Source organism: Ochlerotatus camptorhynchus, unplaced genomic scaffold (assembly GCF_037179485.1).
Source record: "Ochlerotatus camptorhynchus isolate MF236.1 unplaced genomic scaffold, CSIRO-AGI_Acam_v1.1 ptg000136l, whole genome shotgun sequence".
Lineage (NCBI taxonomy): Eukaryota > Metazoa > Arthropoda > Insecta > Diptera > Culicidae > Ochlerotatus > Ochlerotatus camptorhynchus.
This window is the reverse complement of record NW_027040626.1, coordinates 1,630,001-1,690,010: the sequence shown is the minus strand read 5'-3', so window position 1 is coordinate 1,690,010 and position 60,010 is coordinate 1,630,001. Positions and strand designations below refer to the sequence as shown.

General features: G+C 41.0%; 2 protein-coding genes across 2 annotated transcripts; one reads left to right on the top strand and one right to left on the bottom strand.

The window, feature by feature from the left end:
* Positions 1–13,832: 13,832 nt before the first annotated feature.
* Positions 13,833–26,462, bottom strand: prt (portabella). Its single transcript, XM_065220902.1, has 3 exons — positions 26,127–26,462; positions 14,356–15,444; positions 13,833–14,299 (listed from the first exon to the last, which is right to left on the bottom strand). The coding sequence occupies exons 1-3, from the start codon at positions 26,227–26,229 to the stop codon at positions 14,007–14,009; spliced, it is 1,485 nt and encodes a 494-aa protein (XP_065076974.1). The 5' UTR covers positions 26,230–26,462; the 3' UTR covers positions 13,833–14,006.
* A 13,454-nt stretch (positions 26,463–39,916) lies between these two features.
* Positions 39,917–47,119, top strand: LOC135700444 (uncharacterized). The gene is made up of 3 exons (XM_065220967.1): positions 39,917–40,983; positions 45,347–45,414; positions 46,809–47,119. Exons 1-3 carry the CDS (start codon positions 39,917–39,919, stop codon positions 47,117–47,119), a joined length of 1,446 nt encoding a protein of 481 aa, XP_065077039.1.
* The last annotated feature ends 12,891 nt before the right edge of the window (positions 47,120–60,010 follow it).

The window sequence follows — 60,010 nt, the reverse complement described above, 5'->3', positions numbered from 1 at the left end:
AACTGATGGAAATTTTCGTCAACATGTCCGGTGCTCTTCGTAAGTGCCGCAATAAGCCCGATCATCGAGGGCAGTATACGGCGATGAACTGGACGTATCCAGTCGACGACTCCACCTCCACACCAAGGGCCTCGATGATAGAGGTGCGGATATGGGACAGAGTGTGGTATTTTTTTCCTTTCTTGACGACGACCGCAACACCACCCCCCCTGGAGCTGGTGCGATCAAGCCGGATAATGTTGTGGTCAGGCAACCAGAAGCTGTCACCGGACTTTAGATGGGTCTCGGTTAGAAGGCCCACGTCGATGCTGTGCTTGCGGAGGAAGTCGGCAAGCTCAATCTCTTTTGCTCTTACAGAGCAAGCATTCCAGGTGACGATAGTTAGCGGTTTAGACGCCATACTGGATGATGAACTTACCGAGCACCTGGATCTGTTCGGGCTTATTGCGGCACTTACGAAGAGCACCGGACATGTTGACGAAAATTTCCATCAGTTCATCCGCTGAGAACAGATCGGGGTTGTTGTTTTGCGCTGTTGGTTGTCTCCAGAATCCAGGGGGGGATGGAGAGCTTTGGCCAGCAAAATCACCGGAAGCTTCTTGAGGGGGGGCGGGTTGCACCCGCGAATTCGCTTGCCTTTGCTGGGGAGCACGAAGAGGCGGAAAATCCTCCGTCCTGAATGCTGGGGTTTTGTCCTTCTTGCGTCCTGGTTGATTGTTGCTTGACGCCTGCTTTCGGATGCGTTGAAGTCTTCGCGTTTGGAGCACTGTCTGTCGGAACCTTGATGTGCACCACCACAGTTGGCGCATTTTAACGCCACGGCTCCATCCGCAGGGCAGTTGGAAGTGGCGTGTTCTTGAGCGCAGTTGCTGCAGCGTGGCTTGATGTTGCAGTTGCGGGTACCGTGACCAAAATTGAGGCACCGCTGGCACTGCGTTACGTCACGATGGCCGCCACGGTATGGCTCCCATCGTACGATGATGGAGTAGATCGATCGGATGGCTTGCAGCGCATTGAGAGTCACCGTCCCTTTCTGGAAGTGCACCAGGAAGAGGCAATCCGGGTACGTCTTCACGTTTTCGTCTCTCCTTGTCATTCGGAATACAGCGATTGGGGCTAGCTTGTACCGGTTGATTTCAGCTTCGACCATCTTGGGGTCGAAATTTGGTAGACCCCTGATGACTACCTTGAAGGGCTTCTCACCGGGGATGTCGTGCGTGAAGAATTCCGCCTTGGAATCCTTCAGATATTTCACGGCCACTTCGTACTCCGCTTTTGTTCGCAGCATCACCTTGGTGCCGATCCTGCCGAGCTTAAACTCAGCGGCAACGCCCAGCGATGAGAGATCGCCAATCAGCGTGTTGAGTGGTACTTGCTTCACCACCAGTGGAGGAAGCTTGATTTTCACCGCACTCGGGCCGGCAGAATTCTCGGTTTCGACGGCGTCGCCGAAATCACCGATGTCGCTGGCGTTCGTCGCGGTAACATCGTCGCGTCCGCTCGTACCACCGGACTGTCCTTGGTTCTTCTTCCTCTTTTTCGTCCGCTTCACCGGGACTGGGTTGGTATTTCCAACATCGGTGGGCAGGGTAGCGTACCTATTTGAGGTAGGTACCGAGCTACCCTCACCACTGTTCTTCTTCTCCGCTTGGTCACGAAGTCTGCTCCGAGAGCGCTGTCTTCCCATCACGCTATGCGACCGACACTACTGACGACGCGACGTGCAGTATATCTGCGAACGTTTGTAACAAACTATAGGTTAATCGAACAACTCGACAGAGCGAGCAAAGACCGAACTGTACTGCTTGACGTTCAAGCAGCTAATGCTGATACCGATGACTGGTCACCACCACTTACGGTGATTGAATGTACACCGTTCAGTGAGACCGCATTGAATTCGATTTTCAAGTCTGTGTTAGGGAATGCGCTGTTTTCAGACATTCGGTGATAATTTTGATCACCATTGCAAAAGTTGGACATTTGTGTAATTTTCAATAGTGACCTATTGAAAATTAATTAAGTATTCATTTTAGCAGATTGGTAGATACATTTCGAATCGTTTGGCTTATTTAGAATTAATCGAAACCTGATCTCTTTTCGTAATGCTGTGCATATTGGTTTGTCGGTAAAATCACAATTTTGATTTGAATTTTGAAATTTTTCACTAATAACGAGTTAAGAAATCAATTTAACATTTACTATACTTTTTCTGTGACATCATAACTCGATGTCAATTATACAAGGTCTGGCCCAACCGGCTTATTGGTTTTAGTGAAATGTGAAAATGTCTAGTGGTGGTGGTCGTATTTCATCGCAATGTTTATCTTTTTACACGAAACAGCTGTTTACTGTGACGACACGTCTGCTATTCGCAGTATGGAATGTTGTGCTGCCGTGACATCGGCATTCGGTTGCTCAGCAATGTTTACAACATTTGTGCTTCTAACACCAGCAAGCTACTTGTTATTCCAGAACTTGTATGATTGACATCGATCATAACTACCTTTCGTAATCCTACGTCAAATTTACGGTCGTGTCTTGGATACAACCTCTTACTTTTTTTTTAAACTAATAGTCGATTTAGTCCTTAATATGTGATGCAGTACCAGAAAATGTCTTAAATTTTTTATTAATTTTAAATTAATTGTAATATTTCTCTGAGATTGATCAGGCTTCCAATTTTATTCTTGACATCATACAACTCACAACACTCGGTAGACCAGTAGGCAATTTTATTTTAAACTAAAATTCTCCTGACTGAAGTGAGAATCAAAGCCTTACATCGTGGTACTCACACACAGTTTACCCATTTGCCTAAACTACGGGTAACTCCACATGACCATTACAAATAATTTATGCCAAAGAATAATATTATTATATAACTAAAATGAAAGTCTGAAAGCGTCATTTTTGAAGTCTCAGAATCATGAAATGATTCTAAATTCTGGTAATTTATATTTTTCATGGGTCCCAGATCATGAAATTTTTTGTTACTCTGAAATTACTTCATTTACAGAGTTCAATTTGAATCATCATACTTCTTTTCCGGATTTCCCTAAACTAATCTTGATAACATCCAACCTTATAACATTCTAAGAGTGCTTAGCATTATTTCTTTTAATCTCTTATAAATCGCTCTCTGATTCCACTATTCCCTCAAACTGGTAATAATTTTCAAGAATTTGCATAATTTAGTCTCATTTTTTCTCTATGAAATTCCCTTAGAATATTCTTAATAATTTCCTTGGTATGCTCTTCAGAATGACCGTCACATTCTTCTCAGACTAATCCTCTTCAGTATTTCCTAAGTACTCAAGTACTTTGCCAAATAGCTTTGAAAGTCTCCCAGAAATTGCCAGATTTCTTAAAACTTGATAAAACCTAATCTTCCATAGAAACATTGGACATAATTCCATTGAAATTATTCTCACGATTCGTATCAGCATACTCCTTAAGTTTCATCTTAAGAATTTTGATTTCTCTTCCGGATTCTAACTATTTCTTTTCTTGCCAAAATCTCCATGCAATTGTCATAAGAGTTTGCAAAAGACAATTTATACCGTCTTCACTTCAATCAAAGGTTGCACAGACTGCATACTTACACTAAACTGTAAACTATTTTCAGAATTACCTTAAAGTTCTGAAATCTAGGGCAATTCAGAATTCCAAAGTATTGCAGACTGCTAAGGTAACTCAATATTACTTCAAAACTCTATTTAAACATCTAATTAATTATCATCAAAAATATCACGAACATACTTTAAAGTCTTGGTGGTTGTCAAGATTCAAAAGCCTTGCTAATTTTCCAAAACTCAATTTTTTGTTTTCAATCCTGAACAGTTTTCGATGTCTCTAAATTCCAAAAATTAGGAAAATTCCTCCATATTGAAATATTGATTTTTATAAATCCAAGATTCCAAGAAATGTAATTATAGCCAAAATCTAAACAACTCCAGATAATAAAAAAAAAGCTGGCTCGATATTTTTTTTAAATTTGAAGATTTTTTACAGTCAATAATGTCTCGATTTTTATGATTCTGCAACCCATTACAAACATGCTGTAACAATTCCATGCATGATGTTGCAATAATGTCCAAACGTTGATGGCTTTTAGTAATTAAAGTAGTAAGTTTGGCTTTATATTTTTTGATTAGAGGGTCCATTTTCAACCCCCCCCCCCCTCACCCCTTTGTCACATTTTTTCTATGGACCTTAATTGTTTTTGTAAGGTTCGTCACAGTTTCCAAAACCCCCCTAAAAGTGTGACATAATTAATGGACGATCCCTTAATTTCAGTGATATTTATAAAGCAACACATTTTAAAAATCTGGAACATAGGGGAAATGGATGTAATGTCGGCCTAAATGCCCCTAAATTGGGCCCATACATAAATTCAGCAATCGATTGAATTTTCAATAGCGACCAAAAATATCCATCAGTACCGTCCCAATGACGCATTCATCTAGATAAAATTGATGAATAGCAGATTTTTAGCGATGGGCCCAATCTTAGATCCATTGGCCAACATTAGAGCCATTTCCCCTATTTAAAAAATCTGAAAATAAACGTGTATCTGGCAAGGCGACTGAAAATCTGTAAAATCCAGATAAATTTGCAATACTGGCAACGCTGCTGTTACCTCTATATATGCATTTAGATTAACAACCGAAGTCCCTCCTTCTTTACACATTCTGCACTCAAAATAGCTCACCCCTCACATGATTTCCTTCCGAATTATATGAATGGGGCGTGGCGGAAAGTATCGTTTATGCAGAATATGTAAAAAATAAAGTAATAAAGCAAGTAGAACTTACATGGGGAGAAATCAATTTCCGGGGGAAAAAAATGAATGTCCCTGGATTTATTTATTTAGCTTCTCTCAAATTCTATATTACCGGCGCCGGTGGTGTAGTGGTAAGCGTGACTGCTTTCTCACACCCCAATGGGTCTGGGTTCAATCCCAGCCGAGGTCGGTGGGATTTTTCTGAGGCATAAAAATCTCTGGTCACGTCTTCCTTCGGAAGGGAAGTAAAGCCGTTGGTCCCGGCCCATGTGTGTTGATGAATGGGTGCGATATCCTACGCAGGTGTGGAAGCTGCCTTCCTGCACATTCGATTGCCGTCAATGGATGGTAATCGATGTCCGTCGGTGATTGGCACTAGATTGCGGAACAGAGACCGACGTTAAATAAAGGAATGAAAAAAAAAAAAAAAAAAAAATCTATATTGATTTTAACACTTCCACCAGCGTGGCCGGACGATGATTTATCTCACCAATACATTCGTGCCTACAATTCTATACCTTCTATAGACCAGGGCCTTGATACCAAGCTGCTTGCGGGAACTGATTACCTTAAAAATGTCCTAGTAATACTCTTCCAACAATTTTTCGTGGTCCTGAAAAGGACCGTTTTGTAGTGATGGTTGACAAAATCTGAGGTGGGTGTTATACACGGATGAGGCTGTCGAGCTGTAAGTTGTTTAGAGCAAGGGTGACACGCTTGGCATAGATGACCCACGAAGAGCTACTGATTTCGATTCACAGCATAGCGGTGCAGCTTCTTCCTCCTATGGTTGCTCATACGAGCACTGCAGCTCGCTGCTTGCAGGCAGCCTTTCGTTGTTACTGTGGAGAACAATGTTTGCCGAAGCACTCCTGCTGCTGTTTGCTGCTGCTACTTCTTGCTGCTGCTACTTTCTGCTGCTGCTCCTGCTGATACCGATGACTGGTCACCACCACTTACGGTGATTGAATGTACACCGTTCAGTGAGACCGCATTGAATTCGATTTTTAAGTCTGTGTTAGGGAATGCACTGTTTTCAGACATTCGGTGATAATTTTGATCACCATTGCAAAAGTTGGACATTTGTGTAATTTTCAATAGTAACCCATTGAAAATTAATAAAGTGTTCATTTTAGCAGATTGGTAGATAAATTTCTAATCGTTTGGCTTGTTTAGAATTAAAATCTATCTGCATATTATGTGGTCAAAACCTGACCTCTTTTCGTAATGCGATCGATTTTTTGTAATTGCACTCGCAATATGGTTCCGAAATACGTAATCCTACGTCAAAATCATACTTATGGGTCGTGGAGTTATAATCGTCAATGTTCCGAGACTTGAAAGCATTTGAAGGGTTATAAAAAATTACAGAACAATCTATAAAATATTGCGGACAAACCCTGGAATTTTAAGTAAAAATTAAAAGTATTCAAAGTGATGATTTTAAATAAATATTGAGGAGGGTTCCCTCATAATTTTCCAAGGGAGAAATTCTCAACAGAATTCCAGAATTGATATGACATGAAGTCCTTAGATGAATTTAGAGGGATTTCTATGCAGAAGAATGCAAGTTCCAAATTAAACTCTTAAGTAATTTTAGAAAATTTTAAAAGGAGTTTTGAAAAAAAAAAACTTTAAGGGAAATTCCTACGTGATTCTGAGGAAATGTGAATGGGAATCGTGAGGAAAATAACAGATGGATTTTAAGAAGAATTCCAAGAGAATTATGATGAGAATTCAACAAGAAACAGAGAACCCTAGTGGGAAAAATTCATCACAGAGCTTCAACCGAATTGAATGCAACAATGCAACAGGACACTGCAAATTTGTTTGGACATATTTCGATACTACAAATAATGAATTAGTCTTGGGTGATCTAGTAGAAACATAATCTGATCTCCAGAATGATTTCAGAACCCATAACATCTTGTATACGTAGCAATAGGTCGGGCACGATCCAAATAGACACTTTCAATCTGTTTGGACATATTTCGATACTACAGTCGATTATTGCAGTCTTGGTTGATATAGTAGAACAAATCAATAACTCAACTCCAGGACGATTTGAAGAACCTATAATGTCCGGTATACATGGCAATTACTCGCATATATACGATTCGTTTATGATTTGACAACGAAAAATGCTATGTTCATATTGGAAATAAAAAAAATATGAAAATGTCTCGCATTGGAAGGACCCCCAGGGAATTTCCGTGTAAATCCGGCGTGACTTATGGAATTAAGATCATGTCTAGATTATTTGCAGGGTGTTTAGTTTGAACCGGTAAAAAATTGAAAGCCAAATGAACAACAAAATTGATGACAGCTAAATATTCCGGGACTGAAAGGTTACAATGAATTCCACAATTTGTGTGACAGTACATCATTCTAATCGCAATTTTCGCGACATCATTAATTCTTTCCGCGATTTTCACGACTGAAACTTCAAATCCGCGATATCCGCGCCTGTTGTAACAGCCCTGGATTTGTTTTCATCAATGTTCGGTGAAGACTTCGGTGTGGAAGTTCTTTCGGGACTGCGATAAGAAAGTTGCTCATCTGCTGCAGGATACTGTTATTTGGCACGGAAAGATTCTGAGCTGGCACTGCCGGATGCGCTGGTTTGTGGAGACTGTTGTCGTTTAACTTGCGGAATTATGACGATTGTTGCCTGAGTTGGCTAGCTGAACTTTAGTTGAGCTAGCTCCCGGGCTAGTTGTTGCTTTATGTTTTGAAAACAACAAAAACAACATTCAACACGACACATGAGCTGTCATTTGCTTTGGAAATAAGCTTTCACTAACACTAATCAAGCTCATGTGACATAAAAACGATCAGTTCGACGAGTTTCGATTCGGCCCAGAAACACGGACTAGCTGCACTCAAGCCCCAAACAGAGAGCCATTTGAATGTAAACCACTCATACGTCTCAGGTCTTGATACGTACGGCGTGTACTGATACCATTCCTCCATCCAAGCGGAGTGATCGGGCAAGTTGGCGCGATGTGTGAACCCTCCACTCCATGCCGACGTGTTGAAACACTTCCACGAAACTTTATACCCAGTGAACCAGTGAATACCAGCAAGCGATATCAAAGATATAAACCGTAGGCCTATTGGGAACCGGTCCCAGTAGATGGCGGAGGAAAGGTGTGGATGTAACTTCCGTACGAGTGGCCCAATTGTTGAGCTGTACCCCTCCAACATTGGTGAAGTCCATGACAGCGTTGATCGCCAAACCAACGATGCCACCGATGCAAGTACCAACTCCCACTAACATTTGAGAAGTAAAGGTCTTTAACAGATCATACTCTTCAATAAAAGTGGCAGGTGGTATTACATACACATACTGTGTGGTTATTAAGGTCCAAACGAAGCTACGACCCCTAGGTTGAGGTAGTCTGACTCTTTCGATTTCCATGGTGCCCATAAAGAAATGGTTCTCACGGGCGTCCTCACCACTTAACAATCCAGTTAGCATAGTGTAGGCTCTAACGTAGCCTCTCACACAGTCACCTTTAGCGGCCAGCACTCTTGCCAGCAGTTGGATGGTGTGTAGGATATCAGCCGGGTTAACAATGGCTACGGCTGGCAAAGCAATTGGCACAGTGTCATAAGACATCCAGTAGGTCGGGGCCACCGTAAACCTGGAGTGGATGAATATATTGTCGGCTTCATTGACTACAAAGAAGGCTGGACCAGTTGAAATGGCAGCTAGTGCATTATAATCTTTAGCTGCCAACTTTTGGTTGTCGATACAGATCCGGCCTTTGTATTCAGCCTCTCTAGCAGCATTAATTGGAATGGCTGCTTGATTGGCTTCGTCGGCGACATTGCAGGTGGTAATGATGTTAGCTGGTGGTGCTCCAACTACGGGCTCAATAGCATTCTGATTAAGGAATCTTGCATAGTCGTTGCAAGCCACAGTGAACACTCCCAAGAGATCGTAGCAATTACGATCGCTTTGTAGAGTGGGCACCGCCCATTGAGCAAATGAATTGCTTATGTTCGCTGCCCCTCTGAGTGTGCCTGCTGTAACTCGACTATCTACGTAGCCGGTTGGAACGTACTCGCGGACTTTAGCTGGATCGAGTTCTCCCGTCTTGATGGGTACACCCACCCGATCGAGGTCTCAATTGGCTGCCTGCCCACAGCATATTTTCGAGGATATGCAGTAACTATATCCACTAGTGGTTCACTAATTCCCCTTCGAGGTAGTGATACCATACCACTTACAGTGACGCTGTCGTTAGCAATCTGGACTCGTTCCTGCCGAGCCGTTACCTTATTGGCAACACGTTGCACAATATCTTGGGAGTAATCTGGGGCGGCCGTAGCACTAATCGTTTCCACATTGACTGGCTCAACACTAGCGTTACCAAACTTACCTCCGGCCCGCATAAAGGAGACAGGCTCGTTGGGTGGCGGTAGATTGGCTCGGATGGGGGCTGATCTTATATTGTCCCCGTCCCTCACTTCTACCTTTACCACCCGAGACTGCTTCACTTCTCTATGTGGTGCAATGCCAATAACTCGTTTGGGCGTCCTTACTTTCTGCATTCCTGAAGGCCCTGGTTCGGGCTCTTCTTCAGTCGTGACTGATGAAACGTCTGTTCCACTGTCGTCGTGGGTTTTATCCCATCGGGATGGCGAACCCAGTGCTGATTGTCGGCCTAGTCGTTGAGTGATCATTTGCTCAACTAGTTGCTGAAGTTCTTCAGCTGTCATTTGCGGTACGAAGTCTTCAATAGACTCCTTTTCCGTCGGTAAGGGATCAGGAAGTGGTGGTAGTTGTATAATGTTCACTGCCAACACTTCATCTGTTGGTGGTGGAAGGACTAGAAGAGCAGAAACTTCTTCTTCCTTCTCCATTCCTTCCTTCAATACTTCCTTCTCCAACACAACAACTTCATCTGGTACATTGCCTGTGCCGATGATGTTGATGGGTTGAAGAGGAGGCATGGCTGGTGTTGTTTCTTCTTCTGGCACAGGGTTAAGTGTGCCATTTCCTGGTTTTTGTTTCTTTCTTTCTGCTTCTTCCGATTGACGTCGCGCTAAAATCTTACCTAACGGGGATTTAGATACGACTTCTTCGAGTAACAGGTCTGCCACGGATAAGCGTCTCTTTTCAGAGGGCTCGCCGTCCAACTTTTTCTTCCTCGGGGTTCTCAAATCATAACTATAATAATGTCCTAAAAGAACGCTACTTTCGTATATTTGATAACGACTCAACTTTTTCAAAATTTCGCTATAATAACAGTTTTCGATCACCTGCTTACTTAGCTTTTCTACACTTGTTTTTTTTTTTTCAATTCTCCGGAGGGTCAAAGAAGCCGTACAACCCATTGGTTGTACGGGGCTGTTCACCTGTACCATTGCGGCCTTTGCAGTCTCTTGGCATTTATGATGCTGATAGGGTTGCCAGATCTCTCTTGTAACAAAAGCTCATCTGCCGTCCCGTCACCAACTTAGCCCGCCTCGGCTTGGAAGGGCCGTGCGGTTTTGGCCACCAGTCAATATGTGTCTGGCGATACAAGTCTCTCAAACTCCACTGAATGATTTGAAACAAGTGGTATCAGAGTGCCAAGAATCCTACATTAGCACCGACCCTGCTCTAGAATGAGACTCTTCCAAGTAAGGGAATTTCTAGGGTTTGTGGTCGATGCAATGTATAGATAAATGGGAGAAAAATCATGATGAGACCAGGAAAACTCGGCCCCGTCACTTAAATCACACTGCTGGAGTGAACCAGCAGAAGGCATACGCCCTAGTATTCCTCAACCGGCCAGGACCGACTGAGGAACGCCCCCCCTGGGGCAGGCAACCGTGCAATGGGGGGGGAGATTACCAACGACTGCCAGGTCACGGTAGCGCATACCCGGACAGCCGCCAGTGGCCTACCATGAAAGAGAGCCTCGACCCTCTTTCATAATATGCGCCTACAGTCAAACCATCCCGCGTTGATCAGCTACGTCCATCCGCTTTAAAATTAGACACAAGAATGCGAGACGAGCAACTAGCCAGCCTGAATCAGCTCGATGAACCAGTCATCCATCCTTTTGCACTCTTCTATCCCAGAGCATCATAACAATCATTTGTTCTATCTCCCTCGTCTGATGTCTGATGTCTGATGTCGTCTCGAAGCCGATCTTCGATCACATTTGTGTATTCGGAGCTTTCCGAAGCTCATACTCAACTGCTCTCGGCGCGTATGAATCGTCCAGTTATGTCATGTGTGTCGACACCCAGTGTTGCCAAATGCACTTTGTCGACTTCACACGAAATTAAAGCAAATTAATTTTTATTTTATATCAACCATGTCACATACACTACACCACCTACATGGATAATTATGCTATAGAACGGCTTGCGATACTCAGCCTCCATGAGCCTAAAATCCGGGAAATTTTAATTGAGGCAAGTTCTATAGCATAATTCTCCAAGTAGGAGGGAATTAAAATGCTGATCTAAAAAAATAAATAAAGGTACAGTTTGTTAATTTCATTGCTTGGTACTGATTCCATGCAATAATGTCACAATTCGAATTTATATTTATGAGATTTTGATAGAAAATGATGACAAATAGTAGGGAGTTTTATTCCGCAAAAACCCATTTTGAAAATCGTGGAAAAAATAAAAGTTATAGGTAAATATGCTTTTGCTACTTTTTCAAAAGAAGACAAAAAATAAGGAGCAACTAAGGCACATGTTGAGTTGTGTTGTTGTTTTTCGGGACCTTCTGGTCTTAAAGTTACCTCTATGGCCTTACCTTAACAAACAAAGATATTACAGGGCCTGTTGATATCCATTCCGTTTTGTATGTAGCTTGTTGGAACAATTATCTGAATAGTAATTAAAGTAACAAACTTCTCTTGTTTACAAATCCTAGCAACAGTAAGATCATTGACAACATTAGTGCCTAATCATTTGGGACCCTTTTTAACACTGTAACAATCCATTTGAGGGATACCATTTAAATAAGCAAAAAAAAAACACTTAGGATCAAACCCAAAAACTAATGCACCGACCAATGCGGTCCTACGTCAAGCTTCCGTTCGTGCCCCTAGGCACAGACTCATCTACTTTTTATGATCTCTAATGTAACGGGCGTCACTGTACTAGAGAGGGTCTATTGTAAGAGAGGAGCGGATTCAAAACAAACTGCCTTGGCAACCTATGCCTATGGTGATTTCTAGCAACACTGCCAATGCAATCAAGATCAGGGGTTTGGCATATAGCTGAATACACGTACTCAACATCAAAACAACAAAACATATCATGGTACCGCTGACAACGTTGCAGATGTTCGGTACGCAGCAAACTTAAGCGATATGACAGCCATATCCATCCCCTGATCAAGATAGGCGCTGCTCGATTGGCTCTGACTTTGACAGCTCGTTTGGCTCCTAACCTAAGAGGAAGAGGAGACAACTGGCTTATTTTTTAGGTATTCTTGGAAAATGTGAACCGTGATGCTGTCACCTATACTTAACACGCCAAGCGTAAGCGGCCATCGTTGTCGTCTACGCATTGAAGCGACAGACGAACTCTGTACAGTTTCGGAGCTTAAATCATCACCAACTTTGGCAACAAAACGGCCCTTCTCTGGGCCAATAAGCTTATTACAGTAAAAATTTAGAATAGAATTTATCTGCCTGTTGGTCCATATTCAGAACCACATGCCCCCAACGACCACACAAAATGCTCTCCAGAGTTGTTATCTTGTAACCAAACTTGGAAGCCCCCTGCAAGTGATTTTGATCGATTCTCTTCATCAACTTTCACTTTGAAAAAAAAATACTAGAAAATTTGGTACGCCTACAAATCAAAAACGGAAAGAGTTAAGATAATAGATGATCGATCAATTAAAAGAACTAAATTTTCTTCACATTTGTTCCGTGCCCTAGCGGTCCTACGTCAAGCTCCCGTTCGTGCCCCTAGCCACAGACCCTTCTACTTTTTTTTGCTGTGTAGGGATATCGAAAATTGAGTAAACATAGTTGGGACTGACAAGATGACAAATGGACAACATCAATCTGAATCCGGCTGTCAGCTGCCTCCAAAAGTTTCTCCCAAATTAAGTTTAATTTATTGATAGTTCTACGCATAGTAAATAGCCTGGAAATAGTTTCCTTTTCAACATTTCACATTTCAACAGTAAACGTGGAAAATCTAACTAGTATAATTGGGGAACGCTTCGCTGGATGTCACAGATATTTCAATAAAATTAGATTTTTTTAATCACGTCCAGGGTTGTTAATCGATAACTCGATAACGTCTTTTTGTTAACGTCTGCAATGGAAAATGCGCATAGCAGGCGTTAACAAAAAGACGTTATCGAGTTATCGATTAACAACCCTGATCCCGTCATGTTAACACAACAAACCCCTCCCACCACAGATGGAAATACTGGCTGGTCACGATGATAAAGACATACACCCCTATTCTGTATTTCGTTTCAAACGAAATTCTCATACAAAAAAATATTTTTTGTATGAGAATTTCGTTTGAAACGAAATACAGAATAGGGGTGATAACCAGCTCACTCACTTTTTTGTCACCGCGACAAAACGGTGATACTAGCAGTGCCTGTGGTGTAGTGGTAAGCGTGATTGCCTCTCACTCCAAAAGTCTGGGTGCAATCCCAGTCAGCGCCGTCCTCTGAGACTTAAAATCTCTGATCACGCGGCACTCTGATCTGAGTTAATGGGTCGATAGGTAGGGTCCAGTTGTGGGAGCTGACTCCCTGGTGTCGGTTGAATTGGTACCCAGTACGGAAAACAAGATCAACAGAAAACAAATCAAGGAAAAAAACGGTGATACTAGACCACCAAATTCTCCTAAATTTGCTTAGATCATTGAATTCATACAGCCTCAATAATTCATTTTATTCAATTATGTTATCATTTTTGCTGACCATCTCAGAGACGCCTTGAAGTACTACCATTCTAATCCAAAAACAAAACAATAAAAAGAAGATAAAAAATGAAACCTAATTGTGAAATAGTTCTTCCTGCGAATGTCTTTGCCAAACTCAATCGTCCTTTATTTTGTCAAACCCGAACATTCTTTTATTACATTAACCTGCCGCAAGTATTTCTTCGCCACAACATCCAGTAACATATGACATCGAGTAGCAACATTTTATGTCCAACCGGTTGATCACGCATGGCTTCGTTGCGATAAGAAACTCCATCATTCACACTTCATTGACGATTGAATCTTATTCCACAGCGTTGTAGAACCGTCTGTAGCTTCCATCCGTGTGGGCAAATTCCACCGACGTCAGAGGCATTGCCGAACGTTTCTCCAGCATGCATCGAACACTCTCTCGAATACCCGAATACACCAGGAGTGGGCCATACAAGAGATTTAGCAGCCCCATGGCTCGCATCAACCATGGAAAACCAATCAACGGAACCAGTTCGCCTCCTAGAATTGGTGCCAGCGAGTATGCCAAGCTTACTGCAATCTGCTGGATGGCGTACACCGCTCCATAGTTTGGAGATGTTTCACCTGTAATAATCAGATATAATTAAGTCGAGCATACTCGATGATTCACATTAGCTTACATATGTCACTTTCGTTGTCACTTCCACATTGGCTGTCAACCATAGTCGCTAGCAGAGGGACTAAAGCAGCATCCAGTATGCCGATTCCTAATCCAAGACCAAAATGCGGCAGTAGTAATGCAAAAACAGACGTTGCCGATGGGATCACAACGCAGGAAACACCAACCAAAGTTAGTGCTAGTATAGCAATCTTTATCTGTCCAAATCGGTAGGCGATCCCTCCGAAGAAATTAGTTCCAATCCAATATCCGATGGAATCCGGAATGAATACCGTTCCAAGTTGCCATTTCTTCGGGTGAAGCACACTTATCATCCACAGAGGCAAACAGGGTTCCAGAATGGACATGGCCGATGTTGAAATCCAGATGGCACCGATCACTACGAGAATCAGTCTGTCCGTTAGGAGAGGAATCCATTTAGAGTGACCCTCATCCGCTACCACCGATGAAGATTGATGGCGGAACGAAAAATCTAAACAGAAACATTGTACCAATAAGACCACAAAGCACAGCACTGTGAGAATTTGAAAGGGTGCGGCCTTTCCAACAATATCGTAAGCTATCCCTCCAAAGGGATATCCAATCAGAACTCCAACGGCAATGCTTCCCAAGATGGTTCCCATAATTTTCGAACGTTTGTCTGGTTCCGTATAGAGCTGGGCCACCAAACTCATCCCACAAACGCAAACACAAGCAGATCCTACCCCGTGGATGGCTCTTGCCACAAACAGGGATGCGTAGGACTGTCCAAAAGCGAAGATCACGGACGCTAGCAGCAGATTTAAAGTACCGAACGATATCGGTATGCTGTAGCCAAGCTTAGTGGATACATTTCCTACAATGGGATTACAGATTAGCTGGACCAGGGCTTTCACAGCCAGAAGAATTCCAATCGATCCGTTCTCGGACTCGAACGAAACGTGCTGCTCCGAGGTGGTGAAGTTCTTCGGCGATACATTGCCGGTGGTCGCTCCAATCAGCTGCGGGACGTAGTGCAGGTCGAAGTGCTTGTAGATCACACTTTTCGGGATGGTGAACGATGTATTCGATTGTGAATAGAAGTGAACCAGATAATCAGGAAGGATTGGTACTGCAAAGAAAGAAACGAAGAAGCAAACATATGTTATTATTGTTTCAAAATATCTGCATGAAGAAACCCATATGGAAAATGCGTAACAACCTTGTTTCCTGCGAATCTATTTATCAGTAATAGTATACTTCGACGCAGCTATCAGAAATATGTTAAAGGGACTGGAGCAAAGAAAACTGAAAATTTACTTTGACATGAATTTCGGACATTATGATTCTCACCCTCACCAGACTTAATCAGTTTCCTAAAAATCAAATTGGGGCAAGCTGAAAGATTTTTTTTTAAGTTGCATTTTGAGGCTCTTTGAAAAAATAATAATATTAAAATAACATAAGCAAAATAATAAAATAACATGTTTTTGCGTTAGAAGTTTCGTGAAAAGGGTCGATGAAAAGAATTTAAATTATAAATAAGGACACATAAACCATTTGCGCAAACACTAAACCTTTATCAATATTCACAATTTTCATACAAATACTCGTATTTTGAGGTTATGGCCTACACAAAATCTAACAGTTTTTTTTTTCAAAATAAAGCAATGTGCATCCATAACAAGAATACATTTTGAACTGCTTTCATATGATTTTTCATTTATTTTAATTCGGTAATTACTTACAATAAAAATTTCAAAAATGCCAAAATCAAACAAAAATGTTTGTTTTATTTATAAAATGCATGATGAGTCAGAGTCGAGAGGTTGGAACCAAAAGGATTGTATCGAGCTGAGAAGAGGAAGAGGCAAAATTTTGCGAATTCCATCTCTAACTTCTAGATAAGAAGGTTCACAACAAACAAATGTTTGTTTGGAACCTTCTTATCTAGAAGCTGAATAAAAGCTTTTCCAGTCAATAATAAACTTCTTCTGCTAGCGAGTACTTTTCAATGTTTTAAAATATTCAAACGAAAATTGTCTATGTATCAAAAACAATTTTAAGTCCGATATCTCAATTCAATTCCCAGAACAACACAAGTTTGGAATTTCTCTCAATTTCCCGGCTATCAAAGAAAATGGTTACACACGGAATCACGATTATCCTTCCAATCCAAATATATTATACAATTTTTTCTAACATTAAAATTCCTAAAAAATTTAGTATGGCACCATTTTAGTATGGTCTATAAATCTTTTACCTCTTCCAAAGATCCTGAAGAATTTTTAGAGTTTGGGAGATTTTTCAACTTTTTGCATTTCCAGGATATTATTATTTGTTTTTGGATATATGAGATCTCAAACTTTATTTGAATTCCATAAGCTTAATAATTGATCAAACTAGAGATTTTGTATATTTTTCGTGATATTTTTCAACATGGAATTTAAGAATTTGTCGTAAACGAGTATTTCGTCTCATAGTTACATTATTATGAACAGTGTTGGGAAAATATCAAAAACTCAAATCTTACCAATGCACAAGATCTAGCTTGATTTTCGTAGACAGAAATCAACAAGCCAAAAACTGCGGTAGATTTTGCAAGCTGTGATATCGCAACTCGGAATATCAAGCTAACAAAACTCACCAGCTGCAAATATCAACATTGAGATATTGAGTTTCATGACTTTAGCTTTACACACGAACGCAGCCGAAACTTCCATTATGGCTGGTAGCAGTCACTTCGTGTCTACCATCGGTGAAGAGTAAAAAGAGATAGCAAGCTATACTTTCGCTTTCTAAGAAAACGATGTGCAACGGAGTCATTTTTCTGTCGAGTCAACTCTCAACTTGGAATAGTCTCGCAATATCAAAGGAGCTTGTAAAATCAATATCAAGCATGATATGTTGTTCCAATATCACGCGTGATATTGAGAGCGTATGGAGCTGAAAAAAATCAATTGATTGATGATTTTGCCAACACTGATTATGAAAACTATTATTATTTCTTATCTCGATTTTATGCTCTGTAGAATGTAACTAGCTCTTGCCCAAAAGTTAACCCGACAACTCAGCAGTAGCAAAAGACTCTTCGAACTGGGTCGGCTTACTACCGGGAGATCAAGGGACGCGATTATCGGATTGTGTGGTCTTGGATCGATCTTTGGAAGATCGATCTTTTTCATCCCGATTTCCGATTTTTCGGATCGATTCTTTGTCCACGAAAAGATCGAAACAAATTGATCTCTGCTTTCGATCTCTTCGATCTTCAAAAAAAGTAGGTGTATATTTTGTAATTATATTAACAACGAAAAACCGATTTACTCTCACCCCAGACTACGTGTTAAATTTTACGAACATAACGTCAACATCAGAATCGCTTCCTACAATGGCGTCACTATTTGCGTTTCCGATATTTATGATTACAGCAACATTTGAAGGTTTTCGCTACCTCCCTCCTGTGCTCATTGCTCCTTACCGTCACGACAATATTTAATTTAATATAATAAAGGAAAGAATGTCTTGGGGTACCAACGTAAACAAGCGTATAGTCCTTCTTCTTCTTCTTCTTTTCTTTATTAAACGTCGGTCTCTGTTCCGCAATCTAGTGCCAATTAAAGAGCCTGAATTTATAAAGAGACGACATGTCAAAATTGGAACAATCGACTATCTGTCAAAGTCATACGAAAAGTCATTCCAATCGAGCAGAAGACCAGTCAAATGGATAAGATGTCGTCTCTTTATAAATTCAGGCTCTTTAGTGCCAATCACCGACGGACATCGATTGCCATCCATTGACGGCAATCGAATGTGCAGGAAGGCAGCTTCCACACCTGCGTAGGATATCGCACCCATTCAACACACATGGACCGGGACCAAGCCGTTCCCTTCCGAAGGAAGACGTGACCAGAGATTTTTATGCCTCAGAAAAATCCCACCGACCTCGGCTGGGATTGAACCCAGACCCATTGGGGTGTTAGAAAGCAGTCACGCTTACCACTACACCACCGGCGCCGGCAGCGTATAGTCCGAAAGTGAGGATAACAATAACAAACCAACATTTTTGGCTAGAACGAAAGTGAGAATTGGCGTTGACGGTGACTCTGTAGCTCTTTACTCCTATGAGAAAATCCGTAAGCAAACGTCAGACTGTGCTTGAAACATGGCGGACTTTGTACTATCATATAGGTAACTGTAAGACTAGTAGGTTCCGAAGAAACGTGCTCAACTTTTTGGCTCAGCTCTGGTACTATCTTCGGTCCCAAGCTAATCGATTCACCCCTCGAAACATAGGAAAATCCAATAACCCCTCATTTTATCTGTCAAACTTTCATAGCGAATCAAAACAAAAATTGTGTAGTACTAGATTTTTGACTAGAATGGGGTACGTTAATCGATTTGCTTGCGACCAATAGGCTAGTCAAGTAGTAAGCCAATTTCAAATCGTTAGTTTCGTATTGATTGTTGGTACTATCCTTTCACTCCACCGGAAATTCCCTTAAGAAACTGTCTATATCTGTTGGAAGAGCAAATTTTTCGACGGTGCCGTCAACGCCAATAGCAAACTAAGCACTTGAAAATGGGATTGCGCAAGTGTACGAGTTATAAACGTCAGAAAGGTCAATTAAAATAAAAAACCATAGGATCGATCTACCAAAGATCGACTCTTTGGTACCGATTTAATCAGTGGATCGATTCAAGAGTCAATTATAAGCTCGATCCTTCAAGATCGATCTTTCTCTAAAGATCGCCCACGCGATACAAAGTGAAAACACTAAAAAAAACACATTTTTCAATCTCCTATGGCGTCGCGACCACGTCGTGGCCCACACGGCTGCTCCTGCACTAACGTGTGGCTGGAAACTTGCGACGCGGACTGCAATCAGTGGTTTGTTATAGTAATGGGAGAATGACGTCTTCCTTCGTTGGCGCAAATCGGCTGACCGTGACATGGCCACATTGGTCGAACCGAGAAGGGATCCTACTGGACGATTTAGGCCAGCGGCTTTTGAGGACGACGAACCTTGCCATCTTGACTTCCGAGCCACCGTTCAGTCAGGGAAATTTCCGAGAGAGTGAATATACTTTTTGGACGCGCCTGGAGGTACTGGAAAGACCTTTTTGATTTCGTTGCTTTTGGCATCTTTTCGGTCGCAGAATCAAATTGCATTGGCACTTGCATCGTCTGGCATTGCTGCTACTTTATTAGATGGTGGTCGAACAGCGTACTCTGTGCTTAAGTTGCCGTTGAACATGCAAATCAACGAAACTCCAACATACAACATCTCCAAAACATGTGCAATGGCGAAAGTCTTGCAACAATGCAAGATAATTATTTGGAACGAATGTACCATGGTTCATAAAAAAAATATTAGAAGCTTAAGAACGGACATTACAAGATCTTAGGGACAAGCCAATCCTGTTCGATGGTGTTTTGATACTGTTGGCAGGTGATTCCACGATCAACGGCTGCTGATTAAAATCAATGCATGCTTGAAAACATCAAATTTGTGGTGGCATGTCAAAACGCTCGAACTCACCAACCAACTTGTACCAACGTAAACAAGCTTAAAGTCTAAAATAACAAACCAACATTTTTGGCGAGAACGAAAGTGAGAATAGCAAACTAAGCACTTGAAAATGGGATTGCGCAAGTGTACGAATTATAAACATCAGAAAGGTCAATTAAAATATAAAAAATATAAGACCGATCTACCAAAGATCGATTCATTGGTACCCATTCAATCAGTGGATCGATTCAAGCGCCAAATATAAGCTCGATCAGTCAAGATCGATCTTTCTCTGAAGATCGGCCACGCGATACAAAGTATGAAATACTAAAAAATTTCACATTCTTTAAGCTCCTATGGCATTGTGACTCCGGCGTTGGCCCACACGGATGCACTAACGTGTGGCCGGAAACTTGGCGCGCGGACTGCAATCAGTGGTTTGTTGATGTAATGGAAGAATGGCGGTTCTTTCATCAGCCACATAGGGGTTTTGATCTAATTTCCGTCCTACTAAGCACAACGCGCACTTTACCTCTCTTTTCTGAACGAGTTTTAACTAAAAATGGAATATTTCTGTCAAAGATGACTTCTAAATGTATTCACCTTTCCATACGTACCGTTGGATTTGATAAAGAGTCACAAATTGTTGAGATATTGTCTAAAATCTAACACTGCTTCTTGATTCTAAATTCGTTTTACGAGTTTCAATTCCGTCCAAACGCATTGAAACGCCATTAGATTTTCTTCGTCCTACGGACAAACGTAGAAAAAGGGGATTCGCTAGGAGCGCTTCTTTTGTTTTGAGAACGATGAGCGTAAATATTCATACAATGCGCTCTAACAGGATTTATGTTGTAGCTAATGAATTAACGCATCGGAATAAACCTATTTTTGATTTGTGCACGGTGAAGTCATTGATATTATTGGTCTTTTTTGATCGATAGAACGGAAATGGGCGATTACGACGAAGTAGTACTCTACCCTATGGCACAGCAAGCGTTACTGGCTCGTTTGGCTGGCAGGCGTCTTCCTTCGTTGGCCCAAATCGACTGACCGTGACATGGCCAGATTTATCGAACCGAGAAGGGAACCTACTTGACAATTTAGGCCAATGGCTTTTGAAGACGACGAACCTTCTTTTGCAATTGAACTAGGAAGCCATCTTGACTTCCGAGCTGCTGTGTGAGACCGTTATCATATACAAGATGTCCTGCAAATGTTGATTCAGTCAGGGAAATTTCCGACAGAGTGATGTAATTTAATTACCTGAACGGAGGCAGGCTTTCCATTTCAATTCCCACAAGGGGGGGGGGGGGGGGTGGGGTTGTGGGGTGGTATTTGATAGGCACTACACTTCACACCGTGTCTCAATTACACGGACGCCAGATTACTTCTCCTAACAAGAAGACTTTTGTTCCAAAGGATGACCTAAGGAATCTCAGAAAGTTTTAAAACGTCTCAAAAGCATGTTTTTGTGTCTAGTGTCTTCGAAACAAAATATTATAAATATCTTTTGGGATTACTTTCAGGTATAATGTTTCGGAATTTACTTAAAATACAAAAGATAAGAAAATCTATGAAAATGTGTCAATTTTAAATGTTTCTGTCGGCATAAAATCGTATTGACATCGGATTCAGAAGTCCCGGAATCTGGTTTTTAGGTTGATAAAACGTCGAGGCACCTTGAATAATATTATACTGACAATATATAGAGGAAATGCAGGTAATGTCGGCCTTAGTGTCCCTCATTTGGGCCCATACATAAATTCAGCAATCGACTAAATTTTCAATAGCAACCAAACATATCCATTAGTAACGTCCCAATAACGCGTTCATCTAGATAAAATTGATAAATAGCAGATTTTTAGCGATGGGCCCAATCTTACATCCATAGGACACCATTAGAGACATTTCCCCTAATTGATGAAATCAGTTTTATATGTATCCGATGACATATGGCCGCAATGGGGTTCCAGAATCCGGTTCTGCACAGAAAAAAATCCGAACTTTTCATGTAGATTTCTGCGAGATATAGCGCACATAAAATTAACGCTAGATTTGGCGTAAATTTACACGATGTTTCGTGTAAATTTAGGCGCATTTATCGTATAAATTAGCAATATTATATGCAAGCTTGTAAACGATTTCACTGATTAAGTAGGGTTTTTGATCTAATTTCCGTCGTACTAAGCACAACCCACGCTTTATGTCTCTTTTCTGAACGCGTTTAAACAAAAAGAAGAATATTTCTGTCAAATATGACTTCTAAATTTAATCACCTTTCCATACGTACCATTGGATTTAATAAAGAGTCACAAATTATTGAGATATTGCTTAAAATCTAATACTGCTTCTTGATTCTAAATTCGTCCTACGAGTTTCAATTCCGTCCAAACGCATTGAAACGCCATTAGATTTTCTTCGTCCTACGGATAAACGTAGAAAAAAGGGATTCGCTAGGAGCGCTTCTTTTGTTTTGAGAACAATGAGCGTAAATATTCATACAATGCGCTCTAACAGGGTTTATGTTGTAGCTAATGAACTAACGCATCGGCACATACCTATTATTGATTTGTGCACGTTGAGATCATTGATAATATTGATCTTTTCTGATCGATATAACGGAAATGGGCGATTACGACGAAGTAGCGCTCTACCCTATAGCTCAAAATTAAACGAAGGGAGATTTTACGCGACGGTTAAAATTTTTAACTTTTTCGATTTGGAGCCTTCTGCACTTTGTACGTATACAGTCCTTCCCGGTTCTTGGCTCTCTGAACGAAAGACTTGGACAGATTAAACGTTTTGGCCACATCACTGACCGAAGCATTGGGATTCCTCTTAAACACTTTCACGACACGCTTGTGATCCTGATCACTAATAGAACATCCAGGCTTCCGGAAATCTCACACGTACACAAATGCGACAGCGAGCTGTGAGACGGAGCGTCGCATGACTCTCAAATCCATGGTGTGCTACAATAATTGTAGGGTAGGATGGTGCAAAACGCACCCTTTAAGCAAAATCGTCAATGGCTGGCGAATGGAAGCTAAAATCAAGAAGAAAGTAATGGCGTTTGGTTCATTACCATGTTTTCTACAAAGATCGAGTGATTTAGAACTACAAAAGGATGATTTTCCATGACTTTCAAGGTATTTTTTAAATTGCTTCCAAAATGATAGCGGGGCAAAACGCCTGATTCATGATGCAATATGCACCACAACATTGGGACAAGACGCACGACAACAATGGCCAAAACGCACCACAACATTGGGGTAAAATGCACTCCATGGTAAACAAACCATAACCCCTGCAAGTAGATAATGCAAAGGGATGCGGTATTTCAAATGATTATTTCTTTATGTTACATCAGAAATAAGGTCTCAAAATCTCAATTGGCAAATCAAAGTTGGCTCTCGTGGAGAATAGAAGAACTATGAAAGTGATGATGGTTTCAAAATTTTCCACGGGGAAGTATACGAGTGCAATCTTAAAATGCTTTTATTTTGTGAATGGAGCATTTTATTTAAATCTGGTTAGTGCTACGTTAGTAGAAAACTTCAGGACTACTCAATAGACATATAATACAGAAAACATAATTTCTTTTCAGATTTTTAGGTGTAAACATAGACTTCCGCTTTTCTACCACTGTAGCAGTAACCAGATTTAAATAAAATGCTCCATTTTCAAAATAAAAGCATTTTAAGATTGCACTCGTATACTTCCCCGTGGAAAAATTTGAAACCATCATCACTTTCATAGTTCTTCTATTCTCCACGAGTGCCAACTTTGATTTGCCAATAGAATGTTAAACTGTGATTCATCAAGTAAAATATCTAAAAAATATACGAAACGTAAATTTTTTAATTTTTTTTTTTTTTTGTGAAACATGATGATAAAAGCTTAATTTACAGTCGATGATTGTAACAACTGTGTCCTGTTTTGCACAAAATGCAATTTTTTTAAGGAATCAGTAGGTCAATACATGATTTTATGATCAAGAATTATTTGTTAAACCTCCAGTTGAAAACAATCACAAACCGTTACCCGGAAAATGCATCTGAGGAAAAGTTATCGCTGTTTTTCTATAAGTGGGCATTTTACCCCAGGGGTGCATTATGGGCTGTTCTCCCTTACGAAAGAGAGACCCAGCGAATCCAAACACATAAAGCAACCAACGATACAGACAAAACGGTTGCTACGACTACCATGACAAACTCGCTCTATAACATAGCTCGATCAGAGTGGTAAAAGGATAATGATATATTGCTTGCCTGCTTTGTTGCAATAAACACGGATGATGACAGGATGAATCGAGAAAAGACATAACAAAAAATTCCCATTAACGCACGTGTATCATCTTCGGCTCTACTTCGTGAAGCAGTTTACCAACAATTTGCTCGTTTCCTTCTACCGCCCCGAGTGAGTTGTGTCGCACGGGCTGCTTGTCATGAAAAAGAACGAAGAAGATTATATCATTATTGCTTTGCACTTCTGACATAGCGTTATTATTCGGTTCGTTGATCGCTTGTCATTTTGTCATTTGGCGATATTTTTGATTCCTTGACCAGAACGATGCGCGCGACAAGATACACGCTCTCAACAAATTCGAGCGTTTCAATGTTTTTTTGTCTCATCGCATTGCTCTCTCAACGCGACGCATTCAGTCACATGCGACTGTTTCATTGAAACATCTCAATGCGCTCTCTCAGGGCGCCATCGCCGTGCGCTGTTTCGCATGCCTTGACTCTCGCGGTCCCATCATATGTGATGTTGTCGGGTAACGAGAGAAGGGACTGCAAGGGTTTGTTCACAGAAGACTTGTGTGCCCTTTTCACATGTGGCTTTTGAAATGGGGTGAAGTTTTTAGATGGTTCCAGAAATATCTTCTAGTATAGATTCAAACAGGCCCAACACATGGTTCCAGAGATATACTGGAATCACCGGAAGATCACTACTCATGCTCCTAGGAAGACGAAATTGCTTGTCGAAAGGATGCTAAAGGAAGGTAAAGGAAGACTACGTCAGCAGCGGATGACCACCTTACGGTAGTTGGGATACCGTTAGCATGTTAGCACCCCAAATAATACCGGAATATCTCTGGAATTATGTGTCCTTCAACAATTCCTTATGCGGAAATCTTCTAAAATACATTTTTTGGAAGCCTCTGAAGCTTTCAGCCCATTTGGTGGAAAATTAAACAAATTATTGCGCATTTGCATCAAATTAGAGTGCCGCGCTAAAAAAAATCACTCAGAATACTTTTACTCAGACCAGTGAAAATACAAATATAATTTTACTATGCAAGATCATATGGTCGGCGTTAAGTTAGAAGGGACTAAGTAGCAAAAAAAACAAAAAATTAGTTAATAATATCATAAGATCAAAAATTCCCTCATATACCTTTCACTTTTTCAACCAGATTTGGAAAATTAGAGTAGCAAGAGAAAACGGTCAAATGATTTGTCCCATTACATAAGACACAATATTGAACAGCCAACAACAACAGGTTTGTTGACCAATGTCATTGCAAAAACATATTAAATTTTTACAATGTTTTGGACTACTAGACCCAAAGTTATAGCAATATAAGTTATTTATTAAAACTGATTACAAATAGCTTTTATAGAATAAAGCATTTCAATGTTGAAATATGTTAAATGTTAAATGACAGGAGAAGGGTAGAGATACTCTCCTTTTAATAGGACGATGGGCATTTGGTTGTCTTATTTTCAGGATGCTGGGCGAATACGAGTTAATATCTGTGGACATCTAGAACACACTAAGGCACATGTTCGTTAAAGTGCACTTTTTAGCCTGTAGATTTGAAAAAAAAAATACTTCAAGTCTCCTCTTACATTGTACTAGTTGTTAGAGAAGTGTAGTACTGTCGCATTAATGGCCCTTCGCTCATTTTCAACACCTATTCATTTTTCATACTGCCGTACTTTAGCGGAACTACCAACCTACACTCTTCAGACTATCCTCTTGCTAATAAATTATCACACTAAAGCTTCATGTTAGATAGCATTTCCAACCAACTATTTTTCCTGGATTTTTAACTGATACGATGATGTTGAGACTTTCTCCAGAAGGTAACATGTGCAAACTAAGTAAAACATGGAGGGAGGAGTAATGGTTAACATCCATACCTCTCATACCAAAGTTACGAGGTCAAATATCATCCCCGGAGAAACCACGAATGACCCAAGAGTGTTAAAGTAAGTATAATAATAATAAAAAAGCTAAAACATTTTCGAAAACTAAACTACTAATTCACCTGACACACCAATTTTATACTCACCAATTACCGTTAGAAGCATATTATCCAGAAACAAAGTGATATAAACGATGAAAGCAATGAAAGCACGGCTATGTCGCCGATCTTCCCCGATGAAGGAAAACATATTGTAACAAGCGAGCCGTGAATTTCCTCAGGCTAGCAGGCAGTTACTCTAATATTCACTAATTTTCCAAATCGTTAATCATATTAGCATGAGTAACTTTCACACTGCATTATCACCACCACCATTGACACTCAACCTAGACAGCAAATTAATTTTTAATCAATCAAATCACAGTTCGGCGCCTTATCCTGTAATCGGTTCGGTTTGCCTTGACACACTGCCGCACAATAAAGGATTCGAACGACTGCTTCGATGCGCAATCAACAAGTGTCTGTTTGGTGGCAATTTTCACCCGCTCCCTTTGACCCGATCCGAAGAGTTTTCTCCCCGATCCTACACGGCCGATTAAACCAACTCAAATTTGAGTTTCCATCACTAAAATTCGCAAAAGCGTAGGTTACGCATAGACTGAGTAAACTTTTCGAATATGAGGAAAATTGTATTAGAATTATCCTAGACTGAGTAACATTTTCGTCGGTTTTCCTTATATTCGAGCAGATTTTTAATGAAAAACGAGGAAAATTATGAGTAACCTACGCTATTCCGATTTTGAGTCGATTACATCAGCCGTGCAACCGATGATGTGAGCGACACTCGGGTCTCCATTGGATACGTCCCTAGTTACAGCCGGTGCTAACTGTGGGTTGACTGTCACCGATCCGAACGCAACCAACACGTGGTGTGAATGGTGTGATGAGATGATAATAGAGCAGTGGAGATTTTTCCGAAACTATGGCATCAATATGCTTTGCAGGTTCACGAGAATCGGAACCCTTTTTTAATGAAAGGACACCAGTGCAAGAGTGCAAAAGGGGTATTTTATGGACATTGATTGTGCTTTACAGAGCTTAAGTAGGCAACTAACGTCCCAGTAATCTATGATACAATGGCAGTAATTTGTTACCCGATTGGTGCGTGGTTACCTCCTGCACCAATCGAGTCTAGTTAGAAAAGTAAAATCAGATACCACCCTATCTCGGAGCTTAATCAGTTTTCCCCGAAAACATGATTGACAGGTAAATTAGTGTGGTTCATTACATGCGACGGCGCGTGGTGTGTAACGCAACCTATAAATACTTGCGTCTGTTTGCTCAAGCTCAAGAGTCAGTTCACAATGTTTACCAAGTTATTTGCCTTATTTCTGGTGTTTTCCAAACAATCCATCATCAAAGCGGAGCTCTACCAAGTGAATGACACATGTGCGAATTTCCCGGTGGACCAAATGAGCGACGTCATAAAAGAATTTTTCAAGGTAATATTTTCCTAAGCAGGAAGTTCAAATAGTAGATTTTAAATAAGTGTTAAATGTTGAGTAGTAATATGATATAAAATTGAATTATTTTCACGTTAGTGGTCAGAGAAAGACAATGTATCTACATGAATTGAAGAACCTTCAGTAACGTAAAGATCCGAAGTTGTGAATAAGCTATTGGTGCATACTCTACTAATTTTGTTTTCATTTTTGCGGTGTAGCTGCACGCACGTGCCAATTACCACGAATAAATGACTGTTTAATGGTATCCCCCGTTAATCTGAACGACACATCATGCATATTAACGGGGTGATTACACGCGGCTTGCTTGTGGCTAGGGGGGTAACAATTGGTAAACAGGTGAAGAAAGAGCTAAGGTCTAAGAACTCAAGGGTTGTAGATGCACTGTGCGGTGACAAGTGCTAAAGATCTCGAACTAAGCGGGTGGACGATTGATGGCAAAACTGTAAAGAAACACCAAAGAAGAACAATCAATGGTGGAATACCGTTTGGGGGGCTGACGCTTCATTTTGAAGGAACACAAATTAATCCGCTTTAGAAACACGTAGGGGAAAGGTTGTCTTCGGCAATACCTTAACCTATTATCGTCAGGGGGTACACAACGTCCTTGAGAGCTCAATTTTGACATGTGGCATACATTGCGTTTCAGAGCATCTTTTGGCCAAATTTGAGTGTTCTAGAATGTTGTTTACCCCCTGACGATAACAGGTTAAGGTATTGCCGAAGCCGACATTTCCTCTAGGTAAATTAAATTAAAAAAAAATGAGATCCCAACTCACCAAAACATCTCTACCGGGTAACGCGGCTTGTTTTCCTCAGCCTCTGAGGGAGACGGATAACTCAGATCTGGCAACAAGGTGTAAGGTACATGAGCATACAACATGCTCGATATCGTGATAAACTTCGCCACATGCGCACAAATTGCTGCCTTAGAGCCCCTGTCGATAGAAATGCGAGTCTAACGAACAGAGATTGGACATGAGCTTTGCCATAACGCGTATAAAGTCGCGGCTCATGTTTAACCATTTGAACAATTGGTTTCTCGAAACCTGTGGGAGAATAGAATGTCACTATCTTTCCAAATCACCATCATTCCATTTTTAATGCCAGTTGATGAGGACTTGCTGCCGAGCAATGGAGACAAATTCGTTAAAGGTGATTTGAGGCTCATAAGTATCGCCTTCCAAAGTGCCCACATCAGTCAGCGAGTCAGCTTTCACATTACCCGGATTAGAACAAGGATATGGGACCCAAACTAAGGTGATTAAATAGGAGCAAATCGATAAAGCACTCGATTTACACCATATTTCAAACAGGACATACGAGGAGTGCTTCATCGGTCTCATTAAACGAATCGCCTCCAAAGAGCCAAAGCTATCCGTGAAAATTTAGTAGTGGCCAGAGGGAAGTAAGACAATTAATCATATCGTCAGGCCATTCAGCGCTGTTTCTCTGGTAGAAAGTAAAAGAAATCACTATAAAGAAATTGAGAAAAGTGTAAATAATTCGCCTGCTATGCATATTCAGGTAAACAAAAACTGAACGACAACCTTAAAAAATCAGTCCGGATTTTTTTCGTTCTGTTTTTCCCGGCTATTATTGTTAAACATGCTACAATTCCATTAAAACAGTATTTTCTCATACACTTTTTACCCGCTGTACTACCAGTCCCAAGAGAGCCAACAAGTTCAAATCCAAGAGCGAAAATTCGGCATCAACATTTCAAACGGGTGAAACTATCAATGATGTCGAACTGTGAAAAACGCTGTCAATGTTTTCGAAGGGTGAAAATGCATTTATTTTAAATCAGAAAGCAGTGCAGCCCCAAGTAACAATCCAGTAACCATTTAGCATCCACTCTGATTTATGATGGTTTTATAACGGCAATGAACAATCCAATTAGTTTAAATATAGCATTTCAAAGTGTAAAACATTCCAGCTTAGTAATTCAGCTTTTTGCTGTTTTAAAAACCTTGGCAAGAAAGTCAAAAACTGCCTTGTTTAAAAAAAATAGTTAAGGACTTTCTATCCTGATTGAAGATTTTTCTAGTGGATTCAGCAAGCGGCTAGGCAAAATGGCCTGAAAAAGGTTTTTATTGTTGCCAAATAACTTTTATTGTAGCTTAAATACGGGTTTCAAATGATTCTCAATACGTTCGTCATACAACCTTTTTGCAGTAATTCAATCTTGAAGAGCTTCGAAAATATACCCTTCAGAACCTTCTCCAGGATAGACCAACTAGACAGAGTCTAGTCTTAATGAGGTTTTGGTAGATGCATCAATGGCAAAGTAGCCTTGACAAGGGTTTTATGAATGTTGTTTTATAGTAGTTTTTTATTACTTCATAAAACATAAAATGTTACTTGCGGGGTCACGTCTCAATGGATCCACTGGCTTCGGTGTCTTCAATGAAAACTCTAGCGCCTTCCGCAAACTTCAGTAACCTTGTTCCGTTTATGTTGCTGAGCTGGCAGCAATCAACTTCGCATTGGAGATGATTTCCAACGTGCCCGCAGTCCATTACTTAAGCTTCTCGGATAGTTCAATTGAGGCTATTTGGTCATACGTATGGCATACTTCAAGTCTCCGCGTACATCGTACGGGTAAGGCAAAAGATGTGCGTCTAACTTCAAAAACTGTCGCATTAATGGCCCTTCGCTCATTTTCAACTTCTATTCAATTTTCATACTGCCGTACTCTAACGGAACTATCCACCTACCCTCTTCTAAAGATCATTCTCTAGCTAATAAATTATCACACTAAAGCTTCATGTTACCATTTCCAACCAACTCTGAAAACGCTAACTTCGCGTATGAAGTAACATAAAAACACTTTGAATGTCTTACCATAATTTTATCAATCGATATTTTGAATAATTTTAATAATAATAATAATAATAATTAATAATTTTAATAACAATTTGTTTTGACGTTTAGCTGAAAAACGATTCTCAGCAAAGTTGTAGCTGATAAAAATTCCCATAAGAATAGCAAAAAAATTTGTTAACAGTACAATATGTAAAAAGGATAGAAGACAATGACAGTTTTGTTTTTCCTTATATAAACTTCAAATGGTTTGTGCCAAGTCAGTTTCTTATCAAATGAGTTTAAACTTTTGCAGGCTAATAAGGACCCGATTTGAAACCGTTTGAACACTGAAGAGCGAAAATTTCAAATTTTGCATCAGTCTAGTGGGCGCACAGGAAGGCGAATTTTATGACAGGCAAATTTCACACGATATTTTTTTTTTCATTTAGTGCGTCAGAGTAGCCTTTTGAGTTGGCAAACCGATTGGGACATTGGAAATCTTGGACGGTGGTTAAATTCAATTATTCCCAATGTTTCTTCAAGACCGTGTTTTAAAGGCTTAGGCTTAAGTCGTGACTTCATTCGCATGATCAGTAGACTTATGTCCAACCACTTCTCGCTAGATGCGCATCTCAACAGAATAAACCTCTTGGACAGCAACATCTGTCGGTGTGGAAACGGTTACGATGACATCGATCACGCAGTTTGGCAATGTACGGATAATAACGCCGCCAGAGAGCGACTTTTGAATACCCTCGAGGCCCACGGAAGACAACCATACAACATACAACATACAACAACTATATCCCTATCAGAGACGTGTTTGGTACCCGCGATCTCTGCTAAATGCAGTCGATTTATGTGTTTCTGCAAATGTCTAGTATAAGAATTTTATTCATTTGTCTTTTGTATCTCCTTATTAGTTTTTGTTTGTCTTGTCCCCTGTCTTGATGAGTCTCATCGTCGCCCACTGGTCACTAGACTGATGCAAAATTTGAAATTTTCGGTCCACAATACTAAAACGATTTCAAATCGGATCCTGACTAACCTTTCAAAATTTGAACCCATTTGGTGAGAAACTGAGATGGCACAAACTATTTGAAGTTTGTATGGGAAATACTATGGTAAAACCAAGATTTTTGTTCATGTCTATCTAATAATTCACGATATCGGTCTGCTTCAAAAGCTTTCAATTTTACTTATAGGAAATTTTCCCAGCTACAACTTTGCTCAAGATCACTTTTTGATTAAATGCAAGGATCGAAAGTTATCAATGGTTCAATGCGCTGATGTCTTATGATCATGCTCAATCAACTGCTCAGCAGGCAATATTGCATTGGTGTTTCTGGGGCGTTGAATAGGACACAAAAATCATGGCTACTATGTCACACTGCAAAATACAGTGTTGTCTAGAGAGCAGCTGCTTGATCATGTCATAAGTTTACCAATCTCTTAAATAATTAATAACTTTTTCCTGTCTCGTTTTACATAGAAACGATCTTGAGCAAAGTTGTAGCTGAAAAAATTTTCTATAAGAATGGCTATCAAACTGTTTCGCAGCTCAATATGGAAAAAGACTAGAAGGCAATGAACAAAAAGTTGAGATTTCCCATTGTAATTTACATGTAAACTTCAAATGGCTTGTGGAAGTCTGTTTCTAACCAAATGAGTTGTAACTTTGGGAGGCTAATCAGGACCCGATTTGAAACCATTTAAGCACTGTGGAGCGAAAAAGTCAAATTTTGCATCAGTCTACTGGTCACCATAGCCGGTCGAACTCCAGACGAATCTAGAACGACACCATCGTTCATACCGGTGACATCGCTCTTATGAGACAACGAAACCCTACCCCCAAGCTCCTCCCCTTTTCCTATCCTTCGGAAAACTTACCCCTCTTACCTCGGGTAAGCCGCGAGTATTCGGCCCAACTGCTACTAGACATAGAATTAAGTGAATTTTGTTACAAACAAAGAACAATTAATTTTCGGCTCCGTAAAGCTAACGTGATTGAACCTTGCAAATAAACGAACTAGATAAAAAAAAACAATTAGCGAAACTAAGCGTAACCTTGGTCCATAACTTTTAATGGCACATTAGAACAGTCAGAACAAGTAATTGCATCTAAATTTAATGATTATTTTGTAGACAGTGTTTCATTGATTAATCGATCCATTGAATTGGTCGATGAACCTGGCGAAATAAAACAGCCAGTTAATAGTAGTTGTAGATTTGAAGGTTTTCACCAAATTATATTAGATGCACTTAGAGTTATTTGCTTTTCATTAGGAAAATCGGCTGGAGTAGATAATGTTAATGCTAGAGTTATTCAATATTGCTTTCATGTCATTGGCCACAACTTTATGGAGCTTGTTAATAAATCATTGCAGAATGGACATGTGCCACAAATTTGGAAGGAATCCTTAGTGGTTCCTATTCAAAAAGCTGCTGGAACAATTAAAGCCGTTCCATCAACATGTTGCACACATTAGAGAAAATCTTAGAACTTGTTGTTAAAGGCCAGCTGTTGGAGTATTTGAATAGAACTCTTTGTTGATACCAGAACAATCAGGATATCGGGAAGGTCATTCTTGTGAAACTGCGTTGAATTTGGTGTTAGCAAAGTGGAAAGACAACTTGGAGCGTAAAGATACGACTGTTGCTGTTTTTTTTAAATCTGAAACGCGCTTTTGAAACAATTTCTAGGCCCTTACTGTTAACTACAATCAAGCGCTTTGGAATTACGAGAACTGCATATAAATTGTTTGAATGCTATTTATCTGACAGAACTCAACGGACTGTTTTTAATTATTCTGTTTCCAGTCCCGTGGGGAATAACCTTGGAGTGCCCCAGGGAAGTGTATTAGGGCCCCTTTTATTTATTATGTATATTAATGACTTGCTACTTGTTTTACGGTTTTGCGAAATTAATCTTTTTGCAGATGAAACTGTGTTATTTGTAGAGTTCACCCACAAAAATAACACTTTCGGATTCAACTTTAGTTAATTCACATGTGATTTAAATAGAAACAGATTTATCTAAAACAGTCCGCTCGCGTTTACGTACCGTAATCGACTGCCTCTAACCATTGAATTGGGTTCTTGAATATTGAAAAATATATAGGTTTTTAGATATCATCTGAAAGAGCTTCGTTTTCTGAGCACAGCGATAATTTTTTCGAACCTACACACTTTCATCTCGATTTTTAAATCAAGATTTCAAGCAAAATAATAACTTCACTGTTTGATACTAAACTCACAAACTGGCAGTTCGCTCCCATACAAAGTGACACCGAGGGGCGCTAATAAGGGGATTTTTGCAACTGTAATCGTACTTATTTAAAATAGTTCCAGTGTACCAAAATTGATGAAATTTTGGATTTGGGTTCCATTTTCAATGCAGATTACGAATATGAATTTACCTCAATACCCATAAAGAACCCAATTTAGCTGGTTCTCTCTTTTCTGCAAGGTCCTCCGGTAAGGGGCGCGACAATGTTAATTATTACAACTCTACATCTCTCACCTGGCCAAAAAAAAGTTATCTTATTATCAAATATACATTTATACGAAAATAAAAGTACTGACTCAAATATATTTACTTATCAAACCGAGCAGGCATTATTGTAGTTCGCTTAGGACGTTTGGCGGTGGGAGATTCTTCGTGAATCGAGCTCGGAGCTGAATCATCTGCGATAGTCTGTCGTGAATCGGAATCGGCTGTGTTTGGAATCTTCTGCAACTCCAAACCATCTCGATTGTGGACTGCTTTTCGCCAGTCCTTTTTTGTTGTTCGAGCAATTCGCAAAGTTCGCAGGATCCCCTGGTTCTGCCTTTCAACCAACCCGTTCATCTGAGTCCAGTACGGGAAACTGCGCACAAGTCGGTTATTTTTGCTAAGACAGTAGTCTGAAAATTCTTCGCTGGCCATTATCAGTGCGAATTGTCTCTGGGTATGTGTGTTCTTTAAAAACGCGCCCCAAAGGCTCGATAGTTTTACAAGCAGTGGTAGTCCTCATTTCAATGACGGTCAAATATCTACTGTAGTAATCAACTACTACCAAGAACGTCGCACATTCTTTGGCAGAGAAAAAGTTCAGTTCCAAATCTTGCCATGCACGATCCGGCATTTCTTTCCGATTCATTGGTTCTGGAGGTCCCTGCATGCTTACTGAAGCACAACCTGCACATTCTTGAACGCGGTGCTCAACATCACGGTCCATATAGGGCCACCACACTTTTTCCCTGAGATTCCGTTTCATTGCAACTGCTCCCGGATGACCTCGATGCGCGATATCCAAAGCTCTCTGTTGCAACTTTGACGGAAGAATGATTCGGTCGTCCCTCACTACAACTCCATTTTTCACACCCAATTCCTTTAAAATATTGATATGCGAACAAGTTCGATGGCCACACTTGCGTCGAAATTCATTTGACAACTCCCTTAAGTACTTCGTCGAGATCTTTTGCCTTTTTGATTTCATCCAGCGTAATGGCTGTCGGCCCTTCGCTTATCCCACAAACATAGTGTTCTGATGCTTCGTCAAATGGTGCATCTGACTGCGGCCATAGCCTCGAGAAGATATCTGAAATATTGTCGCATCCAGGAACATGTACCACCTTAAAATCAAAAGGCTGTAACCGCAATGCCCATGCCTCGGCTCGCGTACAAGCACGTTTACCTTCCTGGTGCTTTCCACCAAAAATATATTTGAGCGTCTTATGATCGGTAAACACAGTGAAGTGTACTCCGAACAAATACATGTAACTCAAAAAATTCTACACGTTTGATTGAAGTGTTTAAACACTTGATTTTTTAAATGCACAATCACATTTACTTTAAGTGTATTTCACCTTAGTTCAACGTGTTATACACGTTAATTTCTAATGTTTCAAACTTTGAAAAGTTGAAAATCTTTCACTATCTATTCAAGTATATTGCACATTGAATCACACTACTGTTCAAAACAGATGGATCGAAAACAAGAGTTGTGACTTTATCCTATCAACCCGCCTCATATATGAGAACAACCGTGGCACAGTGAGATCGAACGAAGACTCCGACAGCAGCACACCCCAACAGTCCATGATCGAATCCCAAATCAGACCCATTAAAAAGATATTTGAAAGCTCTGGCCTCTGAAATTTGTTTATATATTTGTCGATTCATTTTCAGAGTTGGTATAGTAGAAGTCGATAAAGTAGAATATTGAACTATTATGTGCAAAGCTATTGATATCACCATATGAGGCACATAGAATCCAAGTGTGTCACAATTCAAATCCATAGTGTTCAGGCATGGTTCATAGCGTAAGATTCACACATGAAATGGATGTGTTTCACAATAAGCGCAAAATTAGGTGTGAGACACATGATGGTGACGTGTGCAATTTTTTGAGTGTGGTTTGCGGGTAAACTCTCTTCGTCTTCGTAAGGCCCTTTGAGGCAAAACAGATTATCCTTGGTTTGTTCAAACTGTCTTTTTGGGTTAAAACAGCGCCAAGACCAACCGGGGATGCATCCACGTATAACTCGATTGGATCTTTTGGGTCAAAAAATCCCAAACGGTGTACGGTGTTCGAAAGCTCATTGCGCAGGTCATCAAAAGCTTTTTGTTGGTCTACACCGAATGATTCCACTTCCCCTCTGATAAACTGTCGAAGGGCTTCGGTTCTAGATGATAGATGTGGCCATAAACTGTCGGACAAAATAAATCAACCCCAGAAAACTGCGCACTTCCTCCTACGTTTCTGGCATCCTGAAGCTCCGAATAGCCGCAACTTTGTCGTCTGTTGGGCAAATTACATTCACGCTAATTTTGAAACCTAGTATTTCGAGCTCTTCCACTCCAAATAAACACTTTTCTTTATTCAGCAAAGCATGGTTTGCTTCAAAAACATCCAGAACCTTTTGAAGCCACATAACAACATCATCGATATAAACTACCACGCCTTTGATAACAGCAAGCATTTCACCATTATCCGCTGACAAATCTCGGGCGCACAATTAATGCCAAACATCAATCGCTTAAATCGCATTAGGCCCTTACCCGTCATAAAGGTGGTTATTTCACGCGATTCTAGGTGTAATTCCACATGATAGTATGCTGATGTAATGTCAAGCTTGGAAAATACAACCGCTCCCTTTAGCTTATTGAGAAGTGTATCGATAAGTGGTAGCGGATAATGTTCCCTCTTTATAGCCCGATTAGGGTATCGCATATTAATGCATATACGGACATCGTTAGTTCCCTTTGGAACTACCACCATAGGTGAGATCCACTCGGCAGAACCAAAAACGGGTTCAATAATATCAGTGTCTAACATTTGCTAAAGTTTTTGATTGACTTTCTCTTCCATCACTATAGGAATTCTTAGGTAAGCTATCTTCCTAGGGGGCACCGTACGGTCAATAGATAATGTCACTTGTACGTTGGGGAATTTCGGGAATGGAAGTTTATTCTGTTATTATTCTTTGAACCTCAAGCCCCACTTTCAAAACTTTCAGGTCCCCAGCCGTTCTTTTGCTGAGCAACGATCTTTGTGCTCCTTGAATGACAAAAAACTCAGCATAACTTTAAGGCTTCGTTTCATTTATCGTAACCCATGCTTCAAAGATGACCACAACCTGCAGTGGATCCTGGTAACTGTGTTAATTATCGCCCAAGAGTCTATCAGAAACTCTTGCAGTTGATCAATCAATCCCACGATAATTTCATCCCTCAAAGCATTGGTAGCACCCGCTTTCTTCCAGGAATAACGAGCTTTAGATTCTCTATTCCAGCCGGTTGAGCACTTCCTCGTAAAGTGCCCTATTTCACCACACTTATGGCACGTAGCATTTCGCGCAACGCAATCTTTCGACTCTCGCAGGTGTCGCCAAGAGCCACAACGACTGCATTCAGTGGCTGATCGTCCACTACTTTCCCATTTACGCTCACCCTTCTACGAATGTGAAGTAAATCCTCTTACTGGCATCGTCTTCCTTTCACAATCCTGTTTGACCAATGCTACCGCACCGTTTAGGGTTGCATTTTCTCCTTCTGTTTTACCAAAACTTCACGATTAATCACATTCAAGTAACAATTTGGGTTTTATGAGGGTTATGTAGAACACGATTTAGACTTGTAGACTGCTATAAAACCACGATAAAACTTGCAATGTTGCTTGGGGTTTACAAGTTCATCCAAATTCATGGTGCTCTCGAGGCCTTTGTCTCTCACTCTCTCGTCAATTGCGGTTATCTGCTGCAGCAATTCCTTTTCCTTACGAGCTTGAAAGTTACAGCATGCGGCTTGAGTGCGCAATCTCAGCATGTAACGATTAAAAGATTCTCCAGCTGTCTGTCGAAGTGAACGAAAAACTTCCAGTTCAACTCTTTCGTTCCGTTTTCCCACGAAGAAAGCATTAAGACGCTTGACAGCATTGTCATACTCTGGAACATCTTGTGGTGCGAGGGGAATCTTCACTGGCTCTGGATAGATTTCTCCCGAAACTTGTGCAAGATGATAATAAATTCGTTGCAGACCTCTTCCACCTCGAGCCAACAGAAAAAGGAGTTTTTCGTGCTGTGATTGTAGCTGTTTTAGTTCCAAAACAATTTCACAGGCTCTATGCCATTCTTCCCATTCTTGGAGAAGGCTAGAAGCATCAGTAGCATCATTAAATGGGGCCAAATATGGTACTGATTTTCCGAATCCTTCAGCAAGCTTCGAATCGTACCGGCTGCGCCAATTTGTAGAGTTCACCCACAAGAATAACACTTTCGGATTCAACTTTAATTAATTCACATATGATTTAAATAGAAACCGAACGGTTTTTAAAGCGCGCGTCTATATATTTTTGCCTTTATTCGTTCGCTATCGGTTGGCTAACTAAATTCACTGTGTCGTTATCTGTCTATCATACCTAGGAATTCATGTACTGTCTCTTCGTGTTCTATTCGTGTTGAGTGTTCATTTAGGTACTAGTAGTGTAAGTATTTAGTGAGTGTCTTCTATATGTGGTGAATGTATAACAGTTCTGTATCAACCAGTGTGGTAAATTCAACTTTAATTAATTCAACTATCGCTCAATACTAAAACATCCAACAAAAACAATTATGACTATCGTCTTTTATGGCTATCTTCTATTATGGCTATCGTCTTTATGGTAATCGTACCTATAGCAAACACCCATATGGCTAACGTATTGATGAATGTCCGGTCACCAAACGAAACTATATGTACCTGATGGGCGCATCACATTTTTCATAGCACATTTGTGAGCAGATTTTTTTTATGTTTGGAATATTTTCATACGACATTTAAAAGCATTTGCGGAATCTGGATGAAGACAGAACATTTCCCATAGGCGTTCCCACGTACATTTTGGTGCGCACATTTTATAAAAGGAGTGAACTAAAAACATAATATTAATAATAAAAATCGGGTAACCACCATGACAGGCTTCGTGTACATTCTTTACTAAAAATAGTTACAAGTAGAATTCACAGCCTACATTCAATTCACTGGATGTGTATTGCTTGCTGCACACTCAAAAGTATAAGTGCGACACCATTTCAAAATTTGACCTAAGGTACGCCAGGGCAAGTGAGAACGCGTGGTAAGTGGGATATAGTCATCTTTCACTCGTTGGGCTAAACAAAATTTTTTCTTCTATGAGCCCTTCGAAATGGAATCAGCACTATCAGAACTTATGTTTGAGTTCGATTTAGGTGGCCTGCAACCCAACTAATGGGAGCCCAACTAAAACGTAGCCCACTTAAAGATAGCCGAACGAGCGAAATGCGACTGTACTTCTGATGACCGTTTCCCGTTTTATCGCACTCACACCTAAGCATTACCCCGCGTTTTCACTTGCTCCGGTGTACCTAACTTTTTCGTTGGCTTGCTTTGACCATCATTTTTGAGTTGACCATCAAGCAACAAATGAGTCAAACACATCTCGCTTCATTAGTTTGCTTATAGGCTGAATAAAATTAGCTGAATTAATGGTTATTATAAATTATACAATCACTCCTTCTAGAATGTTTCAGCGATTACTATATTCCCTATGTTCACCGAATGGTCAATGTGTACTATTCGATGTCAAGTATTTGGTGATTCGTTAAGCTATACAACGTACGATTCACCGGAAAACTGTAAGATGCACCTTTTAGCAATGTTTTAAGTGATAAATAATGTATGCTTGAATCGAACAGACAACAAAAAGCTACATATGAACATTGATGGCGTATTGCTGACCGGTACTCAAGAGACAAAGGTCTCAATTACGGATCACTTTATCGAAAAGCGTATATCTGAAAGACTTGCTATGATGGTAATGAAAGGAAATAACGACCAAATCTTGGGTGTTCTCCGACGAGCTTTAAACCTGTTTCACCTTTCAATTGTCTTGAACATTGGTGATGGTGCTGAGCTGACAATTTCTATGTTGGATGCTGAAAACCAAGTCAAACACTTCAATGCCTCCGACTTTCAAGGAATTGATCAACAAATCGAGAACGCAAAACATTTTATGAAGATTGATAATCAAACATTCAAGGTCTGATAATAACATATTTCTGTTAGATAAACAAGTTTCAAACTCGACTTCATTTCAGGTTACTATGTTCCTGCTGGAATCCATGGAACAGCAAAGCAATGACTACGTTTACGACAATCCAATGGTTCGTTTAGTGAGCCTTCCTATTCTGCATGCAATGACCGGAATGCTCAACTTGACTCCAACAAACGTTGGCGATTATATGAATTATGGATATCGTTTGCCCAACGGAACATTTGTGGGAGCCCTCGGAGAAATTGAATACGAAAGAGCAGAGCTGGCAAATTCAAGAATTATAGCTCTTCTATCAGGAACCACCAACATACGATTCCTCTCTCCGTTCATGGTGCCACGGTTCATGTTCGTAGTGCCCAAAAACTACTACGAACATGTAAGGCGAGGAGTCCGTGTGATTGCATTGTCACCTGAGTTTATGGCTTTATACTTTTTCTGCCTAATTTGGTTCCCGTTGGGCTTCAAATTTTTTGAATATTGCGGTTCAAAGCTAACGCCTTCTAACCACCGTACGAAGACATCATGGACCTCAACGTTATTTGACACATTCGCAGCAATGAATAATTTGTCCGTCAACATTCGAGAAACATCATCTCAACGGATTTACTGGATGACTTTGATTTGGTTTCAACTGATCGTTTATAGCGTGTTTCAGGGCAATATGATCAAAGAGGTCAACATGGCCGATAATAGTCGTGATATTCAAACCATTCAGGAGCTTATGGAAAGTCCTCTGAATTTGTCCATAGATCCATCAATGAACTATTTTATAAATTTTAACGAAGAATGGGTAGAAAAGTACAACCTAAGAAGCCGCTTTGCACCATTAGAAATGGCAGCGGATAAGATTTTATCAAAACTAGTATTAACGAGGTCCTTTGCTGTTCTTTTCCCATATGACATAATAGATGATCTCGTTCCACGTTTCTGCGATGAGAAAACGGGTGAAGACCTGCTATATGTGATTCCTGAAGTAGCGTTCGAGTTCTACGCCGCAATGTACGTTCCCGCGACTTCGCATTTTGAGGAGCCTTTCAATCGCATTACGATGCAGTTTGTCGAAAATGGTTTGGTCAACTACGGACTAAGCTACCAGAAATTTAAATCACAATTAGCGTACGTTGCGCGATACCGAAATAGGAATTTTATTCCAAGCGAAATAGGAATAGAAACCATCAATTTGAAAGCGTTGACACCGGTTTTCATTGCAGTAGTAGGGTTTATTGCTCTTGCAATCACGGTGTTCTTCGTTGAAGTATTTGTGAATTGGATGTTCATAAAGCTAAAGAATGTGAGAAAAGTGAAATAGTGAAGTTGCGGCACCAGTTTGGCTCACCCCTCGAACGGATAACGTATCATCATGGAACGAGGCTATTTTAAATATAGTAGGTCGAGGTAAGATGGTCACCCTAAGATTGACCTAATGTTTACATTTGTATAAAGTTACTACAGGTATACCTCGATATAACGTAACTGTCACTTTTTACTTCCATCGTCAATATCTCGCTAATAACAATTGAACCATACAAACGAATATTACCAATAAATGGGGGATTATCTCAGATAGAGCTGGAATTAGGACCCAACAGCTTTTGTAAACAATAACTTCAATCGATGATTTCTAGAAACTCAAGGCTCGCCCACGCAAACCAACCTCCTCATCGGGTAGGGAAAGACTTTTTTCCGATGGTTATGTTGGTCTGCGTGGGCGTGCCTTTAGTTCCTAGAAATCATCGATAGAAATCATTGTTTACAAAAGCTGTTACGCCGTAATTCCAGCTCTATCTAAATCTGTCCGATGGTGATATTATTTTGCTTGTTTGAATGATAATGTGCGGGAAATCGACGATAGAAGTCAAAAGTGACAGTTACGTTATATAGAGGTATGCATGTATTCACATATTAAAATATTGTCTACTCTTATTTTGTTTATGAAAATTCTAGTGTTTTCATGGACTTTCACTCTATATTTAATGTATGTACATGTACATATGTACTTACATTAAATTACCTCTAACTTTTTTCATCAAAATAAATCTGTACAATGATGTGTGAAGCTTTTGTAGGTTTTGATATTAACCAATAATTTGTACCCATCTAATGAAGCTACAAAATAATTGTTTTCGACCGAATTTGATACCGAAAGTGTATCAAAAGTGCTTCGCAGTTAAGTGTGGTGAAATTCGTGCATTCCCGGTTAACTTTCAGTGGTAATTCCATATCACAAAATTGTTCATCGAGTTCCTTTTTTTGCCGTTCGAAGACGACAGGTTTGATTTCGCGAGAGTGACGTTTATTGGATCCGTTTCTTTGCACGAGTGTGTGTTTTTTTTTTGTAACCAGTGGTGTGTTAGTGTGCCTGTGATTTTCATTGCCTACCGGGAGGCCGGTTCACCGTGTTCGGATGTCACGCTTTCGGTGTGTAGTTCTATCGAGAGGCTCGTCATCGTGTGCGAGTTTGAACACGGTCCGGTTGGTAAACTAGCAGGGGAAAGTGCTGATAATGTGTTCGCCGTGAGTTTTGGTGGTGATTCGGTGGCCAACGTTGCCGTGAATCAGCGAGTTTACGGGTTGAAAAAGTGCTCGTCTGCTGGTCTCTCGCCATTGTCGGAGATTGTGAGCAAGCTGAAGGATGCCTCGTTGGATACGCCCAAGACTGGACGGGCGGTAGCTGGTGGCCGTGAACGGTTCCTTGGGAAATCACTAGACGCGAACCTGATGGAAAAATGATTCATCGCATATAAGTAGGAAATTTGCATTCTATACGATTTAACTTAAACATAATGCGATGTATTGTAACCAGTTGGTTAAAATCCGTGGATTTTCGTTTGTATGAGTTGTTGTTGTTTGGAAAATTCACGTATTTTAATTTAAAAGACAGAAGGCAACACACAGCAGTGAGAGGGTTAGTACCGCTGCAAAAACACTCGAACGATACTAAAGGGAGGACTTCTTGTGCTTTTGTACAACATGTACACCTCGTACCGTAAGCAAAACGGTTTTACACGGCTCGGCTCGGAAGTCAAGATGGCTTCCGAGCCTAATAGTAAATGATCCTCGATCGTCCGTCAGGGACGATTCCCTCAGGCCGGTGCCCTAATTGCCAAGAAGGGTCCCGTCTCGACTCGACCAAGGTGGCCATGCCACGGTCAGCCGATTTTGTCAACGACGGAAGACGCCTGCCAGCCAAACGAGCCAGCAACGCCTGCTGAGCCGTATGTGGCTGATGAACGGCACCAGATCCGCCATTCTCCCAAAGCGGCAACTACACTGTCTGCAGCCCGCGCCGCAAGTTTCCGGCCACACGGTAGTGCAGGAGCAGTCGTGTGGGCCAACGCCAGTGTCGCGACGCCCAAGCAAGGAGAATCTGCTGCAACAGTGAGTACCCTACCGTTCATAAACTCTCGCATACACGCCACATTTATGTGAAAACCCACACCCACACGCCACAGAAAAGGACAAATAAATGTTTTAGAAAATTTGAATATTCCTGTGTTTCATACTTTGTCCGCGTAGCCCCTCCGAATACCCAGTAACATGCCGGCCCTGCGACACAGTTCGTGGGTCTCATGCTACTGAGCTAGTTACCCGGGAATGTCTGGTCATGCCATAGTCACAGTATGTCATACTTATATGCGATATTGACTTAAACTGTAGTTATTTACGATACTGTCTGTACATTGTTATACGACTTCTGGTTGTCTGGGGAAATAATCTATACGTATGTAGGAAAACGGTTTGGCGAAGGCAGCTAGTCTTGCGGACGGTAATTCGGCCATGGCCGGTGGTATTGCTTAAGCGCGTTCAATCTTACATCTTTGACACTTGAATCGAACCTTCCGAAATGTGGAATTGAGCCGATAGATGGAGTAGCGAAGGCGAAATGCGTTGATTGCGGTTGTGTGATTTATGTGGTTGTTTTGATCGTGGTAGTGCTGCTGGTGGGAATTCTGGTCCTATTCTTCAAAACACCAGCTGCATCGATGTATGGTGCAACGCGAAAAAATAGGGCTTTGGAAGGTGTTTGCTAATATTCTGCGGCTGACTTCGAAGAAGAGCGATTTCATCGGAATAACAGTCGATCTGAGCTTCGCGATAAAGAAGATTATTTGCTTCCGCTATCTCGACCTGCTCCAAAGGGCCGATTGTGCTAGATTGCCCTTTGACTTTGTTGCGAAGATTCCTGATGAAGCGCAGGACAAATGCTGCTACTCGCTGTACTCGTTTCCAGGTCGAATATCTCTCAGCTGATATGACTCGCTCGATGGATTCACAGTGGAGAAGCAGATGAGGTCGAAGCTCAAGATCAGTCTCTCCAATTGCAAATGGTGCAAGTGGCCAATCTTACTCAGGCATTCGCAAAAAACAGGGCATATGAACTACCTACTGCTCGTCCGCTCGCATCCGCTCCCACTTCGTTCCATCGTCTGCCACATTCTTCCGCGACGGTACATAGCGCCAGTCATTTACATCCGTGGTCCCCAGAATTTCACCTATCATACACCCTACATACTGGCTGTAGCGCCGATGGTCCGAGTTCAGCCAGCACAGCAAGTTCCAGGTATCTGTCCAAAATTAACGTTTAGATACAGTGATAGTGTGCAATTCCATGACACTGTTCGACATTCGGACTCCTAATACTGCACCTTGAAGCTCACATCTCGGAGCGTGTGCATCTGTACTGTGGTGCTTGAGTTTGCTGAAGTCACCGACCGAAAACAACGACGAATCTTCACCTTCTGTACAAGCGGTAACACCTTTAGCCAAACCAACCACTTTTGGAAAAGTTTATCTGGAATTCGATCATCCAAACTACCTGTAGTAGAACTTTCAGGTTCATAAGAACATGCGCTATCAATCCCAACGGGTTAAAAACCATCATCAATGTGTGTAAAAGCTCCCTCTTTGTGGGAACATGAGTTCCTGCCAGTAATTCAGGACTATGTCGAGCAGAACGTAAAGCAATCAGAGTCCGTGCACCACCATAGACCAAACACCTTTTCGGTAGCCAGCACACTGCTCAAGTCCAAGCTCATTCCGTCTGCATCTGAGCTTGCTTCGATGAGTGATTCCAGGATTCTTCTAGAATTCTGATGTACTATTTTCACGTCTAAAGCAAGTTGAATCGCCTCATCTTCGGATTATACGCTCACCAACGTGTCATCCACGTAATGACACTTAACGATGGCCTCTGCTGCTACTGTAAAATCGAGCATGAGAAGCTGCAAAAACATTTCGCGTAGATCACCACAAAGAGCAACCTTGGATTGCCTGAACTTGTGTAATACCGCTGTAGGGGAACTGAGTTGATATGGGCCTTTCACCTAGCCTACGGTTTCCTTTCCGTACTGTCAACGGTTGCAGCATCTCACTCTTGTATTTTCTGCCGACATCAATGACTGCTGAATTTACCACACCCATGATATCCAATGAGAAGTAATCTTTCATCATTTGGTAAAGTTCTTCGTCATTTTGGCAGTCACAGCGGCCAGTGTGGAAAAGGTGAAAGTTTACAAAATTACTTGCCGGTTGTACTTCGCAGCTCAGGTATGTGATTCACCCAATCCTTGTTTTAACTGTTACTGGTTGATTTGGACGAGACCCAGAGCTCTCCCATCCAGAGCTGGTAAATATCACGGCCGTCATGTTACGATGAGAAAACAGGTCCTCTCACTATCACGAGACGAAACTACCTATCATTAGCTTTCTTGTCATTTTTCAATGATCAAGCACTCATGAGAATTTTTCTTATGCGATTTTCACATCAACATTTCTAACTGATTTAGATGAATTTAAGCAAACAACCGTATGTAATCGGTAGAGTGAATATATTTTTTAAGATTTCTCTGATACAAATTACTTTAATAGGATTAAATGAGCTGGTAATTCCGATGATCACAACACTATCACCAACAATCAATACGAAACTAACGATTTTAAATTGGCTCACCACTTTAGTAGCCTATTGGTCCCAAGCAAACGATTAACGTACCCTATTCTAGTTGAAATTCTATTACTACACTATGTTTGTTTTGATTCGCTATGAAAGTTTGACAGATAACATCAGGGGTGTGTGGATTCATTCAGAACATGCAGGGGTGAGTGAAATAGCTTGGGACTGCTTGGGACCGTTGTTCTGGTACTGAGTGAGCCAAAAATAATAATGATTTTCTTCGGGACCCAGTGGTCTTAGAGTTACCTCTATGCTATCACGTTCTGTCATGACAAAAAATTCGATGAGATTTTGAAGAAAATCTCTTTCATCGTTTTCTCATCCAATGATAGTGACAGAAGTATCTATGTAAATATCGCGTGAGATGTTTCATTGAAAATGACATTTGCCAGCTCTGATGATGGGAGTCCCATCATTAACGTTTGCCTTGGTAAATTCAACTTTTGCACTGTCTGAACTCCAGAAAGCGTATATTTCTTGTTGGACCTTTCAATTCCGGATATTTTCAAATCCAACTTGCGTGAGTTTTCTTCCATCTGCCGCGTATCTCCCGTCCACTTTAGATAAAGTGGCTGCTTGGTTCCATTTATCTTCAACTGCTCCAACAAATCTTCCTCCATCAAAGTCAACTCTGAACCATCATCGAGGAACGCATACATTTGGATTCTTGTGTTGATGCCATGTAGAACCACTGGTACAAACCTAAATACTATATCACTAGTATGTGACTGATGAAAATTACAGTTCTGGACGGGGGATTCTAAGGGATCTAAGATGGCTAGCTATTCATCATCCAATTTGCGCATCCATTGTTATTTTAAAGCCAAGATATTCCTCCCTTCAGTAACGTTACGTTGTTGTTTGCAGCGGCACAAACCCTCTCGCTCTTGTGTGTGTCTACTGTTTTAGGTTTAACAAAACGTGAATTTTCCAAACAACAACAACTTATACAAACGAAAATCCACGCATTGTAACCAACTGGTTACAGAGTGCATCGCCGAAAAGGACGAGGTAATCAAGTGCTTGCGAGAAAACAACGAAGAACTGCAACGCTTCATCGAAGAAAGCCGCTTCAAGCAGAACGATCCGCTGCCGGAGAACTTGAACACCTCCTTCGATGGGTTGGAACTCAGCTCGGGTGGGAGTAGTGTTGGTGCATCCGGCAAGAGCTACAGCATCAGCCCGGAAAATATGGCCCAAGCGGATGTGCAACTAAAGGAGAAGGTTAGCGGGGACATTTTGGATTCGTTTGGTACAAATTGGAAGCGTAAGCGCGATGGCGCACTGTTCTCAGCTTAGGCCGTACCGGGAGGTTGTCTGGGACCTCCCGAACTTGGTAGTGACGGTGAATACACCACGAACGGACACGAACTGTGAACCCGACAGTACTACGATAGAGGAAGCTAGTGATAGAAGAGCAGGAGACGACAGATCCGACGAGGTTAGGGCCCCAAAGGGGGGAAGAAAAAGGAAGCAGCTGGCAACAAAGGAGGAGGAACCAAGAAGGTCAAAGAGAGCTAGAAAAGAAAAAAAGCTCGAAGATTATTACTATGACTAAGGAATTGTATAAATTGAATCTTGAAATGTTTGACAATGGTCTATTTTTTTATATAGAATTTGTTAACTTTCGAAAGGGGAAGAATTGTTGTTTACGTGCACATTTCACGAGATACGAAACGTCAATTGACTAAACTATGATTATAAATCTTAAACTGGCAACACGGCCAGCTGCATAAAAACACATTGAATACATAGGGCTGGGTTCAGTTTACTCTGGAAGTACAACTTTTATTTCGGTTCCGCAGTCCGCCTAACATGCCCTTTACTTCGTTTGGACGTACATAAAAGATGGTAGATCAATTCGTTCCGCAGTGATGCATTGTAGATGAAATCGTGTACATAGCATGCTTCTATTGTACTACATAAGTTCTCATAAGTTCCAAACAGGACATACAAAACCACACTCCCCCTGGCTCCACTTTCATGTGGATACCAGGACACTGCGGAATTGCCGGAAACATAGAAGCAGACCACCTCGTAGCCATTGGACGAAGTGGCCGACTCGCCAACACTTCGGTCCCCAGACAGGACCTGAAAATTTGGATCAAGTCAACCTCACGACGGCATGGGACCGCAAATGGTTCACCAGGAGAGACCTCTTCATTCGGAAGACTAAAAAGGTAACCCTTCCCTGGACGGATGTCCCAAGGTTTAACGACCAGAGACAACATGGGGAGCAGCAGTGGCGGAAACTTCCGCCAAAGATGCGACACCTGCAGAATAACATTGACGGTCGAGCACATACTAATAAATTGCCCGAGACGCCCTTCAAAACGACGGTGTTTCGCGAAGGAGACCGGAATCTACAAGAGAGTTTAATCCATATATATTATTACAGTAGGCCCGGCATTCCCTGCCGGTAGTGGGTGCGGAGGCAGCTTCTACCGGTGGGGTTCTGCTGGGGTCCTCAAAACAAAACAGAAAACACGAAAGATGACAGCAACATAGAACAGTTAGGCAAAATAAGTTCCCCTCTGGAACCGCAACCATCATTCAACTCCGTAAAATAAAAACTCTGTACCTTCTCTCCCTTTGGGATACCCCCTGTCCGGAGACGAACCAGCCCAGGGCTAAAAGTCTCCTTAATAAAGATATATGTAAAAAAATAGGTTCCAAAGGTCACTACCGTCTCTAATTTATCAATGCTCGGAGGAGGCAGTGCTCGAATCTGCTTGGTGATCTTCAAGGTCAACATCACTCCCTCCACATTCGACGGATGCAACAACCGACATCGAGCAGCTTCCATCGCTCGACCTTTGAGACATTTTCGCAGTCGTAACATGTTCTCCTTGTTCGCGAACCCACACATGTCTGTAGACGAACTAAACATGGAATAGAAAAGAGGCCAGTCCTATGGGTTGCCGTTGAACTCGGGTAGCTCTTTAGGTACTGCCTGCCGTGCTGCCAACTGACTGCGATTCAATAATCCACCCATCTCATTTCCAATATTATCCATATGGTAAACTCTTCTACGTTGAGGTGTGCCCTGTCTTGGAATCATATTCACATCAAAGATCCAGCGGTGTGAAACAAACGGGTTTCCTACTCCGCTCTAATCTGCGGTCAAACACCACAGCTAGCTCTCTCAGGGCAAACTAGGGCAAAAAACGATATATCGGCACTTACCTTACACAAATAGACCTCACAGTAAACGAGTTGGATGTATTAAGAGAAAAACGTGGTGGAATTCATCTATGCATTATTTGTATAATTTCACACGATACATTTTCGTTGGCTAGCATTCGCTGCGGCCGTTCGACGGGTGGGTGCCTTGAAGATCTCGGTCGGACTGATAAACCGTTAGACATGGGTGGACTTAGCGTGCGACTCGCCGGTCACGATGGTGGTGGTACAGCTGCTTCGAACTTAATCTCATGATCACGGTGATGGTGAGCGATGAACTTACGAGTGCGATGCGCCGATCGCACCGGTACTGGTGAGCGGTTTCGTGAACGCTGGGGTCGTGGTGGCTTCGGGGCGGTTTCAGTGGGGTATTGCCGTTGGTGGAGAGCGCTGGAAAGTCTGGACTTTATCACTCTTGGTCGATGATAGCACGTTCGACGAGGTATCGTCACCCCCGTGGGATGATCGACGACAGTGTAGCGGGACCGTGTGTTAACGGGCGGTCATGGCGGACTCAAGCGGACACTAGTTTGTCTGTATCACTGGTGCACAAGAAGTGGATTTTTCCGAGGGGAAGTCGCACAAAAACTGAATCGGGCATGCGTCACGCTACCGGACCTCTAGCGGTACCAGACAATCACTGCCGGTCCAAATAGCCGCGCTTTCGGTCCAAAAGACACCATTCCGCGATCTTCCACCTCATCAAATCGCTATCAGCGAATCCAAAAAAGAGGCCTCCCCACATGTGTGGCACTCCTTTTATATCGGCGACTCTCGCACTCACATCCAGCCAATCTCTCTCACCATACAACGCATCTAGTCCATTTCCTCCGTACCGGGTATTCAGCAAACGCACGGTCTCGTTAGTAGCGATCAACCTTGTACCTATTCAGCGGTGAATTCCTTTTTCCTTTATTTAACGTCGGTCTCTGTTCCGCAATCTAGTGCCAATCACCGACGGACATCGATTGCCATCCATTGACGGCAATCAAATGTGCAGGAAGGCAGCTCCACACCTGCGTAGGATATCGCACCCATTCACAACACACATGGGCCGGGACCAACGGCTTTACTTCCCTTCCAAAGGAAGACGTGACCAGAGATTTTTATGCCTCAGAAAAATCCCACCGACCTCAGCTGGGATTGAACCCAGACCCATCGGGGTGTTAGAAAGCAGTCACGCTTACCACTACACCACCGGCGCCGGCCAGTGGTGAATTTCGTTGTGACGGTTATTCTACCCTACCTAGTTTCGTTTCTTGAGAGTGATTTTTGTATGGCGCGTTAGGTTTAGTTGTTTTCTTAGCTATAAGGAACAGAAATTAAAAGTACATTAACTTGTGGCATCGACCACCATCTTTTATCATTAATTATTTTAATTTCTGTTGGGGTTTTTAGTAGTAAAATAAATCTGTTTATATAATTCAAATAGTTTAATAATTCAGTTTGCCTAATTTTGTTTTTAAGTTACCCTAATTAAATAATCACTCTCACTTCCATGATCGATTGCGCAAACGGTTACAGTCATCACATAGAGGTAACTCTAAGATTAGAAGGTCCCGAAAAAACGTGCTCAACTTTTTGGCTCAGCTCTGGTACTCTCTTCGGTCCCAAGCTAATCTATGCACCCCTCGAAACATAAGAAAATCCACAAACCCCTCTTTTTATCTGTCAAACTTTCATAGCGAATCAAAACAAACATAGTGTAGTACTAGAATTTCGACTAGAATGGGCTACGTTAATCGATTTGCTTGGGACCAATAGGCTAGTCAAGTAGTGAGCCAATTTAAAATCGATAGTTTCGTATTGATTGTTGGTCATCAGGACCCGATAATCCAGCCGTGCTACATAACTAGCATTGGAAACGTGTCCTGTTGTCTATCGGCGACAACATTCGCCTGTATTGAACTATCGATCATGGGACTCCATTGGAATGGTTACTTGAAGGGAGAAACGGAGCGAAACAAAACATGTTTTTTTTTTGTGTGTCTTCGGGTCTATCTGGAAAGGATTGGAACCCGTTGGTTACAGGTGGATTGAGGATGTAGATCAAACTCGAGCAGAACCACCGAGACCACGAAGACAGCCAATAGAGGAAAGATATGAGAAACTGATTGAAGTTGATGATCGTCATTTCGTCGACGGTAATGCTCAGAAATAAAACAGAATAGTCGAGCAGTTGCAAATTGGTGCAAAATAGTGCTCGAATAATGAAACTGTTACTCAGCATTGTGAGGAGTGCTGGTCAGAAGATCCTTTTCTAAATAAGTCAAGCAATATTCTAGTAAATTTGACCATCATGAATGCTACGGTTTCATAAACTAACTTACAATCAATCATTTTTGTATTATTTTTTCTAGGATGTTTCAATGATTTCTATATTCCCTATGTTCACCGAATGGTATGTGTGTACCATTGCATCCCGTGTATTTGGCGACTCATTAAGCTATACAACGTACGATTCACTTGAAAACTGTGAGATATACCATATTGCAATGTTTTAAGGACAAGGTTGATAGAATGCACATCCGTTGTGGATTCTATCAATCTTGTTCTTTAGCGGATACTGATTTATGCTTGAACCAAATAGATAATAAAAAATTACATCTCAACATTGATGGCGTATTGCTCATCGGGACTCAAGAGACAAAGGACTCGAACGCAGATAGCTTCACTGTACAGAACCTCAAAAGCCTCGCAATGATGATAATGAAAGGAAACATTGATCAAAACGTGAATGATCTCCGACGGGCTTCAAACATATTTCATCATTCAATAGTCTTAAACATTGATGATGGTTCTGAGCTGACGTTTTGTGTACTGGATGCTGAAAACAATGTTAAATGCTTCAAAGCTACAGATGTTCAAGGACTCGACAAAAAACTCAAAAACTCAGAACAATTTATGAAGCGGAACACTCCAAATTTCAAGGTCTGATCAACGAATATGTGGTTGATATCAACAAGTTTTTCTAACACCACTTAATTTCAGGTTACAATGTTTCTGCTGGAATCAATGGAGCGGCCAAACGCCAGCTATGTTTACGACAATGCAATCGTTGACTTAGTAAGCCTTCCTATTCTTCGTGAAATGACCAGAATGTACAACTTGACTCCGGTAAACGTTGGAGATTATATGAATTTTGGATACCATTTGCCCAATGGAACGTTTGTGGGAGCCCTCGGAGAAATTGAATACGAAAGAGCAGAGTTGGCGAATTCAAGAATTATAACTCTCCTGCCAGAATCCAACAACATACGATTTCTTTTCCCATTAATGGCATTAAAATTTAGTTTTGTAGTACCCAAAAACTACTACGAACATGTAAGGCGAAGAGTCCATGTGATTGCATTGTCACCTGAGTTTATGGCTTTCTACTTTTGCATTTTAATTTGGTTCCCGTTAGGCTTCAAATTTTTTGAATATTGCGGTTTGAAGCTAACGCCTGCTAAGCACCGTAAGAATACAACGTGGACCTCATCGTTATTGGCCACATTCGCAGCAATGAATAATTTGTCCGTCACCATTCGAGAATCATCATCTCAACGAATTTACTGGATGACTTTGATTTGGTTTCAACTGATCGTTTATAGCGTGTTTCAGGGCAATATGATCAAAGAGGTCAACATGGCCGACAACAGTCGGGATATTCAAACCATGGAGGAACTTTTTGAAAGTACTCTGAGTTTGTCCATTGATCCGTCAATGGAAGCTTTTTTCAAGTTAAGTGATGAATGCATAGAAAGGTACAACCTAGGAAGTAGGATTATACACTTAGAAATGGGACCGGTTGACATTTTATCGCTGCTAATATCCTCGAAATCGTTTGCTGTTCTCTGCGCACACGATATTATTGAAGACCTCATTCCACGATTTTACGACGAGAAAACGGGTGAAGACTTACTGCATGTGGTTCCTGTAGTAGCTTACGAGTTCTACGTCGCAATGTACGTTCCCATCACTTCGCAATATGTGGAGTCTTTCAATCGCATTACGATGCAGTTTGTCGAAAATGGTTTGATCGTCTACGGAATAGGTCACCAAAAGTTTAAATCACAACTGGCGTACGTAGCGCGCTACCGAGATCATGATTTCATTCCAAACGTAGTTGGAATGGAAAAGGTTGATTTGAAAGCATTGACACCGTTTTTTCTTGCAGTAGTAGGGTTGTTTGTTCTAGCAATTGCAGTGTTTTGCGTTGAAAATGTTGTTAATTGGATATATACGAAAATGAAGCACTAAAAAATAGTTGAAATCCATCTAATTTATAATGACCATAATAAATAAAAATAATTATATATATATCAAATACAAATCGTGGGTGGTGTTGTAATAAAACATAATGAAATGTTGCACCGCACGTATATTCATAATCTAAGTGCGCGCATCGCAGTTTCGCGGCACACCGGCAAATTTCGGCGTGGACTTAGTGGTACCTTGAACATTTTGGTATTAATTTTTCAAGCACAAAAGCCCTCCATAAAGCTCAATAAAATCAGTCTCTACTAGGTCTTTAACAAGTAGCCATTACCCGGTCTTGAACCAGGTTCCAGTAGTTACACTGACTAAGTCAATCAAAGAGATATCACTTCCATGGTTGAGTGATAATGATACCGTACGAGATACGTTGTGAAGTAAATTCTAATGGATCCAGACATTTTGTAAAACATGGCGATACGTGGCTTTAATCTGCAATCTCCGTGATGTTAAGAAGATGTTATTAAGGGCCCGAGGAAAACAAGCTAGAGACATCTTGACTGTTCGAATTTATAGTAATTTATGAGTTTTTAAAACGGACAGATCTGATGATTTAGTAGTTAGTGTCATCTTGTGTTCCCCCAAGTTGTTAGCTGCCCATCGGTGCCCCTATGTCTGTCTTTTTCATCAGTATGTCGTTTAGTTCGAAATCAAGAGTACATTGCTCTCCAAACCTTGTGTTCTCAATCCCTACCCTGCTATCCATTTGTTACAATTTGTTATCCGTAACCTCGAGATAGCCACGCGTAATCGTCCCCCGCTTTACTAACGTTAGTTTTAAGTAATTTTGTAATCTAAACAATGAATATCGGCTCCGCAAAGCTACGGAAAATGCGCCTGGAAAAATAAACGTATTATAAAAAAAAGTAGATGTTAAAGCATCAATATCTCTCCTACCCTCGTAACGGAGAAGATGGGCGTGGCCGGCAATGGTAATTGTCATGTTTTTCTTTCGGCCTAACCTTTGATCGGAGGACTATTAACTACAAAATAATTCTCCTTAAGCTATCAGAATAAGAACGTTTAAGTGAATACATGACATTCAGCGTTGCCAGTATTCCAGATTTATCTGGATTTTCCAGAGTAGTCCGTAGAGGACTACCGGTCAAATCAGTGTTTTGCAGATAGATCACTTAACCATGAAAAAGTTATAAATTTTAGAAAAAAAGTCATTGTTGAAAAAAAAACGATTCTTTGCACTGCCCTAACAAAGCAATGATCAGATTAAATATAGACCCGGAAAGCAGAACTTTGCAGCAGATAGCCTCTCAAGGGTCCTAGTCGATATTAAAGGAAAAAAGAAATGTTCGTTTATTCTTTTGGTTTGCCAAATCCGAACTGCTGTGCCTTCCGCTTAACCCCTTCCATTAAATTTTGCACTTCGACCTTATTCGCCGCCGAACGCCAGTTAGATTTAAACTGCTGCTCGTTTTCCATGGATTTATTAGTTTTTTTTTTCTTTTTGAGATTCCGTTTGACCAAGGCCCAATACTGTTCGATAGGGCGGAGTTCTGGGCTGTTGGGAGGGTTGTGGTCTTTGGGTAACACAACCACGTTGTTCGCATCGTACCCCTCGATTGCCTTTTTCCCATAGTGGCAGCTCACCAAGTCCGACCAGAGCAGCACAGGTCTATTATGTTGCTTTAGGAATGGTAGCAGCAGGCACTCTTGGACGTACATCTCTTGATTGATGGTTCCCGTAGTAATGAAAATGCCGCTTTTTAGACCACACGTGCATATGGCCTGCCAGACGAGTATTTTTTTCGGGAACTTCGATAGTTTAATGGTTTTGAAAATTTCCACCTTCCTTTTTCCTGATGCGGTATAAAACTCCTACCCTGAAAGCTGCTTGAAATCCGCCTTCACATGACGAAACTTATCCATGACGACACAGTCGAACTTTGTGAGCAGATTCGTATACAGCTTTCGGGACCGCTGCTTTGCCGACGTGTTTTGTTTGTAATCTCGGTTCGCCACCTTCACCTTCATAAACGTCGACAACCCGGCTCGTTTCTTGGCTCGCTGCACAGTAGTATGGGAGACATTGAGCTTACCAACGACGTCCCGGATGGAGAGGTTAGGATTTTGCTTATATTTCACCGTCACCTTCTTCGTCGTCGCTGCCACGTCCGGATTACGATTGCCGCCGCTTCCTTGCTTCCTGGCGGCCGACAGACGCACCTCGAACACTTTTCAAACATTGGTCACGGTCGATTTGGCCACATCCAGCAATTTTGCCAACTTGGCGTGTGAGAACGTCGGATTCTCTTGCTGCGCGAGCAAAATTTTGACACGCTAATCCTCTTGCTTGGACGTCATTTTGAAAACTGGAGAGCAAACGGTGCAAAACTCGTCATAGCAACCATTGTATATACACTCAGCTTCCAAATGCAGCATTTCAGGTTTTTTGTTATGCACACACTTAGAAATACCCAATCTTACACGTGACGGAATCCATCTTTGACATAAAGGATGATACGTAAACTAACATGTAATGTAAAATTAAGTGCTCCGAAACGCGTCTTTTATGCCTCAATTTTATGTCAAAATTGACGCTCGTATATGTCAGCCAAAAATGCACCAATTTGAAGTTGACCAATTTTTGCGCGTTCCAGACTTTATATGTATTTAGTGAAATATTTCAAATTATATGCTTCGTATGCATACTAACTGGTTTGAAAAACATAAGTAAAATAATTATCCCATCAAATTTATTCAACGTTCGCTGAGCTGTGTCGACCTTTCACCAACCAAAAGGCATTCGCTAACTAAAATGCATATCATGAGTCAAACCAGATTACCAGATAATAAAAAATAATTAAAATACATCAGTGCTCATCCGGTTCATGTCAACAAATTGAAATTAATTTTATACACTGAGTATTTGTTTCATTCCATTTTTCACTAAGCTAACGTCTACTGTAATCAAGCGGCTTAAGACCAATTTCTTGACCTCTGCTCAAGCCTAAATACTGGTTTAACTAAATGGGTACATTGGTCCTTAGCGATATTGGCATTTATATGTCACTAGCTGAGTGTGCCCGGCCTTGCTCGGGATTCAATATTAGCTTAAGTTTATGTGCTGATTAAACAAAAAAGCATGCTTTATTTTACGTAGCTCCCTTCCCCCACCCCCTATAATTAAAGGAGCTACCCCCTATGACCATCTATAGCAAGGAATACGTATGCCAAGTTTGGTGGAAAACGGTCTAGGCGTCGTGTGCCTGATTTGTTTACCTGTGCACCAAACTTTGTTCGTTATAGTTTACCACCACATATTAGTTTTTGTTTTATTTTTCAATGCTCCATGAATTCGAGGTACATATTCTCAATTACTTTATTAATCACTACGTAACGTAACATTTGAAGGGTCTATCATCTTGTGTAAACAAAACTTGTTTGGCCTTTTTCGCGCTAACCGAAGTAAGAGGAATTTCAAAACTTAACTAATTCTCCTTTTTATCACAAGGCTAATTCTTTCGACTGAAGAGTAATGAAGAATATCCGTCAAACACTTCCGAAAACATTTTTTGATACAAAACAGTGCCAAAATCTAGAGAAAATTCATGAAGTTCCCTGGGTAGCAAACTTGAATTAATCACCAACACTATCAGAATGAACCAGGAGAAGCTCATAGTTTTGACAGGCGCACCGGCGCATCCATCGGTAATTGAGAGATTTACAACTGACAAGAGAGTGAAAGCGAGCTTTTGCGCTCTCTTTCTCCATTACTCTCTTTGCCTGCAATCAGACATTCAAGTGCACAGCGAGAAATGCACGCTTTAGGCACCCATACATCACAAATGTTCTTCTAATTTAAACTCACACACTCAAACCGGTCTGCAAGTATGATAACGTTCAAAGCGTACCAGACTGCTGTTTCCGTGTTGCTCCCGTTTGACGCGTGACTGCTGAAAGTTTCAATTACAACTAGTGGTGCAAACCGCCATGTATTGTGGAAAATTTGTGGTATGTTTTAAGAGGTGATAGAAGGTCTGCTTGGCTTACATCAGGCTTTGACCATTCACAAACTTGCCACTCGCCACCAAAAAAAGTTAGCTTTTAGGTACACTATTTAACGAGTTTGTCATGGTAGTGATATTGACATGCTTAGAAATCAAAGCATTAGGGATTAGGCAGACCACCGCAACTGAATTTAATCCTTTTTGAAGAAAACCAAGGTCGAAGATCTTATTAAACCACACTATAAAATAGTGTATTCATGGTCACATGTGGTCTGGAGAAATGAAGTACAGCTATAATGTGATCATCAAATCTATAAAAATCTTAACGCATTTTTTTAAATTATTAACACCTGTGTCGTACACAGGTTACACATGTGGACGCGACGCCACTGCGTTCCACAGTTATGCTGCAACATACATACTCAGAAACATTGATTTTCATATACACACCAGAGATGGAGGGGTCTCGAACCACCATATTAATAAACATTTTTTGCCTTCATAAACCTCCACATGCCAAATTTGGTTCCATTTGCTTGATTAGTTATCGAGTTATGCAGAAAATTCTGTTTCATTTGAATGGGAGCCCTTCCCCCCCTTACAGAAGGGGGAGGGGTCTTGAACCATCATAAGAACCTTTTCCGGATCCAAAAACCCCTGCATACAAATTTTCACGCCGATCGGTTCAATAGTTTCCGAGTCTACTATATAAGGGTCAGACAGACAGACAGAAATTATAGATTAATACTCCGAACACGAAGCCTTCGGTAAAATGTGTAACGGAAAACTTGCAATGTTTGAAAAATCATAGCTCAGTAATTTATTGCCAAATTTCAAATGTATTGCCACCATCTGAAACTACGTGCTTTAAAGGATTATTTGGTATCAATAGATTTAACATCGATCGATAAATTGCAGAGCAATGCTTTTATATATTTAAAAACACTTAATGTATTTATTGTTCTTGCTCGGCTTGATATATTTCATTCAAATGTACAGTAGTTTTAAGTTACTATTTCATGTGTTGTTTTTCCTTCACGGGGTTTGTTTTCTATGTGTATTTATAAAAAAAAACAGACTGTTAAATTATATTAAACAATTTGAAGCACATATAAAGCAGACTTGAAAACATATATATATAAATATAAAAAAAAAACCATATAACTAGTCACCCAGCACTCTTTTTTGAATCATGCAAGTCTTTGCATGTAGACAATATAAGAACCAAAAACAAAAGCTAAAAAAAAAACAATCTCGTAAACACACATAATAAAAGTGGTGTACGGTTTACTAGATTCCTATTACTGTAAATGATAAAAAAAAGACGGTACTAAAAACTATTGAATGCTGCTTCATGGGAATAAATGTTGAGACATCTCGATGTGCGGTATAAGAGGTGAGGAGAAAGGAAACTAGTGGACTCTTTCGTTCTCGCGTCTGCTTATGCAGCAACAGACGTGACGTCACGTCTGCTGTTGCATAAGAACACCGTCAGAATGAAAGATTCCACTAGTTTCCTTTCTCCTCACCTCTTTTACCGCACATCGGAGACATCTCACATCTCACCATGGCAAACAATGCGTCTTTGTAGTTCCGGAGATATGTCAAAGGAGATGGAGGAGGAGAGAGAGGAAAGGACGAGGACTGGAGCATCTAGGAGGCTGAGAGGAGATGAATTGTAGAGATCGGAACAGTTGAGCATGGTCCGTCGAAACGAGCAGAAGTGCGAAAAAAAAACTATATCTGCTATCGGGTGTTCAAGTGACAGTGGTTGGTTGAAGGTCATGAGTCAACCTTGATGAAGTAACCACGAAGTCAGTGAAGTGCGATACCGGGGTACTATTACGGCCCCTAGCCTGGAGGATACAGCGTGGAAGACTACGATCGTGTGACTGTACCGATCGGGGGCGTCAACCTCGGCGAGTCCAGATCATTCGCTGCAAGTCCGGCGTGTTCGAACTCCTCTTCGGTGATTTGTGTGGGGAATATCCATGGAATTCCCCCCTGGAACGTCACCCGGAGGGTTACTGTTGGACATCATTCCAGGACGGACCACAAGTAAGCCCCTGCTCAACACCCTACGGTGCCGGTGGTCAACGACCCCAACCGCTACTTCGTTGGATCACACGTGACGTGACGACGGACGTTTTGGAGGTTAGGGCCCATTAAGGTCCGGTGGGTCCGGTGGGTCCAACCCCGCTTATTGGGCTCCTGACCTATGAGTTCACTTTCCGTCGGCGGGCATACGACGAACCCTCTCAAGATTACCCCGGACAGAAGAAGCATCGGGCGTAGTCACAGGCGGTAACCAGGAGCTGCCCGGAGACCACGTTTTTGGCATGTAACCGGCATTCAACAAAGGTATGAGTTTTGGCCCCATCGGATGCAGCAACGGCCGCAACGAGCTCACCCTCCAACCTATGTATCTTCACGCAGAAAAAAATATTTTAAACGTAATAATATTTGACGTAAAATCAATAAGAATTTCATTTTGTTTTGGCTGCAAAAAGAAATCATTATTGTTTCAACAATCCAGTATTTTTGTTCCTCAAAACCCATGGATTGTTAAATCAAAAAGAAAATCTTTTCGAATTTACAAGAGCTTTCATGGTTTTGACGTAAGCTGTCAAATTTGGCAGCTGGGTCAACAATAAAAATATGTTTGTTTTTAAAAGAGATTTCTTGTTGATTCAATCATATTTATTTTATGAAGTCTGACAATTCACGCAGTAGAAATAAAAATATGTTTATTGATTCAAAAATCCGGGGTGATTTGAGATTTGGG

Bases quoted from the DNA above. Each gene is read 5' to 3' on its own strand.
- prt (XM_065220902.1), bottom strand. From the start codon at position 26,229: ATGTTTTCCTTCATCGGGGAAGATCGGCGACATAGCCGTGCTTTCATT. The intron at 15,445-26,126 runs GTGAGTATAAAA...CTTTCTTTGCAG, and splicing joins TATGCTTCTAACGGTAATTG to TACCAATCCTTCCTGATTAT. The intron at 14,300-14,355 runs GTAAGCTAATGT...TGATTATTACAG, and splicing joins TGACAACGAAAGTGACATAT to GTGAAACATCTCCAAACTAT.
- LOC135700444 (XM_065220967.1), top strand. From the start codon at position 39,917: ATGTTCCTGCTGGAATCCATGGAACAGCAAAGCAATGACTACGTTTAC. The intron at 40,984-45,346 runs GTACGTTGCGCG...TCATTTTGGCAG, and splicing joins AAATTTAAATCACAATTAGC to TCACAGCGGCCAGTGTGGAA. The intron at 45,415-46,808 runs GTATGTGATTCA...AACTGGTTACAG, and splicing joins GGTTGTACTTCGCAGCTCAG to AGTGCATCGCCGAAAAGGAC.